This window comes from Apium graveolens, chromosome 10 (assembly GCF_009905375.1).
Source record: "Apium graveolens cultivar Ventura chromosome 10, ASM990537v1, whole genome shotgun sequence".
Lineage (NCBI taxonomy): Eukaryota > Viridiplantae > Streptophyta > Magnoliopsida > Apiales > Apiaceae > Apium > Apium graveolens.
Genome location: NC_133656.1, coordinates 234,193,650 through 234,265,738, shown reverse-complemented (window position 1 = coordinate 234,265,738; position 72,089 = coordinate 234,193,650). Strand labels below are relative to the sequence as shown.

The following is a 72,089-nucleotide window of genomic DNA, read 5'->3' as shown; positions in this document are numbered from 1 at the left end:
CAGTTAATTTCTTTAAGGATTTAGTCCAACAAATAAGGCCTAGTTTAATATTTTTGTCTGAAGTTTTAGGAAATAAAAAGAAGGTGGAAAAGATATGTAGAAGTATTCAGTTTGCAGGTTGTTTTGTAGTCGAGTCGCAAGGGCAAGGAGGTGGTTTAGCTTTGTTATGGAGAAACACGGGCTCAGTGGAAATAAAAGGAAGTTGTAATCACTATATAGACTTTGAAGTGCAATGTGAACAGGTGGGAAGATGGCGATATACAGGATTCTATGGCTGTCCTGAGAGACATAGACGGCAGGAATCATGGGATTTACTAAGGGGATTAGCTGTTGATTCTGAGTTACCATGGTGCGTTTTAGGTGATTTTAATGATTTGATGTTTGCTCATGAGAAGAAAGGAGGTAGACCTCACCCTCGAAGATTACTGGATGGTTTTGTGGATACGGTAAATGATTGTGGTTTAATAGATATGGAATTTTCTGGAAATGAATTTACATGGGAAAGAGCTCGGGGGCAAATTAATTGGATTCAGGAACGTCTTGATAGAGGGCTTGCAAATCAGCAATGGCAAAATATGTTTCCAGATGCGAAAATAAAAGTTTGGGATGTGTCTTCTTCTGATCATCTTCCATTGATTTTAGAATTAAACAGGCAGGTGTATATTCAAAAAAGCCGTCGGTTTAAGTTTGAAAATATATGGATAAGGGAGGCTGAATGCTACAATTTAATAAATCAGAGCTGGCATGTTCAAGAGGGGATGGGAATAATGGATAAGATTCAGTATTGCACAATGAAATTACAGGAGTGGGGTGGAGGACAGCTGAAAGAAATGGGGTTACAAATTAAAAGGAGTAAGGAAATGCTGCGTCGCCTGAGATCGAGAAGGGATTTATCTGGGGTTCAGCAGTATAACGGGGAGAGAGATAAATATCTTCGGTTGTTGGAGAAACGTGAAATATATTGGAGCCAAAGAGCGAAGCAGTTCTGGCTTAAACATGGGGACCAAAACTCTAGGTTCTTTCATAGTTTCGCAAATGGTCGGAGACAGCAGAACAAAATTAAGGGTTTGAGGAACAAAAATGGAGAATGGACAGAGGATGATAAAGAAATGCAGAGTATTGTGGTTGATTACTTTGAAGGACTGTTTAAAGCTACGACGGATGTAGAGAAGTTAACGGAGAGAGAGACTGTTATGCAGGTTACTGAGGATCAGAACAAGGAGTTGATACAGCCAATCCTGAAAGAAGAGGTAAAAGAAGCTATTTTCTCAATGCATCCGGAAAAATCGCCGGGAGAGGATGGTCTAAACCCTGCGTTTTATCAAACGTATTGGAGTATAGTTGGGGAGGATGTTTACAAGTTCTGTGCAAATTTTTTCGAAACTGGGGAAATGCAGGAATGAGCTAATCGAACTGTGGTATGTCTTATTCCAAAGTTAAAAAAATCCTCAAAGCATGATGGACTTACGTCCGATTTCCTTGTGTAATGTGTTATTTAGAATTCTGTCGAAAGTTCTGGCAAATCGACTCAAAAGTTGTCTGCCTACATTGATTTCAATAAATCAAAGTGCGTTTGTTCAAGGAAGATTATTGTCTGATAATGCATTGATTGCTTATAAAATTAATCATTACATTCGACGTAAAACGCAAGGGAAATATGGATATGCGGGGTTAAAAATTGATATTTCAAAAGCATATGACCGTCTTGAGTGGAAGTTTATTGAGGATATGCTTTGTAAATATGGGTTTCATCAGAGATGGATATCTCGTGTGATGACATGTATTCGAACTGTTTCTTACAGTTTCTTACAGAAGGGAGAGGTGTTTGGGCAGGTTATTCCAGAACGCGGGATAAGGCAAGGGGATCCTATATCCCCTTATTTGTATATTTTGTGTGCTGAAGGGATGAGTTCGATGATCAGAAGAAATGAGGAGGTGGGTTTAATACATGGATGCAAAATTGCCAATGGAGCTCCAAGGGTTTCTCATCTTCTTTTTGCAGATGATTGCTACTTGTTCTTTAAGGCAACAGTAACGGAGGCTGTCACAATAAAAAATGTTTTGAAACGGTATGAGAAAGTGTCGGGCCAAGCGATTAATTTTAACAAATCTAGTGTCACCTTTAGCCCAAACACAGCAGAGGAGGAAAGAACGGGGATTTGTGAAGCATTGGAAGTAGAGGAGGTGGATAATCCAGGGCGGTATCTGGGCATTCCAATGGTGGTTGGGAGGAATAAGAAGGATGTCTTTGGTTTTCTTACTGATAGAGTAAAACAGAAGCTGCATAACTGGAAGAGTAAGAAAATTTCGAAAGCAGGGAAGCATACTTTATTGCAATCAGCGTGTCAAGTGATTCCAACTTTTTGGATGAATTTAATGACTATACCAGCTGAGGTATGTCAGACTATTCAGAGGCAAATGAATCAATTTTGGTGGGGTAATGGAGGACAGCATAAAGGTGTGAAGTGGATGGCTTGGGAAAGGATGTGTGAAGCTAAAGAAAGTGGTGGCCTGGGGTACAAAAATTTACAGCAATTTAATTTGGCAATGCTTGCAAAACAGGGATGGCGATTGATAAATGGGGAAAATACATTTGTTACAAGTATAATGAAGGCGAGATATTTCCCAAAGACAGACTTCTTCAATGCGAATTTAGGAGCCAATCCAAGTTATATGTGGCGGAGTATCTTATCAGCTCAAGACATGTTGAAACAAGGGTGCAGAAGAAAGATAGGTAATGGTGAAGAAACGTTTGTTTGGAAGACCCCCTGGCTCCCAGTGGTGGAAAATGGGATGCTCACAACTGATATGCCACAACAGTTAGCAGATATAAAAGTGGCAAGCTTGATGAAGATTGGGGAGAGGCAGTGGGATGAGGAGCTTTTAAGTGATATATGCAATGAAAGAGATAGATTATTGATAATGAAAATTGCATTACCTAGGAGTGATAAGGAGGATTCGTGGTATTGGGCTTTTGATGAGAAGGGAGAGTTTACTGTTAAGAGTTGCTATAATCGTATCAGGGGAGAGAGGAGGATGGTGAATGTATGCTTTTGGAGGAAACTTTGGTCGCTGAAATTACCAGGTAAAATCCTCCATTTTATATGGCGTGTGTGTAGGTCGTGTTTACCTACTGCTGTTGATTTGAGAAATAAGCGTGTCAATGTGGTAACTAGATGCTCGTGGTGTCATAATCATGAAGAAGATAGCATTCATGTGCTGTTTGATTGTGTATTTGCAAGAGCAGTGTGGGAGGCTGTTGGGTTGTCAGAAATTATCCATTTCGAACCACATGAAAATGTGTTTGATGTTTTTTTAAGGTTTTTTACCCAGTGTACAAGGAGTCAAGCAGCAGCATTGTCATTATTTTGCTGGCACATCTGGAATCGTCGAAATAAGTGGCTATGGGAGCGTATTAACATATCAGTATATGGCACTAAGGCGATAGCGACAAAGATGCTGGAGGACTGGAAGAATGCTCAACAGGAGGAGAGTATGAGAAGGAGAGGGCAGAGTGTGGGAAGTAAGGTGTGGCAAAAACCAAGCATGGGATGGGTTAAGATAAATACGGATGCAGCAATTATTCCTGGTACGCATCAGATTGGGACTGGTGCAGTGATAAGGGATGAGGATGGACGGTTTCTGCATGCGAGATGTATGGACATTGCAGGCGAGTGGAATGTGAAAGAGGCTGAAGCTCGAAGTCTGTGTGATGCTGTTGGTTGGACAGTGGCTATGGGATTCAAGAAGTGTATTTTCGAGTTAGATTCGAAGATAGTTGTGGATGCTTGTAATGGTGGGTCTGGTAGATCAAATTTTCATTCCATTATAGCGGAGTGTGTTGAAGATTTTAAGCACCTCGATGAGGTTAAGGTGCAATTTACGTATAAATCTGCGAATGTAGTGGCTCATACATTAGCTAGGGCTTCTATTTCTATGTCAGGTTTTCATGAATGGCAGGGGAATGCTCCTGAATTCATCAGTGATGTTTTGAGGTTTGATTTAATTTAAGTAATGCAAGTGCTTTTATTCAAAAAAAAAATCATTAAAAATGAATGAAGAAACTCGTATAAAATCAACTTCGAAATTATCGACAAAACTACGTCGAATACATATTATAATATTTCGAGTATCATAAATATTTTTGATGGAAATTTTGAAAAATAAGAGTTACGTATGCAGCTTTATCCATGATCTCGTTTGTTTCGTAAATTATGTGGTTATATAGAAATTTTAACTTTCCCGTAACTAAGTTACAATTACAAATTTCCAGGTAATCAATAAATCTGTGTTTGGTTTACTACTATACAACTATAAGTTACGTACTTAAATTTGGTAAGTAATTAATGTTTTTATATTGGATATCTATGTAACTTGTGGTGATTATGGTGAACCGTGTTAACTAAGAGCAAGTCCAAGAGTGCCCTAAAAACTTGTCCTAAGTTAAAATTTGAGGCATTTTGGATAAAAAAAGTGCTCCAACAATGTCCTAGTGGTGCCTTAGAGCAAGTCCAACAACTCTCTTATATGAGCTCTTAAATTCAATTACAAGAATTTTGACAAAAAAAGGCACTCCAATAGTGTCTTAGTACTTTCTTATATCACTAAGACATGAGTTTCATTTTTTATCTTTAAGGAAATTCTAGTGCTCCCTTATAACATTTTTAGCAATAATAAATTCATTTTTCTCTCTTCTTTTTACATTTCTCTCTCTCTTTGTTCCACTTTTTTCCATATTTTTTCAAATTTATTTAATATAGTAATGATAAGGAAGGAAGATAATGATCATTGTTGGAGTTGAAATTCAAAATTATGTGTTAAATCACTAAGAGTTAATATTTTATAATATTTATAAGGAACCCACTAGAACACTGTTTTTGTTACCTCTTTTGTATGGAATCACATACTTTCAAAATTAATTTTGATAATTAAAATTATAATATAACAAAATAACTAATAAATCAAGAAAGTTTTAAAAAATAATATTTTAAAAAACAATACCAAGTCATCCACGTATACCACTCTTATTCAAGACTCCCACTTTTCTATATCCTCTGCATCCACGTTGCGAAGCGTCTTATAGACTGTAGACAGAGGACATTTTACGATTTTAATTATCTAAATTTTGAATCCTTCAATAAAATGATATATACAAAATAATACTTAAATATTTTAGCTTCATTAATCTCAATAATATATAAGTATTGTTTTTCATAATTTATTCATATAAAATAATAAATAATAAAATTATAAATGTTATAATCAGTCCGTGCATCACACAGTTATAGGCTAGTAAAAATATGGGCCTCTTTGGGGTTTCTTAAAAAATGTAACTTATGACTTAAAGTTGAAAAGTGTCATGTAAGTGATATGAAAATCGTAAGTTATAAGTCACTTAGGTGTTTGGATAATTTTACATATAAGTTACTTTTTTTTTGAAAGGAAAATATATTAAAGGGCCAAGCCCAATCTAACTTACATAAACTAGCCCAATTGGAAAAAAGGGCCAACAAATAAACCAAACCAACTTCAAACTACTAAACCACCACAAACTTAATTACTAATTTTTGAGACCACTAAAACATCATAATTAATCTTAATAAAACATAATAATAATAATTAATAACAACTGATGGGCTACCCCATCAGCTTTCTTCTTCCCAGACTTCTGCTGTAGAAACCATGCTACTCAACATCTTCTGATTTAAAACTCCATTTCTTAGGCAACTCCCTGGACATCACCAATGACTCCCATCGCTCCAGCCGCCGGCAAGCCCACCACGACCTCCAACTCAGCCAAATCTGCCACACCAGCATTGTCCACTGCATCAACTTCTTCATCATACAAACCCAAACCCATACCCTGAACCTGACCTTCATTAACCTCCGCATCATGAGGCAACTCAACTTCCCAAGGATCAAACTGTTAGGGATTCAAGCAATAAAACGCAACGGAAAACAAAAATTTTTGAATCCCTACTACAGGATCTATGTATAATGACCGGATAATTATGGAGAATATGATCATGTACCTTAAATAAGGCTTTCCTTCTGATTGTAATGGAAATTCTGATCTAGATGAACAACAACAACCCTCCTTGCGAAGATCTGCTCTCCAAGATATCCACACGGACGTCCGATCGTCCAACGATTACCGGAGCCGGTACTAGCCAATTGGTTGCCTCTTCCTCTCTCTCTCTCTCTCTCTTTCTCTAGCCTCTCTAAGTTGTAGAGCTGCTAGGGTTTTTCTCAAAAACGTAATGTAACTTCTGACCCTAAAATATACATCTTAATGTATATATAGGGGAGAGAGGATTAAGGCCTAAACCTAAACCTAACGGGCTTCTAAAAATGACCCATTCTGATTTCGGGTTTATATTACTATTAAATTCGAATTCTAGTATTTATACAATTAATAAAGTCTCACTTAATTAATTTAATAATTAAATTTAAATTAATAATAATAAAATACTTAAATTCATAATTTAAATAACACTTTGTTTTAAACGTTCTTTCTGTGTGACCTTTTAGGTTATTATTACGTTGACAATAATTTTATTTCCTAATAATAAAATTATAAACAATGAGTGGCATCTAGTAATACATCATTGCTCCCCAAGTAATAATAATAATTGGTGATTCAATTAAACCTTTCGTGAATAATGTACAATGTAATATAATCCCTTTAGCCTTATATTATAGATCAAACTCGAGGCATTCAATGTGTCATCCTCTGTTAACGTTTAATCCTATAATGTTCTTTAATGGTTACTTGAGCATGGTGCATAGTTATGGCCTTAAGACCTTAGTTGTAATGGTTTATTCTTTTGGTTTGTAATAAATACGACTAGCATGTCGTTTTCTATTTGTAGTTGTTTTATCTCGAATGTAACTCGAGTTCTTTTGTAAGTTCATTAGTATAATTCTTAATGTAACATCCAAGAAGGACAAGGGAACAAGGAGGCATCCTATGGAGGCCAAGGAGACAATGGAAGCAATAGAGAAGACATATGTAATAGTTATTTTTACACCATAGATTGACCTTGATCTTTTCATTAGCCTGGAAAGATCACATAGGATTGGGCCATAACTATTGCACGTTTACTTTACGCACTTTTCATATGATGTATAAATAGTATGTGTAGAGTAGAAAATGCATGTTTTAATTAGATTAATGATGCATGTATGTATTAGATACATCACCCATGCCATGCCTTTAAACAAGATAAAATCTGTAACGACTCAAGATTTAAAATCAACAAACGATCATGAAATTCTCGTGTTTATGAAACACGGAATGAAATACAAATTTTCTTTATTTCTGACATGGGGCGATTTTGTTAACAACGGGTTCATAGAACTTGTAAGGCTGTGGGTTTTAAGCGAAACAGATGTGACTCCTCCACTACCTGGAAATCAAACCATTGACGAGTATTGATTTGAAGTATTTTATTCAAGGAAAAATTGGGAATCTCTTTATGATGGGATCATGATCGTTCTAAATTAAAAATACCTAAGTAAAAATATTAAATTTTAATCAGATGCTTTCCAATGAATGAACACTCATTGAATCCTAGATCGATAAGGGGAAGGACTGTCAATGGAAGGGGATTCCTATCTATCATGGTGAAATACGACGAATATAAACGGTTATATTTGGAAGTTGTATCATTGGGTCTAACTTAACTGAGTCATCATAATAAGGTGAATATAAACAGTTATATTCAACTATTATGAACTTAGAAGCATAGAGTTTGGTTAAAAATCTATTAGATAGATAAGATCAATTGTTGTTCACCAAATTATCCAAGAATTATATATGATATAATTGACAACTGTTGTCTACCTAAATAATCATGTTTTAAGGATACCAGTGGTTGACTTAGGACATGACGAAATATGGATCTTGGCTCATTAGAAAGATTTATGGGATATACTTTCCGAATTAATAGTTAGGGCTATTAATTTGATAAAAAAATAGTGGGAGATATATTATGAATATATCATAATCATATGAACATAAAATTTTAACTCAGACAATCTAATGTTTATTTTGCGCTTTTATTATTGTAGATACTGAGTAATGGCAAACAACACAAACACGCTATCCGTATGTTCAGTCCTTGAGAAGGACAAGCTGACAGGAGGAAACAACTTCCTAGACTGGCAGAGGAATTTGAGGATTGTCCTCAGGCAGGAGCGCAAGCTTCATGTCATTGATATTCCTCCTCCAGGCCCCCTTCTTGAGGGTGCTACTGCTGATGAACGAGCAGCACACACAAGGGATGAGAATGATGCAAATGATGTTGCATGTCTTATGTTGGCAACTATGGGTGTTGAGTTTCAAAGACAGCATGTGCATATGGATGCATATACTATCAATGAGCACTTGCAAAACATGTTTGCAAGCCAAAATCGTCAAGAAAGGTTCAACACGAGTAAGTCACTTTTTAATTGCAAACAAGGGGCAAGTGAACCAGTTGGCCCACATGTTCTGAAGATGATTGGTTATATTGAGTACCTTGAAACTTTGGGTTTCCCGATTGGTCCGGAAACTGGTATTGACCTAATCATGAATTTTTTGAACAACAAATTCACTCAGTTTGTTGTGAACTACAATATGAATGAATTTGACAAAACACCTACTGAATTGTTGCATATGTTGAGAACATATGAGACCAACATGAAGACAGCTGAACCTGCTCCCATACTGATGGTGGGAAATAAAGGTAAGGCCAAAGGGAAGGGCAAGTGGAAGGGTAAGAAGAAGATTGGATCTGATTCTACATCCAAGCCAAAATCAGGTCCCAAACAGGCTTTAAAGCCTAAAGGTGGTGTGGCCAAGGGTGAATGTCACTACTACAAGAAAGCTGGTCACTGGAAGAGAAACTATCCAATTTATTTGGAGGATCTGAAGAAAATGAAAGCAGTTCAGATTTCTGGATCAGGTATTTATGTTATAGAAGTCAATTTATCTATTGGGTATTTGATACTGGATGTGCTTCTCACATTTGTATAAATGTGCAGGGCCTGCAGAGAAGTAGGACTTTGGCTAAGGGAGAAGTGGACCTAAGAGTAGGCAATGGAGCAAAAGTTGCTGCTTTAGCTGTAGGGACTTATTATTTATCTATGCCCTATGGGCTTGTTTTAGAACTAGAAGACTGTTTTTACGTGCCTGCGATTCGCAGAAACATTATTTCTATTTCTTGTTTGGACAAGAAAGGTTTTTCGTTTACAATAAAGAACTACAGTTGCTCTTTTGCTTTGAATGATTTAACCTATGATATTGCGCGTTTATTTAATGGTTTATATGTTCTTGATTTAGATAATCCTGTCTGTAATATAGAAAATAAACGACTTAAAATGAATGACTCAAATCAAACATACCTCTGGCATTGTCGTCTAGGCCACATAAATGAGAAACGCATATCCAAATTACATAAGGATGGATACTTGGATAAGTTTGATTTTGAATCATACCAAGAATGCGAATCTTGTTTGCTTGGTAAGATGACTAAAGCCCTTTCCCTGGTAAGGGTCAAAAGGCCACTAAACGTCTGGAGCTAACACATAGTGATGTATGTGGCCCAATGCGTGTAATGGCTAGAGGAGGCTCCTACTATTTCATAACATTTACTGATGATTTCAGTAGATATGGATATGTATATATTATGAAGAACAAATCCGATTCTTTTGAAAAATTTAAAGAATACAAGGTTGAAGTAGAGAAGCAAATTGGCGGAGATGCAAGTATTAAGATCTTACGATCCGTTTGTGGGGGTGAATACTTAAGCACCGAATTTAGAGAGTATTTGAAAGAGTGTGGTATTGTATCACAACTCACTCCGCCAGGAACACCTCAATGGAATGGAGTTTCAGAGAGGAGAAATCGCACCTTGTTGGACATGGTGCGATCGATGATGAGTCATGCAGATCTTCCAATAAGTTTCTGGGGTTACGCTCTAGAAACAACAGCTTTCACACTTAACCGTGTTCCTACTAAGAAGGTTCAAAAGACTCCATATGAGATATGGAAGGAGAAACGGTCAGGCATGAACTTTATGAAAGTTTGGGGATGTAAGGCGTTTGTGAAACGTCAAGAATCTGACAAGCTTGGACCTAAATCCGAAGAGTGCATTTTTTTAGGATACCCTAATAAAACAAAGGCGTATTATTATTATAGTCCTTCTGAGCAGAAAGTGTTTATTGCTCGAGATGCTGTCTTCATGGAAAAAGATTTTGTTTCCAAAAGAAACAGTGGGAGAACTATAGATCTTGATGAAGATTGAGAACCTCAAAATAACATTGAACCTAAAGTGGAACAAGAGCAGAATAATGATAATGCTCAACAAACACAGGTTGTTCATAGATCTGGTAGATTTCGCCATGAGCCAGAGAGATATGGATTTCTCATGACTCAGTGTGGTGATTTGATGCTCATAGATGAAGATGAGCCTCTCACATACCAAGATGCTACGAACAGTCCAGACTCTAAGAGATGGCTTGAAGCCATGAAATCCGAGATAGATTCCATGTACGAAAACCAAGTATGTACTTTGGTTGATCCGCCTGAAGGGGTAAAACCAATAGGGTGCAAATGGGTTTTTAAGAAGAAAAAGGGCATAGATGGAAATGTTCAGACCTATAAAGCTAGGCTGGTTGCAAAAGGTTTCAAACAAATTCATGGTATTGACTATGATGAAACTTTCTCACAAGTGGCTATGGTCAAGTCTATAAGGATTTTACTTGCCATTGCATCATTCCATGATTATGAAATCTGGCAAATGGATGTCAAAATAACCTTCCTTAATGGAAGCCTTGAAGAGGATGTGTACATGACACAACCTGAGGGTTTTGTCGATCCAAGGAATGCTGGCAAGGTATGTAAATTGCGTCGATCCATTTATAAATTGAAGCAATCCTCTAGGAGATGGAATATCCGTTTTGATGAAATAGTCACAGAGTATGGCTTTGTTCAAAACGAAGATGAACCGTGTGTTTACAAGAAGGTTAGTGGGAGCTATGTGACATTCATAGTACTATATGTTGATGATATACTACTAATGGGGAATGACATACCTTCTCTAAAGGCTGTTAAGACTTGGTTATGGAGCAATTTCTCCATGAAAGACTTAGGAGAGGCATCCTACATTCTAGGAATGAGGATCTATAGAGAAAGATCTAGAAGGATGATCGGTCTAAGTCAGAGCACATACATTGATAAGGTTTTGCATCGTTTTGGAATGCAAAATGCAAAAAGGGGATATGTCCCCGTGTTTCAAGGGATAACGATCTCTAAGGACTAGTGTCCGAAATCATTGGATGAGAAGGACCACATGAATAAAGTTCCATATGCTTCAGTAATTAGATCTATCATGTATGCAATGGTATGTACTCGCCCAGATGTCTCGTATGCTTTGAGCATGACGAGCAGATACCAGTCTAATCCGGGTGAAGGTCACTGGACGACAGTCAAGAATATTCTTAAGTACCTGAAAAGAACTAAAGATTCATTCTTGGTGTATGGAGGAGAAGAGAAACTCGTTGTAAAAGGTTACACCGATGCAAGTTTTCAAACAGACAGAGATGATACTGTATCACAGTCTGGTTTTGTGTTTTGTCTAAATGGAGGTGCTGTAAGCTGGAAGAGTTCAAAGCAAGAAACAGTAGCTGATTCTACAATGGAGGCTGAGTACATTGCAGCTTGTGAAGCAGCCAAGGAGGCCGTTTGGATTCGAAAGTTCATTTCTGATTTGGGAGTGGTTCCATCGATCGCAGATCCCATTGATCTATACTGCGATAATAATGGAGCCATTGCACAGGCTAAAGAACCTAGATCACACTCCCCGGCTAAACATATACTCAGGAGATTTCACCTTATTCGAGAGATTAATGAAATGGGTGATATACACATATGTAAAGTGCACAAAAATGATAACATTGCAGACCCACTGACCAAAGGCTTGTCGCAGCAGAAGCACGATGGTCACAATAGTTTCATGGGTATTAGATATATGGGTGATTGGCTCTAGTGCAAGTGGGAGATTGTTAGTGTAGGTGCCCTAGAGGCAATACATTATTCTTTTAAATCTTTATGTCAGTTGATCATTCAATAAATATATTTATTATGACCTTAATTACTGCGATATTTTGTTAGCATAATAAATGTCCTTAGAATCATGATACACGTTGTATAGTTTAAGTACATGACTTGAACTTGAGATTATATAATATATCATATTCTTAAAGGTCCCTAGTCGAGTATTATTATATAGGACAATAATAATACATAGATAGACTAGTATGTTGTTTGACAAGATAACCACATCTCATTGGTTATAAGTATGGTGATACTAAAGTCAATACATAGGTACATGTGAGAGTACATGGTACTGGACAGACCCACAGTGAGATTCTTCATGTTTAATAAAGTTATAAGAAAGACTCACAATGATAATGGTGTAACGATCCTCTGACTTAAAATCATTATATTTCTATACGAGGATTAATATACTTTGACTACATTAAAAATTACTTTTGATCGGGTGATGATAAAAGTGGACATCGGGTATATAATGAGTCGTATGAGAAATATGAATGATAGATAAAGGATTTAACCCTTCTATAATTAGGAGAGATATTATTGGCCTCTTGATTGAGTGAGATTATAAAAGCATGGCCATGCTCAAATAATGATTTGCCTTGATAATCTACTCATGGATCAAGTAAACCCGAATTAAATATTGAAGAGGATGACTAAATACATGCCTCGAGTTTAATCTATAATATGTATGGTTAAAGGGATTATATTACACGAAAAAATTAATCACGAAAGGTTTTATCTAATCACGATTTAATTATTGTTTAATTGGGTAACAATGATGTATTACTAGATACGCTCATTGTTTATAATTTTATTAGAGAATAAAATTATTGCCAATTAAATAATAGCCTATAGGGTCGCACAAATAGAGCACTTAATGGAATAGTTAATTTAAATTATGGATTTAAATTATTTGATGATTATTCGAATTTTATTATAATTAAGTAAGACTTAATTGAGATAATATAAATTCGAATTAAAAGGAATGTTTTTGCCCATAATAATTAAGTGTGACTTAGGTATTAATTAAATAATAGAAATTCGTTTTTATTATTTAATCCAATACCTACTAGGGTTGGGCTTTGCTGTTATTGGCCTTTTAATCAACCATTATAAATACATAATGATAGGTTAAAGAGGCTTGTACGTTTTTTTGAGAAAACCCTAGCAGAAAAGAGAGGCAGAGGCAATTCGGATCGTCAAGAAGGAGGCTGGTACATCCATTCCGTAGTCAAGTTCGTGAGACGTTCTTGAAGGTGCTCGTGTGGATACCATAGAGGTGTTTCTCCGAGAGGTAGACACGAAGCGTGATAGCTAGGATCTCCGTTGAGTTCGTGAAAGTTAAGCTCTTGAAAGGTATGATTCGTTATCTCCATAATCTGCCCATAATTATACATGGATCCTGTTTTTGGGTTTCGAAATTTTTGTTTTATTTACGTTTATCCGCTACGTTTTATGCCTTCGGAACCCAACACAAGAACCATCACTCTTCAATTCTTCCAAAATCCTCTTCCACAATAACCATTCTTTTCCAATGATTAGCACCATATTCAGCAATATACGCAACTAACTCATTAGCCTCTCTATCAACCAACCTCATCTCACATTTGTAATTTTTATCAGCCTTACGCTGATTAAGCTGCCATATGACATGCTCATACCGAGGCCTCCCTCCCACCACTGTAGAATTGTACAACTCCCAATAGGCATATACATGATCAGACTCAAGAATGAGCTTCTTATATCCTTTGTAATAGGCCTCCTTAAGACCCTTCATTAATGCATGAAACTCGTTTTCCCTCTGGTCTTCAAACCCCAGAGAACCACCAGTCATATGCAAAATAACCCCCACATAATCCCTAAAAACAACCCCTATACCCGAGTGTTTCCCATTTGGCAAAGCTTCTTGGGAAAAGAAGCTATGCACATTACATTTCACCACTCCATTACTTGACATCAGCCACCTCGCATTAACATTCACATTTTCTTCTTCCATTGAAACTACTCTGTTGAAGAACAACTGAAACCCTAGAATTGACTGTCTCTCAAAAAGAAAAACTGTGAACTGAACTGAAACGATTACTATGTAATGGTTGCATGCAGGAACCCCCTTTATACACTACCACCAGATGACCCCCTAAAGATTGTCATAAAAATTCTACAGCCTCCAAAACTACTCCCCCAAGAAAATGTTTAAACTTCCAAGAGGGAATCTTAAGCTTTTTCAGTTTCCCCAAGCTATCATTAAGATTCTATGCACAAGTAATTATGCCTATGATATCTACTGACTTGAGATATTCCACCAAAAATCTAAAAATAAAAATTTGTACAACCTCTACAAAGATTAAAAATTCCCTATTTAATAACCCATCTAATTTATTTAAAAAAGCACATCTTTTTTCATGCCTATCTGCTACTCCATTCCAACTTCTACTAATATGCCTTAACTGAACATCTAACTGTTTTTCACTCCAAAGTTTCGCCTGAAGAGCATCCATATGAAACTGTTGTACCAACTTCATATTATCCGAAAACACTAGAATATGACTATGCTTCCAAATGCTATCTTTCAGCAACATGAAAAAACTTCTAAAGCATAGCATTCTACTTCAAAAATACTAGAAACTGTTGTAGGACCAGCAAACTGCAATAAAACTTTCCCTGAGGCAGATTGTATCACACCTCCAATGCGTGCCAGCATCTTACCCTTAACATCTTTTTTCATGCTACCATCTATAAATGCCACAATATGAAAGTTATTCTTATTAATCAACTCCCACCATAAATCCTTTTCACTTGCTGTCACCACACCAATTGGATTATGAGACCAGCAAGTAATTCTTTTTCTACTGATGATGCTATTAGCTAGACACCACTTCAATGCCCTCCTTTGAATCAGATGAATACTTGCTTGTAATATGGAGTTTTATCCTAAAATATACAAAGATTTCTATGTAACCAGATGGTCCATAAAGTAGATACTAAGATACTAGACCAAATTGCTTTAATATCTTCATGTTGAAAGATAAGCATGGACCTCCACATAGGTTCCAAGTCTTCAATGTACACTCTGGATTCTATCCCCCACCAACCTAGTATAAGAATCCAAAGCTTCTTAGAAAAAATGCATTTCCAAAACAAATGATCCTGATTTTCCTGTTCCAGACCACACAATATACATATCTTACATTAACTGAAATTCTGAATTCTATTAGCTAACCACATCTTAGTTGGCATAATTCTTGTCTGAACTTTCTAAAGAAATAATTTGACTATCTCAGGCACCTTGCATTTCCATAAAGACTCCCAATGATCAAGAACTAACTTCTTCTTCACTTAATAAATCATATGCCACTCTAGTGTTAAAAGTTTCCATAATTGGGGCCCAAACTAACTTATCATGTCCATCAACCATCTGCACTGAATCCACTATCAAACTCAATTCTTCTAATTCCCAACTTCTGAACTTTCTAATCCAAAAGACTTCTCCACTCCTATCATAACAATCCCATAATGTTTTGAAAATGCTTAATTCCTTGTGCTTTATTTTGGAGATACTATACAATCTGATGAACCTATCCATAATAGGGTTATCTTGAAACCAAAGATCTTCTCAAAATAAAGCTGAATCTCTATCATCAACTATCCACCTTAAACTACTTGAACTCAAATAACCTGACTCAGCCAACTTAGAAACTACCCTCAGAATATCTTGTACCAAAACTGAACTAGCTTTGTGATTATCCAGACATTCGAACCCTTCCCCCTTACAACAACCATATTTATCTCTAACCCACACATTCCAACCCACCTTTCTATCTACTTGCCATTTAAACCACTATTTACACAAAAGCACCAAATTTCTATGTTGTAAAGTACTTAACCCCAAACCACCTTTCTTCTTGGATTTGCATATAGAATTCCACGCTTTGAGATGAATCTTCCTATAAGTTCATTTCCCCCACCCCAGACTGATCTCCCAGAAGAAATCTCTTCTAATTTTCTCGATTACACACCCCCACAGGGACTTTATGTAAAGCAAACCAATAAACTGGAAACTTATAAGTTATAATTTTTTATAATTTTTTTTAAAACAAAATTAAAATGTAAATTATAAATTACATGAATGAATAATAATTTTAATACATGAATATAAAATTAAAAATACAATATTTAATAACCTTGGGATAAAACTATATAATACTCCCTCCGTCCCTTTTTAGTTGTCACATTTGCAAAAAAAACACATATATTAAGAAAAAATAAATTAGATAGATTGTTTTTATGTATACCACATGTTATTATATTAAACATTTAGTTATATGTGTGTATTAATAATAAAGTCAAAGATTGGAAATAGGAATAGAGGGGTAGCTATGGAAAAATTTGATAAAGAGTGCATTAAATAGGAACATGACAACTATGCAAGGACAATTTTTTTCCAAATGTGAATATTAAGAAGGGACGAAGGAGTATATACTATTCATTTCGACCAAAAAAATACGGTATTGATTGAGCTAAAAATTCAAAACTAAATATAATTAGATTGGTTTTGTTTGGTCGGTATAATGGTATCAAGTTAAAACAAAACTATATGATTAAAATGGCCTAAAATAAAACTAAAATCAAAAGATAACTAATCATCATTTAAAAATTTAAATAAACAAATTTTATATTTTAAATTTTTTGTCTTAAATTTGAAAAATCATCTAATATTATAAATAATTTGTATATCACACGAGTTTTAAATTAATATAAATTAAACAAAAAAAATAAAAAAGGCAAGTTGTAAAGAAAATGGAGAATGAGAATGTTAAAATTTAGTAACATTCTCATTTAGGCTCTAAAATGGTCACATGTAATCTATAAATGTAATCTATAAATGAAATTGCCAAATAGGTATATCAAAAATTATAAGGGCTTAATATAAAAATGGGTTCAAGAATGAGTGTCCTAAACATATAAGAGTAGTGATAGGTAACCTAAAAATTGTATTAAAATAGTTACAGAATGATGTTGAAATACATCTGTTAAAATTTAATTTAATTTTTGAATGTAAATGAATCCTATACTATTGTGAAAAAAATTATCATTTATAAAATTTTTGAATTTTATTTTTAAAATTATTTTTATTTATAAAATATTTGAAAAAAAAATATTGTAACAAGATCAGAGCTTCTAGTATTTTCCAATATGTAAACCGAAATACGAGACATCTTTACACAAACGTGCACTAAACCGACCATACCTAGATATGGTGCACAGTCTAACACCGCGTGGCATCTAAAATGCTTACATGGAAATATAGCATCCTCTTAATCCCAAAATTTATTCAAAAATATCTCAGCCTCATGTTTCAAGCATACCGATACAACTACAGATAATACTAAAACTCAACATTTAACATGTACAAACTGCATCAACTGAAACTAGGAATAATCAAGAACTACTAAAACTTTTGTACTTGTGATCAAACATGTCCTTTGCTTCATCACAGCAAAGCTTTCTCATCAACTCTCTTTCATCAGCTCATTACCCTTTAGCTAAAACCTCATTAGTTAGTTTTAATAAACCCATCATTATCTCTTGTAAACACAAACCACATGACTCTAATACGTCCCCCAGGTACATGTAGTTAGATAATATATCATGTGCATGCATGTGTTCGTTCAAATACAAACTAATTTTGTATTACAACGCGATAAGTATACTTATCGCGTTGTAGAGTCTGTAGGCTAAAATGGTTTGATGATAAACCTTTTTAAGTTGGGTATAATTTTTTTGTTTGTTTAAGGTCTTGTACTAAAATTGTTTGATTTTTATTTGTAAATTTGGTTGATGGGGTATTTTTGGCAGGAAAATTTATGAGGAGAAGTTGCGAAAATTGGCAATGGTGACATTGGCAGCTGGGATATTGACACTGGGTTCATTTGATCCAGCATTAGCTGCCAAGTCTGGTGGTCGAGTTGGTGGTCAGGCGTTTCGCTCATCTCGCCCTTCAGCTCCTCCTCGTTCATCATCACCGAGAACTAATAATTCGAGGTATATTTAATATTTTGTTTAATTTGTTATCTGAACTTCGATTCAAGGCGTATTTAAAAATTTGGTTCAATTTGTTGTGTGAACTTCAGTTAGCTAGTTTGGTTGCGCTGTCATTAAATTGAGGATTGATGTTCTAAATTGGGATTATTATACATGATGAGAAGGACTATAGAGATAGGTATAGATTTATTACTCACTTACTCTGATAATTATAAAAGGGGAATTATAATACCTACACAAATTTAAGTAGGCTTTCAGAGAATGTGGAAGTAGAAGATTTGGGGATAACAGTGGTGGCAGGCAGTCTACCCTGTTTCCCACGACAAGGTCATGACTTCGAATCCTCATAGGGGGTACATAAAACTTTAGCAGAATTGCTTGCCCTTCCAGAAAGAGAAACATAGAGAATATGCGTGCAAGTGAGTTGAGGAGACTTATATGGTAGCCTCGATGGTGCATTGGTGCTGAGTTTGGTTTGCTGAACTATTTCATATCTTTAGGGGGGGGGGGAGTTAGTCCTGATTTCATAAGGCATCATTTGCAATTTTGCATTGCTGTAGTTTAAATAGCACAGAAAGATTATTACCCAATTCCTTCCTTCTTTGGCATTCCTAGGTTCATTTTATGCCTAAAATGGGTCAAACATCGGGGGCTGTGGATATTGGTTTCTGCTTATAGCTTAACCAATACCACTCTCCTTTGAAGAGGTTGAAGGTTCAACTGTAAGTGTACGGGTGTACGAGTACTTCAGGTTTTCCAACTGACCTTTCTCCAAATACGAGTTATACTTATGTTAATGCTGTATAATTATCAGGATCACTTTTTAAGTTGGGTATAATAGTGAAGATATATTGTTGTAACTATGTACTTGTAAGTCATGTTGTCTTGCACATGAGTAGCTAAGATATCAGTAATTTAGAGAAATATAGGAAATGGTTTTGAATGAAAACTACGAGGAAGTACAATGTTGTTAATGAAGTGAGACAGTTCACAAGGACCCCTTTCTTTTCATCTTTCCAAATGATTTTGTTGTTGAGTTGTATTGGCAATTTTCTACAAGGTTAAATTACCTTTTAAACATTGACATTTAATATATTTATGTTTTTTGTCTTCTGTAGAAAGTAATGGCAGGACAGTTTATAATTTCTTGAGTCCCAGATTTAACGTCCTAGCTTGTATCCTTCATATTTGTCGAAATTTATATCTTATTTGAGGTGATGTGCTCTTATACATCATCCATTCTTACTTTTACATCCAGTCTTCCTTATTTGGTACTAATCTTTGAATATCTTCATCTAGTCTTTACGTATACTTCTAATGATGGTAAAGAATGCGCTGAACTTTTATATTTCCAGTTGATTTTGTTAGCTTTGAGCTTTGAATTGAACATATTACTTTTTCAAGTAAATCATCAGCTTTAATTAGAATGTGTTACGTTTTTAGCAGTCAGACGCTCAGATTGTTCTGTAAACCTAGAACATCAAATTAAGAACTTGATAAATGTGGGTCCTGAGTTGGACTAGTTGGTAACTATTGCCAAGAACTCTTAGGCGTAGGTTAATGCAGTGCTGTACTTCATTCCCAAAAAAGAAGATATTCACACAAATTTCCTTTCAAGTAACTAGAAAACCGATAGTTTTCTTGGGGTTATTATGCCTAATATGTTATAGCGTTTACATTAGTAGACTCAGCGCCACAACAGCTTCAAAAGGAAGTATTATTAAGGATGTGAATAAATATATGTTATGAGTCTTATGACCGTTAAATCATTTCTTCGAACATGATTTAGGAGAAAGAATTCAGTATACTGATGATTAGTTGAAATGTCTATCAGACTCATTTGGAGCAGAGTTGGCAAAGTAGATGCTGGCTGTTTACTTGGGTAAACAGGGCAACAGACATTCATTTTGTGAACATTTCAAAATCATTCCAGTTTATTCTGCATCTTTAGGCGATATTCATGATGTCAGTGCTTGGCCAACTGTGATGTATAATAATAAGTTCTTATCTCATAAATTAGGACTTAACAGAACTGGAAGAAATATCCACCTCATGACATAATAAATGTCACAGGTCTAGTAGCTAATTATAAGAGCAAAATTACATGAAGGGGTTCTAATATCATAAATCAAGTTTGAAGCTTTTTACCCCCCCCCCCCCCCTTGTACTCTTCTGAATTCAAATTGTATCCCATAAGCAGTTTCCCGCTGACATAAAATGCAGAACACATGTTACTATATATATATTTAAACAGCTACGTTTTAGAGGGTCATAAAAATCATGAGCAGAGATTGGTAAGCCAATTTATTGAGTTCTCCATTGACAGCTATTACTAGTTCTTTAGTATTATCTTTTTTTATAAAAAATTGGAAGGTATATCTTCATGATATAGTAGCCATTGCACTCTTCAAAATAATAGTTATTGATAAAGGTAAGGTTTAATGCATTATCTCATTTCGATCTGTCTATCTATCAGGACCAATATTTACATCAACCCCCCTGTGGCTCCCCCACTAGGTGGGTATGGGTACGGCTATGGTTACGGTGGATATGGCTGGTCACCCTTTTCGTTCTTTGCACCAGGTCCCGGTGTTGCTGTTGGCATTGGAGGGGGGTTTGATACTTTCGCTTTCTTTCTGTTTCTTGGTGCCGCAGCTGCTGTTGTAAGAAGATTCTTTAGATCAAGAGAAGATGATGATTACTAGCAATGCATACAACTACTAGAGACTCAATGCCATAGTACGTAATTCAGCACACTATTTAGCGTATGTACCTATGTAATGTAATCCCTGTAAAACAAGGTTTCTATGTAACAGTTGTCTTATATATAAAAGTGTTACTAATATGAGATACTTAAGTGAGCAATGTGTATTTTTAGAAAAATAATTTTCACACAGAATATGGTCATTTTGTTCAAGTAATTTTAGAATTTTTAGATGTATAAAAAGAGCAAAATGCATGAATTAGTGAAAAACTGAATTACTAGAAAATGTAATAATTTTGATTTGCATCACAAAAATCAAGCTTAACTTTTTTTTTTTTGTTTTTTTTCATATACATGACTAAACATGCATGGATTATGTCGAAAAGATAAAATTAACATGAATAAATTTTGAAGTTGGCCTTCTGTCACAAGATCACTTGAGCCCCTGCAATGCAGCAGCAGAACAGGACACAGATTTGTCAAAGGAACAACTTAATTTGAGGTGAAAACTAACTACAACATATATTTGGATGTCTTGTTACTTTACATAAACTGATAGCCTTTGTTGTTCAGAAGATGGAATCACTGGATTTAGAAGATGGATATCATTCTCAGTCGGGCATGGCTGCCGATACTTTAATGAATTAACAAGCACTACCCTCAGCCCAAGATACTGAATACAATGGTCGGGTATGACAGTTGCATGCTGCAGATTCTTATAATACTGCATGCATTAGAAATTGGATATAAATTTTTATGTTATTTTTACATTTACCGCCATTGGATTAATGTTCAGAGTAACACTAGCCAGTTACATGTTTGTTGATTTCTCATAGGTGCATAATGCTGTTAGATACTTTTGTATCTTTTCCATTGCTGTCGGAATGTTGGTTGAGTTTGTTGTCCTGTACTTAATTCACCACAGGGAGTTTAGAGATGTAATCGACAATTTCTTGTAACTACTGATCAGAGGTATACCTATTTCTATGCCCCATGTTCTGTCAAGTACAATGAATATTTGGATCACGTATGCTTTCAAGACAAGGAGTCATTCTCAAGAGAATGAGTGCTATAGAGAAGATGGCCGTATGGATGTCCTTTGTTCTGATAAGACAGGGACACTGACCCTCAACAAATTGACTGTTGATCAGGACTCGATTGAGGTGTTTGCAAAGGACTTCACTAAGGAACATATGTTGCTTTTTGCTGCACGGGCTTCGAGGACTGAAAATCAAGATGCTATTGATGTTGATGTCATGATTTGTTAATCAATGGCTTGCTCATATGTTTGGTATTGTTTGAATCCATGGCTATAGAATTCTATACACCTATCGTGAACTTTCAAATTTGATATATACTCCTCGGTAGATTACAGTATAAGTTTTTTTTAGATAAATATTTTTTTATTATAAGGTCATAATAAATGAAAGCAATACCAATAAGGTAATATCCTAGAGAAATGAAAGCTCTTCCCTTCTAGTTCCATTACACAACCTACAATAGTTGCCGATCCATCTAACCGCCACTACACACTAACTTTACATTGCTTTTCAGGTGCTTCTTTTATTGATCTCACACAAACAATACACGATTTCTTGACTCACAATGGTTTCAACAAATTCGAATAGCAAATTGGCTTTCTGATCAAGATAAATATGCACAACCTGACGAAAAATGCAAGTTATTCATCTAATTTAATACTTTGATTATCAGAAATCTCTATCAATGAAGTCATTGTCACCGGGTCTATTTTTCACGGGCATTTCTTCATGTTCAAATGACCTCTAACACTCCTTGAATCGAACATAAATGCTCAATGTTAAGTATTCAACTCTTCCAAAAATTTAAGGTATTAGGAAAAAATGTTTTAGAATCATATATATACACTAGATTTTAACTTGAAACCGTTCTCTAAGCTCTGATATCAAGTAGTTAAACAACTCTTTCAAATGTTAAGGTATTAGAAATAGTGATTAATGATTATATAAATACTATATTTTAAAACTCCATTGAATCATTCCAACTTTGTTCCCTTGGAATTCTAAATTGAATTATACCTCAAATGTTGAATATACTAATCTCTACTCCAACCGAGAGTTGGTGTGCTTTTTGCAAATTGCAATATAACTATACGTAGTTTTGAAAAATTAAGTGGTTTCCATAAATGAGCATAAAGTTTCGGGTCATGCAAAATGATCAGGGTAAGATATTTTTGGTGATTTAATGCTAGTTTTAAGATGAGCATCCTAAACAATAATCCATGATTCCTAATCTTCAAAAGTGGAATCAAATCGAGGATGCCCTCTACAAAGGTAAAAAAATATTTAAATAATTAAAATAGAAGTAGTTGCTCTAGATTTAGATTGATAGTACTTGTTCATCTTTATTACATAGCCACCAATATAAAAATTAACATTGTAACTGTGTAGATAAAGACTATTGACACATTTAGTAAATTAAGATCTCGAATCGCAACTCACAAAACTAAGAATTGAGTTAATATAGAAAACTCTTCATGTTGCAAAAGATTTGTCTGGTGAAGAAGCATACTCAACCAAAGATTGCATTAGACATATATTGAGCTATATGACACTGTCCAGAACTTCAAAATTGTACCTAATGCCGATAAAAGTTAAGGAAATCTAAGAGCATCTCCAATGAACAATGCCAAAAGTGATGTCAACGCAATATGGCAAGACGTGACTTTGCATCCTTGTTAGCTCTGTAATCATTACTAGAAAAGGGCATTAGACATCGGTTTTGGACTGATGTCTATTTCATCAGAAACCAATGTTTTCGTGGGTGTAAAGAAATGTTTTTTTTCACATCGGTTCACAACCGTTGTGAAATGTGACCATAGACATCGGTTTCTTTGTTTTTTACATCAGTCCAGAATCGTTGCAAAACATCTTCACAATCTAGTATATATATAAAAAAATAGTGTTTGATGCTTTTTTATATAAGAATAATAAGAGGTTTTAAGCAGGTTTAACATGTCATACACAAGGGTTAAATTTACATTTACATCAGTAAATTAGAAAAAACGATGTATATTAGGCCTATTAACATCAGTTTTACAATGGAAACGATGTATAAGTTTGACCTAGACATCAGTTCTTAAAGCAAAACTGTTGTTATTACTGGTATACACATCAGTTTCTACCTGATGTAAAACACTCAATAAGACATTAGTACAAAACGATGTTATTGATTGTAATTGACATCGGTTAATTTGGTGCAAATGATGTCTGTAGTACATGTCAAATTAATATTTACATCGGTTTTTAACATCCAACTGATGTCAATATATCTACTAAACTAAACCAGAACACTGCATATATATAAAAACCAAAATCATACAAAACTTAAAATAACATCAACATCAACAAAATAACCAAGTCAAATTGTTATTTCTCCATTTCAAATAACTAGTCCATTACTAATCAACATCCACATGTTCGATAACCGACAAAATAAACCCCCACAAATGCATTCACAAAATATACCCCTTATATCATCCTAGTCCGACCAACTCCGATCAACACCAAACCAACAAAATATTCACAAGCATTTTCAATCAAAGGCAAACTCCCATAGACATGTATTCCTTATATCATCCACATCCCAAAATACCAACATTAATACAAACCAAAATATTTATCAAATAAAAAGTGCAGGTTCAAACTGGTCAAGTCAAAAGGCTAGTACTCGTAAGTCACTACACAAATTCCTGGACATGTTAAAGGGTCTCGAAACGAACTTCATCCAGTTCCTCCGCTGTGTACGTCTTCCGATTCTTGGTGGCCCACTGAACAGTACACAAAGCAGAAAGCACAAAATAAGTCAACTATGGTGGCTGAGTTTTGGAGTGCAGATTGTAACCAAATTACAGGTGCAAAAATATTACAACTTACCATAGTTATGAATTTCATGTCCTTGTCTTGAAAGATATCCTTCATATAGCGCATGACTACATAACCACATTCATGACCACCGGGTTGCTTAGATGATCCCTATATCCAAATAAAAAATTACTACGAGTGTAAATAATATCTAACTACATTTCTATATATAAAACTGAAAAGACCCTACTAAAGTGCGTAATTCTTACTATAAGATTTTTTATTTTGCCATTTTTGCAGACACGTCATGTCTGAGCATTATACAACCTTACTGCTCTGTTAAACAAAGTTAATAGCTAGTAGTGTCAACGGATGAAATATTGCTACTCAATAAAAACTCATAGATATGTATTTGCATAGAGAAAACTAAATACCGTATCAATGCATCTTCAAGTTCTGGGAAGCTTCTCGGATGAGACAATGGATTAAGAATGAATATTTCACTTTCCCAAATGATGATCAAAATCCAGTGATAACTGTTTTTATAATAAGAAAATCCAAGTTAAAAATTATAAAATATAAGAAAAATTAAAAAATAGGTATAGGCGTATATCTATTATTTATGCTTGACTTACTTCTCATTATGAGGCATGAAAAATAGGCGAGAAGGCCCTTCTTTCAACCTTCTAACGATATAAGCTTCAAAATCATCGTTTAATTTGTATGTGGCTCATGGATCGATAAAAGCATACAAATCCATTTAATTCGCCTTAAGAATCTCCGCATGCAAAACCCTACAAAAATATATAAATATTTTGTAATTACACACATACGAAAACTTCTTAACTTGTAATTCACAAAAAAGGAACTACAAACTTATGCCATATATGCTGAAATTACAGCCTGGCCAACCATGTTAAACTCTAACAACGCCATGTATGCTCTTCACTAAGTGACTGCATAAAAATATTAAAATAAAATACTAGTCACTTGTTGACTCATGGGCGGCTAAGTGAATTAAAATATATTAATTAAAATATATAATAAATTAATAAATAAAACGCATACCGCCCAATCAGAGGAGGTCCTCATTGCGACGAATCGCTTCCAAACATCTTTACCAACAAATGCATACTTCTTGGGGGGGTTTAGCAAGCTTCTTTTTCTGTCCAGCAAATCGCTTCACATAATCAGATGTTAAATTTGACTTGAACTGTCTCCACTTGGCCGCTGCCGACTTCAAAATTAACCCCTCACTTTCTGGCGCCACTTTAAAAGTTTCCTAAATGACAAACACAATTTATAGTTACAATTATTTATGAGAAGTGTCCATTTACTATGAAACAGGACAAAAATAATATTTATTTATACCTGGATATCACTCCATATCTTGTCTTTTAAATCGTCATCCACTTTCGGCCAACACGGAATATCAATAGGCACCATTGTCCTAGCACACATGCCTATATAGGACTGCAAGTTGTGTCTAGTATCTCCAACTGGAACTCCCAATCTATTGTACCTGATTTTTATTTTCTTTCCTTGAGCTTTCTTCATCAGCACCTTGTGCATAGCACAAACACCTCGCGCTGCACCCGGAACTCTTTTTTTGGATTCTGTACTAGTAGTTGGCTGTGGAACTTCAGACTCTGCCGGTGGGGGATCTGTACCTTGTGGAACTTCTTCCAATTGCTCCTGGGGCTTCTTATTCTCACTGTTGTTATTACCTTCATTGACTGGAGATTTTGGCTTCTTATGTTTATTCTTCTTGCTACCTTGTTTAACCGAGGAGATTTGCCCCTTTCCTGCTTCTTTGCCATCCTTTTATTTCACTAAAATTCCTGCAAATACATGTCAATACAATATATAACATTAGCTCTTCAAATCAATGAGTAAACAAGTGAACAATTAAGTAAAAAATCAATTAATGCATGACATGTAAGCATAATTTGAGTAAACAATGATGCAGTGCACAACATTGGTATGAGTAAACAATTAAGAATGTGATTATTATTAAATGTTCTAAAAATGGTAAACTAAAACTACAAGTTAAAACCAACTAGTAGAATTTCACATTAAAAATTTATTAATTAAGATACATTATATCATCTTTTAAGCCAAATCCCCTCAACACCCTCTCTCTAATTTCCAATACTAGGCTCATCCTCATCGATAGAAACATCAACTTCAGGGATTTCAGTACAGAATGGGGGATTTTCCAAATCGTGTCTCCTAGGTCATCGTCATTATACACCTCGTGATAGTCTGGAGTCATAGAGGTCAACACAACTCACCAGCTAGCATCTACCGGATCTTCGATATAAAAAACTTGATTCACTTGGTCAACCGACACGTATTTATCATTTTTGTGACCTTGACGACTTAGATCAACAAGTGTGAAACCAAGATCATCCACCTTGACGCCTCTATCGCTATCTGCCCATTTACACAAGAATAACGGGGCTTTAAAGGCATGGTAATCTAACTCCCATATTTCTTCAATAATTCCATAAAATGCCATATCATTCTCCACGAGATTCGGATCCTTGGCACTGGATACTTGGACAGTCTTAGCAACTACAAAAACACCACTATTTTGGACATGCATATATACACCTATATAGAATGCATTCACTAGGGCATGCATGTATTTTAATGTACTCGAGACCTAAATCAGAGAAGATTTTCTTGGCCATGTATGTGTTAGTTGGAAGTACATGATCACTAGGAAGTAAAGAGCCGACATAGGAGAGTAAATCAGAGCTGACATAGGAGAGTAAATCAGAGAAGGCGTTGTCGCTAATACCAAATCGTGCTTTCCAGTTATTTAATTTCAAGATTGAATCCAAATTAGTGCAATCACTACCCTCATACAATGGTTGTTCAGCATCTGCCAAAAACCTCTTGAATTCATACGACTCTTTATCGCAATCATCACCCAAATCATTAAATCCCGCTTCACAAACATTAGCTGCTTCTGATGCAGCTACATGCTCTTCCGATGAGAAAGAAGAAGACGGAATTGTGCTACCTATAGATGACCTAGTAGTAGCCTTAGCCCCGTGCCAAATCCAATCGACGTATCCCAAACTAAACCCTTTTCATAGAGATGACCTCTTATTACCTTGACACTGAATTTTCTGAAATTAGCGCAACGACAACATGGACAAGGTATTTTCTTAGGATCTTGACAATTTTCTTCGGCATATACCAGAAACTGTTCAACCCCAATTTCATACTCTGGTGAATCCCTATTTGCTTTTATCCACGACCTATCCATGTATCGTAAACAGGTACAACCTACGATTATCATTTTCATGATTAAAATAACATACATTATGTATATAAATTTACAATGCTACATAATCATAAATATACTTACAGTTATAATAATAAACATTATCTCGCATGTTATTCCATTTTCATAATCGTTAAGTTAAACAGTACTTGATGTTATACTAGCATATTACTATTATCTAATATTACTATAATTATACAATCCTAGTAACAACTAATATTACTATCATATTAGTACTTAGTATTACTAGTATTACTAATCATAACCGTCTACTCAAACCGCCTAATAACAGGGTTTAACAAAACTCAGAGCATAACAGGGGAATGCAGCAAAAATCAGGGCAAAAATCATAAGCGTCTACTCAACATAAAAACATAACATAAAAACAACAGAGAAAGAGATGAGTAAATTGTAAAAACATAACAGAGAAGCATACAAACACATAAAAACATACAAACATCAAACATACACATAAAAGTATATAGAAATGAGTAAAATATAAACATAAAAACATACAAATCTGAGAATCAAACACATAAATCAAAATATTACAGAGATATTTTAAATCAAAACACATAAATGAAAATATTACAGACCTATTAAACACATAAAAACATACAAAATATGAGCATAAATTAAACACATAAAAATATACAAAATATGCATAAATTAAACACATAAAACATTCAAAAAATGAGCATAAATTAAACACATAAAAATATACAAAATATGAGCGTAAAATAAACACATAAAAACATACCAAATATCATCATAAATCTGAAAAAAATACAAAATATGAAAGAAGACTTACAAATTAGGGCTCGATTCGTGTTACGGAGACTTGATTAGGGCTTGATTCGTGTTGTAGAGCTTGATTTAGGGTTGCATGTAGACCTATAGAACTTGATTCTGTGTTGTAGAGCTTGATTTAAGATTTAGGGTATGAAAGAGATGAGTGATGGGGGAGATGACTGTGAGTGAGAGAGACGAGAGAGATAAGCGGGAGAGAGAGGTGAGTGAGTGAGAGAGATGAGAGAGATGTCGGGGTGTGGGGTGAGAGGAGAGAAAAAAGAGAGGGAAACAAAAGAAAAAGAAAGGGGGGAAATATTTGGAAAAGGGGGGAATTATTTGGTTAAGTACAAATATTTCCCAGCCTTGTATTTTTTTAATTTTTTTAAATTGTTTCATAGACAATGGTTACTAAACGACCCAACGGTTACTAAACGACCGATGTTAATAAAAGACTTTCACAACGGTCGTTAAAAGACTGATGTGAAAGTTAGTTTTTAACATCAGTTAAAACACGACCGATGCGAAACATAAGTTTATATTTTCTGAAAAAATACTCTTAAGACAACGATTTTTTAAAACTCTGATGTAAAACCATGTCTTTAACATCAGTTTGAAAATAACCGATGTAAAACTTGTTTTTTACATCGGTTATTTTTTCGACTGATGTTAAAAGGGTGATGTCTATGGACCCTTTTTTAGTAGTGAATTGAAGTTGTAGGATGTTATTGGGGTTAAGAGATAGCTCTGTAATTGAAGTTGTAGGATGTTATTGGGGTGAAGAGAGTTGGCATGGGGGTGCCAAATTGGGGTGATAAAGTTGACATCCCAAAAAGTAGGATGTCAACTTTATTTGTGATCCAAATGTTGCATAAAATATTATATCTCTATTATGCTTATATTTTTTAATCCTTCTTTTAAATTATTGAAATTGACATTTTGAGGTGCCTACTATTGTAGTGTTTTATGAAAGAAGAGGGTAAAAATAATGTGGAATGAAGTAAAGATAAAATATAATATTTTTTATTATTTGGTAAATTTGGTACCACTTAAAAGACAAAAGTAGTTGGGTGCCTCAACTTTGAAATGAATTAGTTGGCACCATGCATGACTTGTTTTTCTACTTTGTCTTTATTATAGATTTGTAGACGGTGGTTGGTGGTAATTGGTTATAATAATTTTAAAATGATGAAATTATTATGATATTTAATTTGTTTTTGTAAGTAAGCACTCCATATGTTTTTTAAACTTTAAATTTTTTATTTAAAATTAAAAAAAAAATCATACAAAAGACATTAATTGTTTTTAACATTTTCAGTATAATAATTTAAGTTAAAATTTTTACAAATAAGAATACGCAAGGTACCACATCTTTTTATTTAATGAGAACAAATTCAGTATTTAATGAGAACTTGTTTTGAACCACGTTTCAAAACCATGTACTATTTCATATTTTAAATATTTAATTTTTTCACAAAAGACAAAAAATCTTAGATTTGTTTTCATGCGTTACAAAAATTAACTTAAAATTAAAGATAAGTATGTTGACATTTTGAAACTTAGAAATATCCGCCTATGGTGTATATATATCCACCCAATCCCACAATCACTTTTCACCGATCATATCATTGTGAGTATACATAACTGTTCTTCTGTGAACTTGATATTACTATTTTTAAGGTATATAGGAATAAACAGAATGTTGATGAAATTTAGTGATATTCTCAATTTAATCAAATGATTTTTTTGGTTCAAATGTATAATCTCTTATTCATTTGCTGCATTAGTTTATTAAAATAATTATCTTATAAAACTTTTGTGATTATGATACATATTGAAATCTTGAGATCTTTTCTTTCAAGGAATTCATATATATATATGGGAGAGGAATTTTTAACCGATCATGATAAACAAATTGTAATATAATTAGTTTTGAATTTTCATTATCAATCTTTTTTGTTTGTTACATGATTGGTAGAATTAGCGATGATTTGAAACAAACCATCCATAGTGACAGTTTTAGATAAAAGCAAGTTAATTTAGAGGAAATTTTTTAACTTTTACTTTATAAAATATAACAGCAGTGTTTGGCCATAAAATTGTAATTAGTTGTATTTTTGCACAATCTTACTTTTGCAAATTACTTTCTTATAGCATCTTTTTCTAAAAAGTCAATGAAAAATAATTTTACAAAAATCATTTTTAAGAAAGGGCCCATTTTTTGGCTGTATTTAGAGGTCATAAGCATTTGCTTGTAATTATTATATATGTTTTTACCACTTTTAAATTGGCAAAAATAATTTTGAATTCTTTTGTTATGACCATTATTGGTCATTGCTTTGTAGTAGTAGAAGAACATGGATCCTTCGGCTGCTATCAACTCCTCAGCAAGCAACCCAGCTTTTCATCAGACAGATCTTTCAGGTATAATTTTATTAACATTCTCCGGATATGTGGTAGATAATTACATAAATTCAATTTAATTAATTTTGCTTTGTAAAAATAATAAAATTATATATTTTTTTATTTAAAAATTTATTTATATTAACATTTTATTTTTCAGGGCTACCTAGGTCAGGTGCAAGCCAACAAGCATTTCCTAGAGTTTTATATAAAGCTCTACCTTTGATACCCCTTTCAATCCTGCTGCAAGTACTTCGTCCCCTTTTTGCACCTTTAAGTATCAATCTGGACAGGCTATTATTGTTGGAGGTGTGAATCTTACCTTTTTGTCTTTCCTCTCATATTTTATTTAGTGATTGATATGTAACTTTGTGTTTTATAATTGGTTGAATAGTACGTACACATAAACTAATAATATAAATAGACAATTATTATTTCTTTTCTCATTAATTATAAACGCATATCAATCAAACTTTTGACCTGCATATCTCAACCAACCACTGCACCAACTATTTATATATTCTGTACAATCATTTATTTATTTAGGAGTATGGTGGTTAGACAGTAATATTACTCAAAATTTATATACTAGTTGTTGATCTTATCATTTATTTTCATTTCTAAAGTATAAATGAATTTATTATTCTTTAAATGTAATTGACTTTTGCAATAAATGCAAGAATGCCAAATTTTGTCATTTGCTAGTTATCTCTAATTTTATTTTTTAAACCAACATTAGCCTATATTAAGAAATATTAAACTCATCCAAGTTTTAAACTAGAGTATCTAATATATTGTGGTGAATTAAATCTGCAGACACTAGCCATGTAATCTTGATGTATCAACTATACATGTTGGTTTGGTTTGGTTCGTTTAAATAAGCTTACTAATAATTTATCTGTAAAACTATATTTGAAAATAGGAGTTTGATACTACTTATAATAATTTATAGAACCTCACTATATCAGTTATTATTGTGAAGTCCTAATAATCAATTGTGAAGTATGAAGATCGGTATATATCTAAAAATGAGCTAATTGATTTTATTTTTATGGCTAATTCATTTAAGTATACTAATAATAGAAGTACTATTTCAGCAAAAAATGGATGGTCAAGAGGTTGAAGCTGCAGTTGAAGCTGAAGTTGCTGATGAGCCTGCAATTAAGTGTCCGATCTGCCTGGGCGCTTATGTTCGGCCCACAGCTATCAAGGTGTGCGGCCATGTTTTCTGTGGCGCCTGCTTAGCCGAATCAATGGAAAATTTTAAGAAATGCCCGACCTGCAACACCAAGGCTACGAAGAAGCAACTGCTCAAGATCTATCTTTAATATAATGTTTTATTCTGATTTGTTTGAATCTATCGGTATTTTGGTTTTGCTTCTTGGAACTATTATTAAATAATTGGTATTTAAGTCGTTATTATTTGAACATGTGGGTTTTCTGATGATTTTTATTAATAGTAATTTGTGTTTGTGTTTGTCATAATTTCTGTTATTCAATGGCTTGCTCATATGTGTTTGGTATTGTTTGAATCCATAGCTATAGAACCTGAACTTTCAAATTTGATCTATACTCTTCCCTGGATTTTAGTGTAACTTTTTTTTGCTAAATATTTGTAAGTATAAGTTCATAATAAACAATAAACAGTTTCTTGATTCACGATGGTTTCAACAAATTCAAATATCAAATTGGCTTTCTGATCAAGATAAATATGCACAACATGACGAAAAATGAAAGTTATTCACCTAATTTAATATTTTGATTATTAATACTTTCTATGTTCATTTTATTTCACCTAGTTACACTACTAGAAATACTACATACAATCCCATCAATTTCTCAAGAAATCTCTATCAATGAAGTCATTGTCATGGGGTCTATTTTTTCACGGACATCTCTTCATGTCCAAATGACCTCTAACACTCCTTAAGTCGAACATAATTGCTCAATGTTAGGTATTTAACTATTCCAAAAGTTTAAGGTATTAGGAAACAAAATTAGAATCATATATATACACTAGATTTTAACTCGAGACCGTTCTCTAAACTCTTATGTCAAGTAGTTAAACAACTCTTCCAAATGTTAAGGTGTTAGGAATAGTGCTTATCGATTATATAAATACTATATTTTAACACTCCATTGGATCATTTCAACTTTGTTCCCTTTAAATTTTAAGTGAATTATACCTCATATGTAGACTATACTAATCTATACTCCAACAGAGAGTTGATGTGCCTCTTACAATACACCTATATGTAATTTTGAATAATTAAATGGTTTCTATATATTAGCATAAAGTTTCTGGTTATTTCATCTTTCATTTAAATTTCATTTAAATTATTGAAATTGATATTTTGGGATACCAACTATTGAAATGTTGTATGAAAGAAGAAAGTAAAAATGATGTGAAATGAAGAAAAGATAAACTATAATATTTTTGATTAGTTGGAAAATTTGGTAACACCTAAAAGACAAAAGTAGTTGGGTGCCTTGAATTAGTTGGCACCATGGCTTGTTTTTCTACTTTGTCTTTATTAGAGCATTCTCATCCCACTCCCCGTACATCCCTTATCCCCATATTTTAAGGAAATCTTGAAATTTAGTACAAAGATAAGCTTACATCCGGTTTCTATTTCAAAATAAATTTTAGGGACAACTAATTGAGTCCCCAAATATAGGGACTTACTTTTGATTCCCCGTCCTATATTTTAAACACTTTTATTATGTAAGGAAGGAGTGAGATATATTAAAATATTAGTTAGTGGTTGAAGTTGTGAAAAAAGGTTAGAGAAAGAGTTAATAAAATAAGTATAGAGATAGAGATGAGGATTGGGATGTAAGAAATTTTTGAAAAGTAAATAAAATTTGAATTTTTTTTAGGGAATTACTATTTATAGTAAATTTTTGAGGATGGGTATGGAGATTCCATTGTGAATGCTCTTATCGATTTGTAGACGGTGGTTGGTGGTAATTAGTTATAATAAATTTTAGATATTTGTAGGCGGTGGTTAGTGGTAATAGATTTGTATGTAATGCCAATAAAAGCTAAAGCAATCTAAGAGTATCTCCAAATAGACAAGAGTGGTGTAAGGCATGACATGACTTGACTAGGGGATGGCAATTTGTACCGAACCGATGAATACCCGATCCATACCGATCCGGTCGGGTTTTACCGAACCCGAATATTTCGAGTTTGGATTCGGGTTCGGATTCGGGTTCGGGTTTGATTTCTAAACCCGAATCATTTCCGGGTCGGGTTTGGGTTTAAGGCATACCGTTCCGAACCCGAAAACCCAAAACCCATTCCGTTCTGACCCGAACCCGATCTGAAACCCGTGTTAATATGTAAATAATATTTTAAATTTTATAACTAATAATATAATATATAATATAATATATTACTAATATTAGTACTAAAAAATTATACTTTTTACAAACTATTGCATTAAAGTCGTTGAAATATATTTTTAGCAAGCATGTTTAATACAAGTATACTAAAGGTCAAGATTGTTGCATTATTTTACTAACAATTTTATTCACAGAGGTATAATCCATTTTCTTCTCTGAACCCTCCAATTCAACCCCAAAAATTTCAATATCGTCATATTTATAAGCACTTTGCTCAAATTAGATCATAATAATTTTTCACCAGAGTTTGTGCAAATTAAAGTGCAATTTGATAGTGATCTACAAATCCGAATCTGAACCGAACCCAAACCGAACCCGATGGGTTCGGGTTCGGGTTTAGTGGTTTGATTTTTCTGGGTTCGGGTTTGGCAAAAATAATCGTGTTCGGGTTTGGTTTTTGCTAAACCCGTTTCGACCGACCCGATTGCCATCCCTAGACTTGACATCTTTGATTGCACTCTCATTCATTGAAGTTGTAGGATGTTATTGGGGTGAAATTAGTTGGCATGAGGTGCTAACTTGGGATGATACAAGTTGGCATTCCGTGTCAACTTCACTTGTAATCCAAATGTTGCATAAAATATTATATTTCAATTATACTTATTATACTTATATATTTCATCTTTTTTTTTTAAATTATTGAAATTGACATTTTGGGGTGCCAACTATTAAAGTGTTTTAAGAAATAAGAGCGTAAAAATGATGTGAAATGAAGAAAAGATAAAATATAGTATTTTTTATTAGTTGACAAATTTGTTCCCTTGGAATTCTAAATTGAATTATACCTCAAATGTTGAATATACTAATCTCTACTCCCACCAAGAGTTGGTGTGCTTTTTGCAAATTTCAATATAATTATACGTAGTTTTGAAAAATTAAGTGGTTTCCATAAATGAGCATAAAGTTTCGGGTCATGCAAAATGATCAGGGTAAGATATTTTTGGTGATTTAATGCTAGTTTTAAGATGAGCATCCTAAACAATAATCCATGATTCCTAATCTGCAAAGTGGAATCAAATGGAGGATGCCCTCTATAAAAGTAAAAAAATATTTAAAGAATTAAAATAGAAGTAGTTGCTCTAGATTTAGATTGATAGTACTTGTTCATCTTTATTACATAGCCACCAATATAAAAATTAACATTGTAACTGTGTAGATAAAGACTATCGACACATTTAGTAAATTAAGATCTCGAACCTCAACTCACAAAACTAAGAATTGAGTTAATATAGAAAACTCTTCATGTTGCAAAAGATTTGTCTGGTGAAGAAGCATACTCAACCAAAGATTGCATTAGACATATATTGAGCTATATGACACTGTCCAGAACTTCAAAATTGTACCTAATGCCAATAGAAGTTAAGGAAATCTAAGAGCATCTCCAATCGACAGTGCCAAAACTGATGTCAACGCAATATGGCAAGACGTGACTTTGCATCCTTGTTAGCTCTGTAATCACTACTAGAAAAAGGGCATTAGACATGGGTTCTGGACTGATGTCTATTTCATCAGAAACCGATGTCTTCGTGGGTGTAAAGAAATATTTTTTTTTTCACATCGGTTCACAACCGTTGTGAAATGTGACCATAGACATCGGTTTCTTTGTTTTTTACATCAGTCCAGAATCGTTGCAAAACATCTTCATAATCTAGTATATATAAAAAATAGTGTTTGATGCTTTTTTATATAAGAATAATAAGAGGTTTTAAGCAGGTTTAACATGTCATACACAAGGGTTAAATTTACATTTACATCAGTAAATTAGAAAAAAACGATGTATATTAGGTCTATTAACATCAGTTTTACAATGGAAACGATGTATAAGTTTGACCTAGACATCAGTTCTTAAAGCAAAACTGTTGTTATTACTGGTATACACATCCGTTTCTACCTGATGTAAAACAGTCAATAAGACATTAGTACAAAATGATGTTATTGATTGTAATTGACATCGGTTAATTTGGTGCAAATGATGTCTGTAGTACATGTCAAATTAATATTTATATCGGTTTTTAACATCCAACTGATGTCAATATATCTACTAAACTAAACCAGAACACTACATATATATAAAAACCAAAATCATACAAAACTTAAAATAACATCAACAAAATAACCAAGTCAAAATGTTATTTCTCCATTTCCAATAACTAGTCCATTACCAATCAACATCCACATGTTCGATAACCGACAAAATAAACCCCCATAAATGCATTCACAAAATATACCCCTTATATCATCCTAGTCCGACCAACTCCGATCAACACCAAACCAACAAAATATTCACAAGCATTTTCAATCAAAGGCAAACTCCCATAGACATGTATCCCTTATATCATCCACATCCCAAAATACCAACATTAATACAAACCAAAATATTTACCAAATAAAAAGTGCAGGTTCAAACTGGTCAAGTCAAAAGGCTAGTACTCGTAAGTCACTACACAAATTCCCGGACATGTTAAAGGGTCTCAAAACGAACTTCATCCAGTTCCTCCGCTGTGTACGTCTTCCGATTCTTGGTGGCCCACTGAACAATAAACAAAGCAGAAAGCACAAAATAAATTAACTATGGTGGCTGAGTCTTGGAGTGCAGATTGTAACCAAATTACAGGCGCAAAAATATTACAACTTACCCTAGTTATGAATTTCATGTCCTTGTCTTGAAAGATATCCTTCATGTAGTGCATGACTACATAACCACATTCATGACCACCGGGTTGCTTAGGTGATCCCTATATCCAAATAAAAAATTACTACGAGTGCAAATAATATCTGACTACATTTCTATATATAAAATTGAAAAGACCCTACTAAAGTGCGTAATTCTTACTATAAGATTTTTTATTTTGCCATTTTTGCACACACGTCATGTCTGAGCATTGTACAACCTTACTGCTCTGTTAAACAAAGTTAATAGCTAGTAGTGTCAACGGATGAAATATTGCTACTCAATAAAAACTCATAGATATGTATTTGTATAGGGAAAATTAAATACCGTATCAATGCATCTTCAAGTTCTGGGAAGCTTCTCGGATGAGACAATGGATTAAGAATGAATATTTCACTTTCCCAAATGATGATCAAAATCCAGTGATAACTGTTTTTATAATAAGAAAATCCAAGTTAAAAATTATAAAAATACAAGAAAAATTAAAAAACAGGTATAGGCATATATCTATTATTTATGCTTGACTTACTTCTCATTATGGGGCATGAAAAATAAGCGAGAAGACCCTTCTTTCAACCTTCTAACGATATAAGCTTCAAAATCATCGTTTAATTTGCATGTGGCTCATGAATCGATAAAAGCATACAAATCCATTTGATTCGCCTTAAGAATCTCCGCATGCAAAACCCTACAAAATATATAAATATTTTGTAATTACACACATACGAAAACTTCTTAACTTGTAATTCACAAAAAAGGGACTACAAACTTACGCCATGTATGCTGAAATTACAGCCTGACCAACTATGCCAAACTCTAACAACGCTATGTATGTTCTTCACTAAGTGACTGCATAAAAATATTAAAATAAAATACTAGTCATTTGTTGACTCATGGGCGGCTAAGTTATTAAAATATATTAATTAAAATATATAGTAAATTAATAAATAAAACACATACCGCCCAATCAGAGGAGGTCCTCATTGCGACGAATCGCTTCCAAGCATCTTTACCAACAAATTTCTTGGGGGGTTTAGCAAGCTTCTTTTTCTGTCCAGCAAATGGCTTCACATAATCAGATGTTAAATTTGACTTGAACTGTCTCCACTTGGCCGCTGCCGACTTCAAAATTAACCCCTCACTTTCCGGCGCCACTTTAAAAGTTTCCTAAATGACAAACACAATTTATAGTTACAATTATTTATGAGAAGTGTCCATTTACTATGAAACTGGACAAAAACAATATTTATTTAAACCTGAATATCACTCCATATCTTGGCTTTTAAATCGACGTCCACTTTCGGCCAAGACGGAATATCAATAGGCACCATTGTCCTAGCACACATGCCTATATAGGACTGCAAGTTGTCTCTAGTATCTCCAACTGGAACTCCCAATCTATTGTACCTGATTTTTATTTTCTTTCCTTGAGCTTTCATCATCAGCACCTTATGCATAGCACAAACAACTCGCGCTGCACCCGAAACTCTTTTTTTGGGTTCTGTACAAGTAGTTGGCTGTGGAACTTCAGACTCTGCCAGTGGGGGGTCTGTACCTTGTGGAACTTCTTCCAATTGCTCCTGGGGCTTCTTATTCTCACTGTTGTTATTACCTTCATTGACTGGAGATTTTGGCTTCTTATGTTTATTCTTCTTCCTACCTTGTTTAACCGGAGATTTGCCTTTTTCCTGCTTCTTTGTCATCCTTTTATTTCACTAAAATTCCTGCAAATACATGTCAATACAATATATAACATTAGCTCTTCAAATCAATGAGTAAACAAGTGAACAATTAAGTAAAAAATTAACTAATGCATGACATGTAAGCATAATTTGAGTAAACAATGATGCAGTGCACAACATTGGTATGAGTAAACAATTAAGCATGTGATTATTATTAAGGGGTTGTTTGGTTCGTTTGGTGGTATCAGGTTTAAAATCAGGAATCGGGTTAAACGGGTACGGGTTTGGAACTTGATACTTGATATTACCTGTTTGGTTCAAAATAGGATGAGAATATATCTAGTTGAAAAACTAATTGGAATCAAGAATCAAAAGACATTTAATTATTATTTTTTACTAATTAATTATTTTAATATTAAAATCTAAAATTATACACGATCACTTGACTTAATCATAATTAGTAAGGCTAACAATATATTTTTTTTGAAAAATACCTAAGGCTAAAGATATTTTTACAAATATACTATAATTTTTAATTTTTTTTTGCAAATATACTTTTTTATATTAAAAATGCTATTTTCCAATTTTTTTACGAGAATACTGTTTAATGCAACTTGATTCAATTAGATGCAACTTTCGACGAATTTATGCCACTCCATGTAACCTCAAATGCAAAAATAAAATAAAATTTGATTCAACTAATTGTATGTCTGCTTGATTTTGGTTGTATCTATATTTTTGCAAAAAAAAATTAGAAGATAGTAAAATAGCAAAAAGAAATAAATAAAAAAAAGCTAGTATTTTTTATAATTTTTCTTATTAAAATATGAGTTTATAAATATTTTTACGTAGTATTTAAGAAAATAAAATATACATTCACATTTTTTATTCATCAATATTAAAACTAGAGCTAAAAAAAGAATTATACTTTAGTTAAAAAGAAAGACTAGAGAAAATAATGAAAATGATACCCCAAGAGTTTGATTTAGCTCATATCCACCTCTTCACATGGGTTTCTAAACCCCATACCTCATGGGTTTCAGGAATGGGTTTTAAAACAATTTTTTTTTTAACCAAACATGGTATGGGTTTTATCAATTCCAACCACATACCTCATACCCAGATTTGTTGAACCAAACACCCTGTAAATGTTATAAAATGGTAAACTAAAACTGCAAGTTAAAACCAACTAGTAGAATTTCACATTAAATATTTATAAATTAAGACACATTATATCATCTTTTAAGTCAAATCCCCTCAACACCCTCTCTCTAATTTCCAATACTAGGCTCATCCTCATCGATAGAAACATCGACTTCAGGGATTTCAGTACAGAATGGGGGATTTTCCAAATCGTGTCTCCTAGGTCATCGTCATTATACACCTCGTGATAGTCTCGAGTCATGGAGGTCAACACAACTCACCAGCTAGCATCTACCGGATCTTCGATATAGAAAACTTGATTCACTTGGTCAACCGACACGTATTTATCATTTTTGTGACCTTGACGACTTAGATCAACAAGTGTGAAACCAAGATCATCCACCTTGACGCCTCTATCGCTATCTTTCCATTGACACAAAAATAACGGGGCTTTAAAGGTATGGTAATCTAACTCCTATATTTCTTCAATAATTCCATAAAATGCCATATCATTCTCCACGAGATTCGGATCCTTGGCACTGGATACTTGGACAGTCTTAGCAACTACAAAAACACCACTATTTTGGACATGCATATATACACATATATAGAATGCATTCACTAGGGCATGCATGTATTTTAATGTACTCGAGACCTAAATCAGAGAGGATTTTCTTGGCCATGTATGTGTTAGTTGGAAGTACATGATCACTAGAAAGTAAAGAGCCGACATAGGAGAGTAAATCAGAGCTGACATAGGAGAGTAAATCAGAGAAGGCGTTGTCGCTAATACCAAATCGTGCTTTCCAGTTATTTAATTTCAAGATTGAATCCAAATTAGTACAATCACTACCCTCATACAATGGTTGTTCAGCATCTGCCAAAAACCTCTTGAATTCATACGACTCTTTATCGCAATCATCACCCAAATCATTAAATCCCGCTTCACAAACATTAGCTGCTTCTGATGCAGCTACATGCTCTTCCGATGAGAAAGAAGAAGACGGAATTGTGCTACCTATAGATGACCTAGTAGTAGCCTTAGCCCCGTGCCAAATCCAATCGACGTATCCCAAACTAAACCCTTTTCATAGAGATGACCTCTTATTACCTTGACACTGAATTTTCTGAAATTAGCGCAACGACAACATGGACAAGGTATTTTCTTAGGATCTTGACAATTTTCTTCGGCATATACCAGAAACTGTTCAACCCCAATTTCATACTCTGGTGAATCCCTATTTGCTTTTATCCACGACCTATCCATGTATCGTAAACAGGTACAACCTACGATTATCATTTTCATGATTAAAATAACATACATTATGTATATAAATTTACAATGCTACATAATCATAAATATACTTACAGTTATAATAATAAACATTATCTCGCATGTTATTCCATTTTCATAATCGTTAAGTTAAACAGTACTTGATGTTATACTAGCATATTACTATTATCTAATATTACTATAATTATACAATCCTAGTAACAACTAATATTACTATCATATTAGTACTTAGTATTACTAGTATTACTAATCATAACCGTCTACTCAAACCGCCTAATGACAGGGTATAACAAAACTCAGAGCATAACAGGGGAATGCAGCAAAAATCAGGGCAAAAATCATAAGCGTCTACTCAACATAAAAACATAACATAAAAATAACAGAGAAACAGAGATGAGTAAATTGTAAAAACATAACAGAGAAGCATACAAACACATAAAAACATACAAACATCAAACATACACATAAAAGTATATAGAAATGAGTAAAATATAAACATAAAAACATACAAATCTGAGAATCAAACACATAAATCAAAATATTACAGAGATATTTTAAATCAAAACACATAAATGAAAATATTACAGACCTATTAAACACATAAAAACATACAAAATATGAGCATAAATTAAACACATAAAAATATACAAAATATGCATAAATTAAACACATAAAACATTCAAAAAATGAGCATAAATTAAACACATAAAAATATACAAAATATGAGCGTAAAGTAAACACATAAAAACATACCAAATATCAGCATAAATCTGAAAAAAAATACAAAATATGAAAGAAGACTTACAAATTAGGGCTCGATTCGTGTTACGGAGACTTGATTAGGGCTTGATTCGTGTTGTAGAGCTTGATTTAGGGTTGCATGTAGACCTATAGAACTTGATTCTGTGTTGTAGAGCTTGATTTAAGATTTAGGGTATGAAAGAGATGAGTGATGGGAGAGATGACTGTGAGTGAGAGAGACGAGAGAGATAAGCGGGAGAGAGAGGTGAGTGAGTGAGAGAGATGAGAGAGATGTCGGGGTGTGGGGTGAGAGGAGAGAAAAAAGAGAGGGAAACAAAAGAAAAAGAAAGGGGGGAAATATTTGGAAAAGGGGGGAATTATTTGGTTAAGTACAAATATTTCCCAGCCTTGTATTTTTTTAATTTTTTTAAATTGTTTCATAGACAATGGTTACTAAACGACCCAACGGTTACTAAACGACCGATGTTAATAAAAGACTTTCACAACGGTCGTTAAAAGACTGATGTGAAAGTTAGTTTTTAATATCAGTTAAAACACGACCGATGCGAAACATAAGTTTATATTTTCTGAAAAAATACTCTTAAGACAACGATTTTTTAAAACTCTGATGTAAAACCATGTCTTTAACATCAGTTTGAAAATAACCGATGTAAAACTTGTTTTTTACATCGGTTATTTTTCCGACTGATGTTAAAAGGGTGATGTCTATTGACCCTTTTTTAGTAGTGAATTGAAGTTGTAGGATGTTATTGGGGTTAAGAGATAGCTCTGTAATTGAAGTTGGCATGGGGGTGCCAAATTGGGGTGATAAAGTTGACATCCCAAAAAGTAGGATGTCAACTTTATTTGTGATCCAAATGTTGCATAAAATATTATATCTCTATTATGCTTATATTTTTTAATCTTTCTTTTAAATTATTGAAATTGACATTTTGAGGTGCCTACTATTGTAGTGTTTTATGAAAGAAGAGGGTAAAAATAATGTGGAATGAAGTAAAGATAAAATATAATATTTTTTATTATTTGGTAAATTTGGTACCACTTAAAAGACAAAAGTAGTTGGGTGCCTCAACTTTGAAATGAATTAGTTGGCACCATGCATGGCTTGTTTTTCTACTTTGTCTTTATTATAGATTTGTAGACGGTGGTTGGTGGTAATTGGTTATAATAATTTTAAAATGATGAAATTATTATGATATTTAATTTGTTTTTGTAAGTAAGCACTCCATATGTTTTTTAAACTTTAAATTTTTTATTTAAAATTAAAAAAAAAATCATACAAAAGACATTAATTGTTTTTAACATTTTCAGTATAATATTTTAAGTTAAAATTTTAACAAATAAGAATACGCAAGGTACCACATCTTTTTATTTAATGAGAACAAATTCAGTATTTAATGAGAACTTGTTTTGAACCACGTTTCAAAACCATGTACTATTTCATATTTTAAATATTTAATTTTTTCACAAAAGACAAAAAATCTTAGATTTGTTTTCATGCGTTACAAAAATTAACTTAAAATTAAAGATAAGTATGTTGACATTTTGAAACTTAGAAATATCCGCCTATGGTGTATATATATCCACCCAATCCCACAATCACTTTTCACCGATCATATCATTGTGAGTATACATAACTGTTCTTCTGTGAACTTGATATTACTATTTTTAAGGTATATAGGAATAAACAGAATGTTGATGAAATTTAGTGATATTCTCAATTTAATCAAATGATTTTTTTGGTTCAAATGTATAATCTCTTATTCATTTGCTGCATTAGTTTATTAAAATAATTATCTTATAAAACTTTTGTGATCATGATACATATTGAAATCTTGAGATCTTTTCTTTCAAGGAATTCATATATATTGTTATGGTGGCACCTACGGCTGCTCCAATAGCCTAGAAATAAGAAGGAAAATAGAAGAAAGCAGAAAAGAGAGTTTTGGGGCAATTTTCTCATATATCATTCTCAAAGCAAAATACACAATATATAGAAGAACTTCTACTGATCCTAAGTACTAGGAAACTAGTGGAAACGTGGGTATGCCCATAATTTCCTTTATTTTAGCAACAACCAAGACTACTTCAACCTAAGACTACTTCAACCTATTCAGACCACAACTAATAAATAAAATTCAAACTTCTTATTTGTAGCATGAACTCAAACTTTGCCACCCACGAAACCATAAATTAGGACACCTAACAATCCACCCCACTGGAAGACACCTTGTCCGCAAGGTGAAACTGTGGAAAAGTGCGAGTAAATCGCCATTTGTTTTCCCAGGTAGCGTCCTCAGGAGTCTGTCCCTCCCATTGCACTAGGATCTCCGTCTTAGGTCGATACTTCCCCTTTTGCACAACCCTTTCCTCCAATATATGTGCTGGCTGAAGTCCTAGCCCTGTCCGAATAGGCTCGCTAATAGGCAACGGAAACGGTGCTGGTTCAGGACCTTCATGCTTCCGTAAAAGACTCACGTGAAAAACGTCATGAACTAAAGAACCATGAGGTAACTCCAGCCGGTACGCCACAGAACCCAACTTAGCCAGGATTTTGTAGGGACCAAAAAACCTGGGGCTTAACTTGGCCGAAGAACGTGTAACCACACTTGTCTGTTTGTACGGCTGCAACTTAACATAAACATAGTCTCCTATCTCAAATGCTAGCTCCCTTCGGTGATGATCAGCGAACTGTTTCATGCGGTTCTGGGCGTCCAAAAGATTAGTACGGAGAGTCTTCAACAACAATTCCCTGTCGTGGAGATAATCATCAACAGCTTGCACCTGAGTTGTACCCTGAATATACGGCAAAAGCCTGGGAGGTAAACGACCATATACCACCTGAAAAGGAGTGAGCTTAGTGGACGTATGGGTTGAAGTATTATAGCTATATTCATCCCAGGGTAACCAGTCGACCCATTTCTTTGGCCTGTCACACACAAAACAGCGCAAGTATTGTTCTAAAATCCGATTGACAACTTCAGTCTGTCCGTCCGATTGCGGGTGATAGCTCGAACTCATGCAAAGAACTGTACCCTGCAACTTAAAGAGAGCTTGCCAAAAGGAACTAATAAACACCTTGTCACGATCACTTACAATGGTTAGAGGAATACCATGTAAACGAACAATATTTGAAATAAATTCCCGAGCGACACTGGAGGCTGTAAATGGGTGCCGAAGAGGAACAAAATGTGCATATTTAGAAAGACGGTCAACAACCACCATGATGACGGAATACCCGTTGGAGAGTGGCAAACCTTCCACAAAATCCATGCTAACATCCTCCCAAATCTGTTCCGGAACAGGAAGAGGCTGCAGCAGCCCAGCAGGCCGCATACTATCTGTTTTAGCTCGTTGGCAAGGCTGACATTCGCGAATGTACTGCTTCACATACTCCTTCATGCCCAACCACCAGAAATTTTGTTTCACCTTGGCAAGTGTTTTATGAAACCCAAAATGGCCTCCTTCAGTTGACGCGTGACACAGAGACATCACGATAGATAAAAGAGGGGACTTGGAGCTCAACAAAATAGCACCATCTTTAAACCAAACACCATCACGATTTACCAGGTTCCCTCGTATTGTGCGAGGAATAGTTGTAGACAGGTTGGAATAAAATGGATCAGTACAAACCTCAGTTTGAATGTCTGCCCAGATGGTAGAACAAGGGTGTGAAACTCCGAGGAATTGACACTCAGCCTGTCGCGAGAGTGCATCCGCGACTTGATTGAGACCCCCACTTTTATACTCAATTCGGTAATCAAACCCCAGCAGCTTATGTAACCATCTGGACTGAGCAGGAGTAGTGATTCGTTGTTCCAGCAAGTATTTGAGACTAACATGATCAGTTTTCACCACGAATGGCCGCCCAAGCAAATAGTGACGCCACTTGCGAACTGCCTTGACGATGGCTAACATTTCTTTCTCGTATGTGGACCAAGACAACATGGTTCCTTTTAGAGGGGCACTAAAATAGGCCAGTGGTCGCCCTCGTTGAGTCAGAACGGCCCCAATGCCCACCCCACTTGCATCACACTCTACTGTGAACGGGTGCGTCCAATCAGGTAAAGCTAGTGTCGGGGAAGTTGTCAAGGCCATCTTTAAAGTCTGGAACGCTGTCTCTGCTTGGTCATCCCAATTGAAAGGCCCGTGTCCTACTAATTTGTACAGAGGAGCTGCAATACCTCCGAATCCCCGGATGAATTTCCGGTAATACCCAGCCAGCCCGAGGAACCCTCGAACCCCTTTGGCATTCGTTGGAGTCGGCCAAGAACGGACAGCCTGCACCTTCGTAGTTTCAACAGCTACACCTCCCGAAGAAATAACGTGACCAAGATAGTTAACTTGGGTCACTCCAAAACAACATTTTGAAAGCTTGGCAGAGAGATGATTAGCACATAATAAAATCAGAACCGTACGTAGATGATCAAGGTGCTCTGTCAAAGATTTTGAATAAATAAGAATATCATCAAAGAAGACCAAAATAAACTTACGTAGATGTGGATGGAAGATGTCATTCATCAAACATTGAAAAGTAGCCGGGGCATTAGTTAGGCCGAAAGGCATAACGATGAACTCATAGTGACCATCATGCGTACGGAAGGCCGTCTTGGAAATGTCTGGCTCACTAACCCGAATTTGGTGATAGCCGGAACGGAGGTCGAGCTTGGAGAAAATAGTGGCACCATGTAATTCGTCGAGGAGTTCATCGATCATAGGAATGGGGTATTTATCCTTGACAGTTATATCGTTTAAGGACCTGTAGTCTACACAGAAGCGCCACGTGCCATCAGATTTTTTTACTAACAAGACCGGTGACGAAAATGGACTGTGGCTGGGGCGGATCAATCCCTTCTGTAGCAATTCCGAATTTCAGTCTTTTGTAAGTAAGGTTGTCGGTATGGTCTGGAGCTCACGGGTTTGGACCCAGGCATGAGAGGAATATGGTGATCATGGAAACGCTGAGGAGGCAACCCTTCTGGCTCGCGGAAGACCTGCTCAAATTCGGTTAATACATGCTGGACCTCTGGACAAGGGATAGAGTCATGAGGAGTTTCTGCTGCCATTGGAGAAATCTGAAGAAGTAAGGCAAACCCTTGCATTCCCATCAATTCGCTGGGTTTGAAGGCAGTCAGCTCCGTACCTTGCAACCCTTGCAACTTGTGTGTTGTACCACCTTGACGGAACCCCATTGTAAAATTCTGGAAATCGATCTCGACAGGGCCCAACGTCTTCAACCACTGAACTCCCAAGACAAGGGGACAAGCTGCAATAGGTAGAACAAAGAAATCTGTGGTGATCTTGTAACCCTGAATGAGAATTGTAAGACCCGTAACTCGTCCCACGCAAGACAACTTTTCTCGGTTAGCAACAACCACCTCTAACTTGGCCGTCGTGTCCACCAGTAGCCCTAAACGCTCCACCACTGACTGCTCGATAAAATTGTGGGTACTCCCCCCATCGATTAAAAGCACCACATTTTTGTTATTAAGCTTGCCAGGCAATCGTAAAGTTTGAGGCAGAAAAGAACCTGAAATGGCATGAAAAGATATCTCAGCATGGTCCTGGTCAGAAGGAACGTCCGTAACAGCTTCTCCTTGGTTGGTACTGTCTTCCACAGCCTCCACGTCGCTGATCATGAAGAACTGGGGTTTGCTGCATTTATGACCTGGCATATATCGTTCATCGCAATAATAACACAACCCCTTTTCCCGACGCTCTTTGGCCTCAGCTCCTGATAAACGGCGGACTGGGTTAGGAGCCGGTAAAGCCAAACGTTGAGATGGCGCTGGGCCTAAAAGTCCCGCGGTAGTCGGTGTTGAAGATGGAGGTGTTGAAGATGGAGGTTGGAAACTAGGGACTCGAGTGAAAGGAGGAACCCGACGGTGCAACCCCATCTTCTCCTCAACCAGCCGAGCCAATCCCATTGCATCCACAATAGTACGTGGTTTCTTGAGCTTTACTTCCAAACGAATTTCTTCTTTCAGGCCCCCCACAAAACAACCCAGTAAGAACGACTCTGGTAGGTTCTCAATGCGATGCGACAGCCGTTCGAAAAACTCAATATAAGTCGCAACTGTAGTACTTTGTTTGAGCCTGTGTAAGGACTCCGAAGGGTCATCATACTCAGTTGGCCCAAATCGAAGCAACAATGCTTTGGTAAACTCTGCCCATGACATCGGTCCGCGTGTCTTCGCAAACCATTGGTGCCACTGTAAGGCTATACCGTCAAGATGGAACGAAGCCAAGCTGACGCGGTCACCCTCTGCTACATTCTGGAACGCGAAATACTGTTCAGCCTGGTAAATCCACCCCGTAGGATCATCACCACTAAATCTGGGAAAATAGAGTTTCAGGTACGGCTTAGTTTCCCTCCCAATAATGGTACCTTGGCCGGATCCCGAGGGTGAAGCGACATTCTTCTCCTTAATAGCCTGGACGTCAGTCACCAATTGTTGGAACATAGTAGTCAATTTTTCAAGCGTTTCATTAGTATTTTGCTGGAAAGTTTCGAAAGTTTGTTTGCGTGTCTCCATTGGATCAGGCCTGGCTCTGATACCACTGTTATGGTGGCACCTACGGCTGCTCCAATAGCCTAGAAATAAGAAGGAAAATAGAAGACAGCAGAAAAGAGAGTTTTGGGGCAATTTTCTCATATATCATTCTCAAAGCAAAATACACAATATATAGAAGAACTTCTACTGATCCTAAGTACTAGGAAACTAGTGGAAACGTGGGTATGCCCATGATTTCCTTTATTTTAGCAACAACCAAGACTACTTCAACATAAGACTACTTCAACCTATTCAGACCACAACTAATAAATAAAATTCAAACTTCTTATTTGTAGCATGAACTCAAACTCTGCCACCCACGAAACCATAAATTAGGACACCTAACATATATATGGGAGAGGAATTTTTAACCGATCATGATAAACAAATTGTAATATAATTAGTTTTGAATTTTCATTATCAATCTTTTTTGTTTGTTACATGATTGGTAGAATTAGCGATGATTTGAAACAAACCATCCATAGTGACAGTTTTAGATAAAAGCAAGTTAATTTAGAGGAAATTTTTTAACTTTTACTTTATAAAATATAACAGCAGTGTTTGGCCATAAAATTGTAATTAGTTGTATTTTTGCACAATCTTACTTTTGCAAATTACTTTCTTATAGCATCTTTTTCTAAAAAGTCAATGAAAAATAATTTTACAAAAATCATTTTTAAGAAAGGGCCCATTTTTTGGCTGTATTTAGAGGTCATAAGCATTTGCTTGTAATTATTATATATGTTTTTACCACTTTTAAATTGGCAAAAATAATTTTGAATTCTTTTGTTATGACCATTATTGGTCATTGCTTTGTAGTAGTAGAAGAACATGGATCCTTCGGCTGCTATCAACTCCTCAGCAAGCAACCCAGCTTTTCATCAGACAGATCTTTCAGGTATAATTTTATTAACATTCTCCGGATATGTGGTAGATAATTACATAAATTCAATTTAATTAATTTTGCTTTGTAAAAATAATAAAATTATATATTTTTTTATTTAAAAATTTATTTATATTAACATTTTATTTTTCAGGGCTACCTAGGTCAGGTGCAAGCCAACAAGCATTTCCTAGAGTTTTATATAAAGCTCTACCTTTGATACCCCTTTCAATCCTGCTGCAAGTACTTCGTCCCCTTTTTGCACCTTTAAGTATCAATCTGGACAGGCTATTATTGTTGGAGGTGTGAATCTTACCTTTTTGTCTTTCCTCTCATATTTTATTTAGTGATTGATATGTAACTTTGTGTTTTATAATTGGTTGAATAGTACGTACACATAAACTAATAATATAAATAGACAATTATTATTTCTTTTCTCATTAATTATAAACGCATATCAATCAAACTTTTGACCTGCATATCTCAACCAACCACTGCACCAACTATTTATATATTCTGTACAATCATTTATTTATTTAGGAGTATGGTGGTTAGACAGTAATATTACTCAAAATTTATATACTAGTTGTTGATCTTATCATTTATTTTCATTTCTAAAGTATAAATGAATTTATTATTCTTTAAATGTAATTGACTTTTGCAATAAATGCAAGAATGCCAAATTTTGTCATTTGCTAGTTATCTCTAATTTTATTTTTTAAACCAACATTAGCCTATATTAAGAAATATTAAACTCATCCAAGTTTTAAACTAGAGTATCTAATATATTGTGGTGAATTAAATCTGCAGACACTAGCCATGTAATCTTGATGTATCAACTATACATGTTGGTTTGGTTTGGTTCGTTTAAATAAGCTTACTAATAATTTATCTGTAAAACTATATTTGAAAATAGGAGTTTGATACTACTTATAATAATTTATAGAACCTCACTATATCAGTTATTATTGTGAAGTCCTAATAATCAATTGTGAAGTATGAAGATCGGTATATATCTAAAAATGAGCTAATTGATTTTATTTTTATGGCTAATTCATTTAAGTATACTAATAATAGAAGTACTATTTCAGCAAAAAATGGATGGTCAAGAGGTTGAAGCTGCAGTTGAAGCTGAAGTTGCTGATGAGCCTGCAATTAAGTGTCCGATCTGCCTGGGCGCTTATGTTCGGCCCACAGCTATCAAGGTGTGCGGCCATGTTTTCTGTGACGCCTGCTTAGCCGAATCAATGGAAAATTTTAAGAAATGCCCGACCTGCAACACCAAGGCTACGAAGAAGCAACTGCTCAAGATCTATCTTTAATATAATGTTTTATTCTGATTTGTTTGAATCTATCGGTATTTTGGTTTTGCTTCTTGGAACTATTATTAAATAATTGGTATTTAAGTCGTTATTATTTGAACATGTGGGTTTTCTGATGATTTTTATTAATAGTAATTTGTGTTTGTGTTTGTCATAATTTCTGTTATTCAATGGCTTGCTCATATGTGTTTGGTATTGTTTGAATCCATAGCTATAGAACCTGAACTTTCAAATTTGATCTATACTCTTCCCTGGATTTTAGTGTAACTTTTTTTTGCTAAATATTTGTAAGTATAAGTTCATAATAAACAATACACAGTTTCTTGATTCACGATGGTTTCAACAAATTCAAATATCAAATTGGCTTTCTGATCAAGATAAATATGCACAACATGACGAAAAATGAAAGTTATTCACCTAATTTAATATTTTGATTATTAATACTTTCTATGTTCATTTTATTTCACCTAGTTACACTACTAGAAATACTACATACAATCCCATCAATTTCTCAAGAAATCTCTATCAATGAAGTCATTGTCATGGGGTCTATTTTTTCACGGACATCTCTTCATGTCCAAATGACCTCTAACACTCCTTAAGTCGAACATAATTGCTCAATGTTAAGTATTTAACTATTCCAAAAGTTTAAGGTATTAGGAAACAAAATTAGAATCATATATATACACTAGATTTTAACTCGAGACCGTTCTCTAAACTCTTATGTCAAGTAGTTAAACAACTCTTCCAAATGTTAAGGTGTTAGGAATAGTGCTTATCGATTATATAAATACTATATTTTAACACTCCATTGGATCATTTCAACTTTGTTCCCTTTAAATTTTAAGTGAATTATACCTCATATGTAGACTATACTAATCTATACTCCAACAGAGAGTTGATGTGCCTCTTACAATACACCTATATGTAATTTTGAATAATTAAATGGTTTCTATATATTAGCATAAAGTTTTTGGTTATTTCATCTTTCATTTAAATTTCATTTAAATTATTGAAATTGATATTTTGGGATACCAACTATTGAAATGTTGTATGAAAGAAGAAAGTAAAAATGATGTGAAATGAAGAAAAGATAAACTATAATATTTTTGATTAGTTGGAAAATTTGGTAACACCTAAAAGACAAAAGTAGTTGGGTGCCTTGAATTAGTTGGCACCATGGCTTGTTTTTCTACTTTGTCTTTATTAGAGCATTCTCATCCCACTCCCCGTACATCCCTTATCCCCATATTTTAAGAAAATCTTGAAATTTAGTACAAAGATAAGCTTACATCCGGTTTCTATTTCAAAATAAATTTTAGGGACAACTAATTGAGTCCCCAAATATAGGGACTTACTTTTGATTCCCCGTCCTATATTTTAAACACTTTTATTATGTAAGGAAGGAGTGAGATATATTAAAATATTAGTTAGTGGTTGAAGTTGTGAAAAAAGGTTAGAGAAAGAGTTAATAAAATAAGTATAGAGATAGAGATGAGGATTGGGATGTAAGAAATTTTTGAAAAGTAAATAAAATTTGAATTTTTTTTAGGGAATTACTATTTATAGTAAATTTTTGAGGATGGGTATGGAGATTCCATTGTGAATGCTCTTATCGATTTGTAGACGGTGGTTGGTGGTAATTAGTTATAATAAATTTTAGATATTTGTAGGCGGTGGTTAGTGGTAATAGATTTGTATGTAATGCCAATAAAAGCTAAAGCAATCTAAGAGTATCTCCAAATAGACAAGAGTGGTGTAAGGCATGACATGACTTGACTAGGGGATGGCAATTTGTACCGAACCGATGAATACCCGATCCATACCGATCCGATCGGGTTTTACCGAACCCGAATATTTCGAGTTTGGATTCGGGTTCGGATTGGGGTTCGGGTTTGATTTCTAAACCTGAATCATTTCCGGGTCGGGTTTGGGTTTAAGGCATACCGTTCCGAACCCGAAAACCCGAAACTCATTCCGTTCCGACCCGAACCCGATCTGAAACCCGTGTTAATATGTAAATAATATTTTAAATTTTATAACTAATAATATAATATATAATATAATATATTACTAATATTAGTACTAAAAAATTATACTTTTTACAAACTATTGCATTAAAGTCGTTGAAATATATTTTTAGCAAGCATGTTTAATACAAGTATACTAAAGGTCAAGATTGTTACATTATTTTACTAACAATTTTATTCACAGAGGTATAATCCATTTTCTTCTCTGAACCCTCCAATTCAACCCCAAAAATTTCAATATCGTCATATTTATAAGCACTTTGCTCAAATTAGATCATAATAATTTTTCACCAGAGTTTGTGCAAATTAAAGTGCAATTTGATAGTGATCTACAAATCCGAATCTGAACCGAACCCAAACCGAACCCGATGGGTTCGGGTTCGGGTTTAGTGGTTTGATTTTTCTGGGTTCGGGTTTGGCAAAAATAATCGTGTTCGGGTTTGGTTTTTGCTAAACCCGTTTCGACCGACCCGATTGCCATCCCTAGACTTGACATCTTTGATTGCACTCTCATTCATTGAAGTTGTAGGATGTTATTGGGGTGAAATTAGTTGGCATGAGGTGCTAACTTGGGATGATACAAGTTGGCATTCCGTGTCAACTTCACTTGTAATCCAAATGTTGCATAAAATATTATATTTCAATTATACTTATTATACTTATATATTTCATCTTTTTTTTTTAAATTATTGAAATTGACATTTTGGGGTGCCAACTATTAAAGTGTTTTATGAAATAAGAGCGTAAAAATGATGTGAAATGAAGAAAAGATAAAATATAGTATTTTTTATTAGTTGACAAATTTGTTCCCTTGGAATTCTAAATTGAATTATACCTCAAATGTTGAATATACTAATCTCTACTTCCACCAAGAGTTGGTGTGCTTTTTGCAAATTTCAATATAATTATACGTAGTTTTGAAAAATTAAGTGGTTTCCATAAATGAGCATAAAGTTTCGGGTCATGCAAAATGATCAGGGTAAGATATTTTTGGTGATTTAATGCTAGTTTTAAGATGAGCATCCTAAATAATAATCCATGATTCCTAATCTGCAAAGTGGAATCAAATGGAGGATGCCCTCTATAAAAGTAAAAAAATATTTAAAGAATTAAAATAGAAGTAGTTGCTCTAGATTTAGATTGATAGTACTTGTTCATCTTTATTACATAGCCACCAATATAAAAATTAACATTGTAACTGTGTAGATAAAGACTATTGACACATTTAGTAAATTAAGATCTCGAACCTCAACTCACAAAACTAAGAATTGAGTTAATATAGAAAACTCTTCATGTTGCAAAAGATTTGTCTGGTGAAGAAGCATACTCAACCAAAGATTGCATTAGACATATATTGAGCTATATGACACTGTCCAGAACTTCAAAATTGTACCTAATGCCAATAGAAGTTAAGGAAATCTAAGAGCATCTCCAATCGACAGTGCCAAAACTGATGTCAACGTAATATGGCAAGACGTGACTTTGCATCCTTGTTAGCTCTGTAATCACTACTAGAAAAAGGGCATTAGACATGGGTTCTGGACTGATGTCTATTTCATCAGAAACCGATGTCTTCGTGGGTGTAAAGAAATGTTTTTTTTTTCACATCGGTTCACAACCGTTGTGAAATGTGACCATAGACATCGGTTTCTTTGTTTTTTACATCAGTCCAGAATCGTTGCAAAACATCTTCACAATCTAGTATATATAAAAAATAGTGTTTGATGCTTTTTTATATAAGAATAATAAGAGGTTTTAAGCAGGTTTAACATGTCATACACAAGGGTTAAATTTACATTTACATCAGTAAATTAGAAAAAAAACGATGTATATTAGGTCTATTAACATCAGTTTTACAATGGAAACGATGTATAAGTTTGACCTAGACATCAGTTCTTAAAGCAAAACTGTTGTTATTACTGGTATACACATCCGTTTCTACCTGATGTAAAACAGTCAATAAGACATTAGTACAAAATGATGTTATTGATTGTAATTGACATCGGTTAATTTGGTGCAAATGATGTCTGTAGTACATGTCAAATTAATATTTATATCGGTTTTTAACATCCAACTGATGTCAATATATCTACTAAACTAAACCAGAACACTACATATATATAAAAACCAAAATCATACAAAACTTAAAATAACATCAACAAAATAACCAAGTCAAATTGTTATTTCTCCATTTCCAATAACTAGTCCATTACCAATCAACATCCACATGTTCGATAACCGACAAAATAAACCCCCATAAATGCATTCACAAAATATACCCCTTATATCATCCTAGTCCGACCAACTCCGATCAACACCAAACCAACAAAATATTCACAAGCATTTTCAATCAAAGGCAAACTCCCATAGACATGTATCCCTTATATCATCCACATCCCAAAATACCAACATTAATACAAACCAAAATATTTACCAAATAAAAAGTGCAGGTTCAAACTGGTCAAGTCAAAAGGCTAGTACTCGTAAGTCACTACACAAATTCCCGGACATGTTAAAGGGTCTCAAAACGAACTTCATCCAGTTCCTCCGCTGTGTACGTCTTCCGATTCTTGGTGGCCCACTGAACAATACACAAAGCAGAAAGCACAAAATAAATCAACTATGGTGGCTGAGTCTTGGAGTGCAGATTGTAACCAAATTACAGGCGCAAAAATATTACAACTTACCCTAGTTATGAATTTCATGTCCTTGTCTTGAAAGATATCCTTCATGTAGTGCATGACTACATAACCACATTCATGACCACCGGGTTGCTTAGGTGATCCCTATATCCAAATAAAAAATTACTACGAGTGCAAATAATATCTGACTACATTTCTATATATAAAACTGAAAAGACCCTACTAAAGTGCGTAATTCTTACTATAAGATTTTTTATTTTGCCATTTTTGCACACACGTCATGTCTGAGCATTGTACAACCTTACTGCTCTGTTAAACAAAGTTAATAGCTAGTAGTGTCAACGGATGAAATATTGCTACTCAATAAAAACTCATAGATATGTATTTGTATAGGGAAAATTAAATACCGTATCAATGCATCTTCAAGTTCTGGGAAGCTTCTCGGATGAGACAATGGATTAAGAATGAATATTTCACTTTCCCAAATGATGATCAAAATCCAGTGATAACTGTTTTTATAATAAGAAAATCCAAGTTAAAAATTATAAAAATACAAGAAAAATTAAAAAACAGGTATAGGCATATATCTATTATTTATGCTTGACTTACTTCTCATTATGGGGCATGAAAAATAAGCGAGAAGACCCTTCTTTCAACCTTCTAACGATATAAGCTTCAAAATCATCGTTTAATTTGCATGTGGCTCATGAATCGATAAAAGCATACAAATCCATTTGATTCGCCTTAAGAATCTCCGCATGCAAAACCCTACAAAATATATAAATATTTTGTAATTACACACATACGAAAACTTCTTAACTTGTAATTCACAAAAAAGGAACTACAAACTTACGCCATGTATGCTGAAATTACAGCCTGACCAACTATGCCAAACTCTAACAACGCTATGTATGTTCTTCACTAAGTGACTGCATAAAAATATTAAAATAAAATACTAGTCATTTGTTGACTCATGGGCGGCTAAGTTATTAAAATATATTAATTAAAATATATAGTAAATTAATAAATAAAACACATACCGCCCAATCAGAGGAGGTCCTCATTGCGACGAATCGCTTCCAAGCATCTTTACCAACAAATTTCTTGGGGGGTTTAGCAAGCTTCTTTTTCTGTCCAGCAAATGGCTTCACATAATCAGATGTTAAATTTGACTTGAACTGTCTCCACTTGGCCGCTGCCGACTTCAAAATTAACCCCTCACTTTCCGGCGCCACTTTAAAAGTTTCCTAAATGACAAACACAATTTATAGTTACAATTATTTATGAGAAGTGTCCATTTACTATGAAACTGGACAAAAACAATATTTATTTAAACCTGAATATCACTCCATATCTTGGCTTTTAAATCGACGTCCACTTTCGGCCAAGACGGAATATCAATAGGCACCATTGTCCTAGCACACATGCCTATATAGGACTGCAAGTTATCTCTAGTATCTCCAACTGGAACTCCCAATCTATTGTACCTGATTTTTATTTTCTTTCCTTGAGCTTTCATCATCAGCACCTTATGCATAGCACAAACAACTCGCGCTGCACCCGAAACTCTTTTTTTGGGTTCTGTACAAGTAGTTGGCTGTGGAACTTCAGACTCTGCCAGTGGGGGGTCTGTACCTTGTGGAACTTCTTCCAATTGCTCCTGGGGCTTCTTATTCTCACTGTTGTTATTACCTTCATTGACTGGAGATTTTGGCTTCTTATGTTTATTCTTCTTCCTACCTTGTTTAACCGGAGATTTGCCTTTTTCCTGCTTCTTTGTCATCCTTTTATTTCACTAAAATTCCTGCAAATACATGTCAATACAATATATAACATTAGCTCTTCAAATTAATGAGTAAACAAGTGAACAATTAAGTAAAAAATTAACTAATGCATGACATGTAAGCATAATTTGAGTAAACAATGATGCAGTGCACAACATTGGTATGAGTAAACAATTAAGCATGTGATTATTATTAAGGGGTTGTTTGGTTCGTTTGGTGGTATCGGGTTTGAAATCAGGAATCGGGTTAAACGGGTACGTGTTTGGAACTTGATACTTGATATTACCTGTTTGGTTCAAAATAGGATGAGAATATATCTAGTTGAAAAACTAATTGGAATCAAGAATCAAAAGACATTTAATTATTATTTTTTACTAATTAATTATTTTAATATTAAAATCTAAAATTATACACGATCACTTGACTTAATCATAATTAGTAAGGCTAACAATATATTTTTTTTGAAAAATACCTAAGGCTAAAGATATTTTTACAAATATACTATAATTTTTTAATTTTTTTTTGCAAATATACTTTTTTATATTAAAAATGCTATTTTCTAATTTTTTTACGAGAATACTGTTTAATGCAACTTGATTCAATTAGATGCAACTTTCGACGAATTTATGCCACTCCATGTAACCTCAAATGCAAAAATAAAATAAAATTTGATTCAACTAATTGTATGTCTGCTTGATTTTGGTTGTATCTATATTTTTGCAAAAAAAATTAGAAGATAGTAAAATAGCAAAAAGAAATAAATAAAAAAAAGCTAGTATTTTTTATAATTTTTCTTATTAAAATATGAGTTTATAAATATTTTTACGTAGTATTTAAGAAAATAAAATATACATTCATATTTTTTATTCATCAATATTAAAACTAGAGCTAAAAAAAGAATTATACTTTAGTTAAAAAGAAAGACTAGAGAAAATAATGAAAATGATACCCCAAGAGTTTGATTTAGCTCATACCCACCTCTTCACATGGGTTTCTAAACCCCATACCTCATGGGTTTCAGGAATGGGTTTTAAAACAATTTTTTTTTTAACCAAACATGGTATGGGTTTTATCAATTCCAACCACATACCTCATACCCAGATTTGTTGAACCAAACACCCTGTAAATGTTATAAAATGGTAAACTAAAACTGCAAGTTAAAACCAACTAGTAGAATTTCACATTAAATATTTATAAATTAAGACACATTATATCATCTTTTAAGTCAAATCCCCTCAACACCCTCTCTCTAATTTCCAATACTAGGCTCATCCTCATCGATAGAAACATCGACTTCAGGGATTTCAGTACAGAATGGGGGATTTTCCAAATCGTGTCTCCTAGGTCATCGTCATTATACACCTCGTGATAGTCTCGAGTCATGGAGGTCAACACAACTCACCAGCTAGCATCTACCGGATCTTCGATATAGAAAACTTGATTCACTTGGTCAACCGACACGTATTTATCATTTTTGTGACCTTGATGACTTAGATCAACAAGTGTGAAACCAAGATCATCCACCTTGACGCCTCTATCGCTATCTTTCCATTGACACAAAAATAATGGGGCTTTAAAGGTATGGTAATCTAACTCCCATATTTCTTCAATAATTCCATAAAATGCCATATCATTCTCCACGAGATTCGGATCCTTGGCACTGGATACTTGGACAGTCTTAGCAACTACAAAAACACCACTATTTTGGACATGCATATATACACCTATATAGAATGCATTCACTAGGGCATGCATGTATTTTAATGTACTCGAGACCTAAATCATAGAGGATTTTCTTGGCCATGTATGTGTTAGTTGGAAGTACATGATCACTAGGAAGTAAAGAGCCGACATAGGAGAGTAAATCAGAGCTGACATAGGAGAGTAAATCAGAGAAGGCGTTGTCGCTAATACCAAATCGTGCTTTCCAGTTATTTAATTTCAAGATTGAATCCAAATTAGTGCAATCACTACCCTCATACAATGGTTGTTCAGCATCTGCCAAAAACCTCTTGAATTCATACGACTCTTTATCGCAATCATCACCCAAATCATTAAATCCCGCTTCACAAACATTAGCTGCTTCTGATGCAGCTACATGCTCTTCCGATGAGAAAGAAGAAGACGGAATTGTGCTACCTATAGATGACCTAGTAGTAGCCTTAGCCCCGTGCCAAATCCAATCGACGTATCCCAAACTAAACCCTTTTCATAGAGATGACCTCTTATTACCTTGACACTGAATTTTCTGAAATTAGCGCAACGACAACATGGACAAGGTATTTTCTTAGGATCTTGACAATTTTCTTCGGCATATACCAGAAACTGTTCAACCCCAATTTCATACTCTGGTGAATCCCTATTTGCTTTTATCCACGACCTATCCATGTATCGTAAACAGGTACAACCTACGATTATCATTTTCATGATTAAAATAACATACATTATGTATATAAATTTACAATGCTACATAATCATAAATATACTTACAGTTATAATAATAAACATTATCTCGCATGTTATTCCATTTTCATAATCGTTAAGTTAAACAGTACTTGATGTTATACTAGCATATTACTATTATCTAATATTACTATAATTATACAATCCTAGTAACAACTAATATTACTATCATATTAGTACTTAGTATTACTAGTATTACTAATCATAACCGTCTACTCAAACCGCCTAATAACAGGGTATAACAAAACTCAGAGCATAACAGGGGAATGCAGCAAAAATCAGGGCAAAAATCATAAGCGTCTACTCAACATAAAAACATAACATAAAAACAACAGAGAAACAGAGATGAGTAAATTGTAAAAACATAACAGAGAAGCATACAAACACATAAAAACATACAAACATCAAACATACACATAAAAGTATATAGAAATGAGTAAAATATAAACATAAAAACATACAAATCTGAGAATCAAACACATAAATCAAAATATTACAGAGATATTTTAAATCAAAACACATAAATGAAAATATTACAGACCTATTAAACACATAAAAACATACAAAATATGAGCATAAATTAAACACATAAAAATATACAAAATATGCATAAATTAAACACATAAAACATTCAAAAAATGAGCATAAATTAAACACATAAAAATATACAAAATATGAGCATAAAGTAAACACATAAAAACATACCAAATATCAGCATAAATCTGAAAAAAAATACAAAATATGAAAGAAGACTTACAAATTAGGGCTCGATTCGTGTTACGGAGACTTGATTAGGGCTTGATTCGTGTTGTAGAGCTTGATTTAGGGTTGCATGTAGACCTATAGAACTTGATTCTGTGTTGTAGAGCTTGATTTAAGATTTAGGGTATGAAAGAGATGAGTGATGGGAGAGATGACTGTGAGTGAGAGAGACGAGAGAGATAAGCGGGAGAGAGGTGAGTGGGTGAGAGAGATGAGAGAGATGTCGGGGTGTGGGGTGAGAGGAGAGAAAAAAGAGAGGGAAACAAAAGAAAAAGAAAGGGGGGAAATATTTGGAAAAGGGGGGAATTATTTGGTTAAGTACAAATATTTCCCAGCCTTGTGTTTTTTTAATTTTTTTAAATTGTTTCATAGACAATGGTTACTAAACGACCCAACGGTTACTAAACGACCGATGTTAATAAAAGACTTTCACAACGGTCGTTAAAAGACTGATGTGAAAGTTAGTTTTTAACATCAGTTAAAACACGACCGATGCGAAACATAAGTTTATATTTTCTGAAAAAATACTCTTAAGACAACGATTTTTTAAAACTCTGATGTAAAACCATGTCTTTAACATCAGTTTGAAAATAACCGATGTAAAACTTGTTTTTTACATCGGTTATTTTTCCGACTGATGTTAAAAGGGTGATGTCTATTGACCCTTTTTTAGTAGTGAATTGAAGTTGTAGGATGTTATTGGGGTTAAGAGATATCTCTGTAATTGAAGTTGGCATGGGGGTGCCAAATTGGGGTGATAAAGTTGACATCCCAAAAAGTAGGATGTCAACTTTATTTGTGATCCAAATGTTGCATAAAATATTATATCTCTATTATGCTTATATTTTTTAATCTTTCTTTTAAATTATTGAAATTGACATTTTGAGGTGCCTACTATTGTAGTGTTTTATGAAAGAAGAGGGTAAAAATAATGTGGAATGAAGTAAAGATAAAATATAATATTTTTTATTATTTGGTAAATTTGGTACCACTTAAAAGACAAAAGTAGTTGGGTGCCTCAACTTTGAAATGAATTAGTTGGCACCATGCATGGCTTGTTTTTCTACTTTGTCTTTATTATAGATTTGTAGACCGTGGTTGGTGGTAATTGGTTATAATAATTTTAAAATGATGAAATTATTATGATATTTAATTTGTTTTTGTAAGTAAGCACTCCATATGTTTTTTAAACTTTAAATTTTTTATTTAAAATTAAAAAAAAAAATCATACAAAAGACATTAATTGTTTTTAACATTTTCAGTATAATATTTTAAGTTAAAATTTTAACAAATAAGAATACGCAAGGTACCACATCTTTTTATTTAATGAGAACAAATTCAGTATTTAATGAGAACTTGTTTTGAACCACGTTTCAAAACCATGTACTATTTCGTATTTTAAATATTTAATTTTTTCACAAAAGACAAAAAATCTTAGATTTGTTTTCATGCGTTACAAAAATTAACTTAAAATTAAAGATAAGTATGTTGACATTTTGAAACTTAGAAATATCCGCCTATGGTGTATATATATCCACCCAATCCCACAATCACTTTTCACCGATCATATCATTGTGAGTATACATAACTGTTCTTCTGTGAACTTGATATTACTATTTTTAAGGTATATAGGAATAAACAGAATGTTGATAAAATTTAGTGATATTCTCAATTTAATCAAATGATTTTTTTGGTTCAAATGTATAATCTCTTATTCATTTGCTGCATTAGTTTATTAAAATAATTATCTTATAAAACTTTTGTGATCATGATACATATTGAAATCTTGAGATCTTTTCTTTCAAGGAATTCATATATATATGGGAGAGGAATTTTTAACCGATCATGATAAACAAATTGTAATATAATTAGTTTTGAATTTTCATTATCAATCTTTTTTGTTTGTTACATGATTGGTAGAATTAGCGATGATTTGAAACAAACCATCCATAGTGACAGTTTTAGATAAAAGCAAGTTAATTTAGAGGAAATTTTTTAACTTTTACTTTATAAAATATAACAGCAGTGTTTGGCCATAAAATTGTAATTAGTTGTATTTTTGCACAATCTTACTTTTGCAAATTACTTTCTTATAGCATCTTTTTCTAAAAAGTCAATGAAAAATAATTTTACAAAAATCATTTTTAAGAAAGGGCCCATTTTTTGGCTGTATTTAGAGGTCATAAGCATTTGCTTGTAATTATTATATATGTTTTTACCACTTTTAAATTGGCAAAAATAATTTTGAATTCTTTTGTTATGACCATTATTGGTCATTGCTTTGTAGTAGTAGAAGAACATGGATCCTTCGGCTGCTATCAACTCCTCAGCAAGCAACCCAGCTTTTCATCAGACAGATCTTTCAGGTATAATTTTATTAACATTCTCCGGATATGTGGTAGATAATTACATAAATTCAATTTAATTAATTTTGCTTTGTAAAAATAATAAAATTATATATTTTTTTATTTAAAAATTTATTTATATTAACATTTTATTTTTCAGGGCTACCTAGGTCAGGTGCAAGCCAACAAGCATTTCCTAGAGTTTTATATAAAGCTCTACCTTTGATACCCCTTTCAATCCTGCTGCAAGTACTTCGTCCCCTTTTTGCACCTTTAAGTATCAATCTGGACAGGCTATTATTGTTGGAGGTGTGAATCTTACCTTTTTGTCTTTCCTCTCATATTTTATTTAGTGATTGATATGTAACTTTGTGTTTTATAATTGGTTGAATAGTACGTACACATAAACTAATAATATAAATAGACAATTATTATTTCTTTTCTCATTAATTATAAACGCATATCAATCAAACTTTTGACCTGCATATCTCAACCAACCACTGCACCAACTATTTATATATTCTGTACAATCATTTATTTATTTAGGAGTATGGTGGTTAGACAGTAATATTACTCAAAATTTATATACTAGTTGTTGATCTTATCATTTATTTTCATTTCTAAAGTATAAATGAATTTATTATTCTTTAAATGTAATTGACTTTTGCAATAAATGCAAGAATGCCAAATTTTGTCATTTGCTAGTTATCTCTAATTTTATTTTTTAAACCAACATTAGCCTATATTAAGAAATATTAAACTCATCCAAGTTTTAAACTAGAGTATCTAATATATTGTGGTGAATTAAATCTGCAGACACTAGCCATGTAATCTTGATGTATCAACTATACATGTTGGTTTGGTTTGGTTCGTTTAAATAAGCTTACTAATAATTTATCTGTAAAACTATATTTGAAAATAGGAGTTTGATACTACTTATAATAATTTATAGAACCTCACTATATCAGTTATTATTGTGAAGTCCTAATAATCAATTGTGAAGTATGAAGATCGGTATATATCTAAAAATGAGCTAATTGATTTTATTTTTATGGCTAATTCATTTAAGTATACTAATAATAGAAGTACTATTTCAGCAAAAAATGGATGGTCAAGAGGTTGAAGCTGCAGTTGAAGCTGAAGTTGCTGATGAGCCTGCAATTAAGTGTCCGATCTGCCTGGGCGCTTATGTTCGGCCCACAGCTATCAAGGTGTGCGGCCATGTTTTCTGTGACGCCTGCTTAGCCGAATCAATGGAAAATTTTAAGAAATGCCCGACCTGCAACACCAAGGCTACGAAGAAGCAACTGCTCAAGATCTATCTTTAATATAATGTTTTATTCTGATTTGTTTGAATCTATCGGTATTTTGGTTTTGCTTCTTGGAACTATTATTAAATAATTGGTATTTAAGTCGTTATTATTTGAACATGTGGGTTTTCTGATGATTTTTATTAATAGTAATTTGTGTTTGTGTTTGTCATAATTTCTGTTATTCAATGGCTTGCTCATATGTGTTTGGTATTGTTTGAATCCATAGCTATAGAACCTGAACTTTCAAATTTGATCTATACTCTTCCCTGGATTTTAGTGTAACTTTTTTTTGCTAAATATTTGTAAGTATAAGTTCATAATAAACAATACACAGTTTCTTGATTCACGATGGTTTCAACAAATTCAAATATCAAATTGGCTTTCTGATCAAGATAAATATGCACAACATGACGAAAAATGAAAGTTATTCACCTAATTTAATATTTTGATTATTAATACTTTCTATGTTCATTTTATTTCACCTAGTTACACTACTAGAAATACTACATACAATCCCATCAATTTCTCAAGAAATCTCTATCAATGAAGTCATTGTCATGGGGTCTATTTTTTCACGGACATCTCTTCATGTCCAAATGACCTCTAACACTCCTTAAGTCGAACATAATTGCTCAATGTTAAGTATTTAACTATTCCAAAAGTTTAAGGTATTAGGAAACAAAATTAGAATCATATATATACACTAGATTTTAACTCGAGACCGTTCTCTAAACTCTTATGTCAAGTAGTTAAACAACTCTTCCAAATGTTAAGGTGTTAGGAATAGTGCTTATCGATTATATAAATACTATATTTTAACACTCCATTGGATCATTTCAACTTTGTTCCCTTTAAATTTTAAGTGAATTATACCTCATATGTAGACTATACTAATCTATACTCCAACAGAGAGTTGATGTGCCTCTTACAATACACCTATATGTAATTTTGAATAATTAAATGGTTTCTATATATTAGCATAAAGTTTCTGGTTATTTCATCTTTCATTTAAATTTCATTTAAATTATTGAAATTGATATTTTGGGATACCAACTATTGAAATGTTGTATGAAAGAAGAAAGTAAAAATGATGTGAAATGAAGAAAAGATAAACTATAATATTTTTGATTAGTTGGAAAATTTGGTAACACCTAAAAGACAAAAGTAGTTGGGTGCCTTGAATTAGTTGGCACCATGGCTTGTTTTTCTACTTTGTCTTTATTAGAGCATTCTCATCCCACTCCCCGTACATCCCTTATCCCCATATTTTAAGGAAATCTTGAAATTTAGTACAAAGATAAGCTTACATCCGGTTTCTATTTCAAAATAAATTTTAGGGACAACTAATTGAGTCCCCAAATATAGGGACTTACTTTTGATTCCCCGTCCTATATTTTAAACACTTTTATTATGTAAGGAAGGAGTGAGATATATTAAAATATTAGTTAGTGGTTGAAGTTGTGAAAAAAGGTTAGAGAAAGAGTTAATAAAATAAGTATAGAGATAGAGATGAGGATTGGGATGTAAGAAATTTTTGAAAAGTAAATAAAATTTGATTTTTTTTAGGGAATTACTATTTATAGTAAATTTTTGAGGATGGGTATGGAGATTCCATTGTGAATGCTCTTATCGATTTGTAGACGGTGGTTGGTGGTAATTAGTTATAATAAATTTTAGATATTTGTAGGCGGTGGTTAGTGGTAATAGATTTGTATGTAATGCCAATAAAAGCTAAAGCAATCTAAGAGTATCTCCAAATAGACAAGAGTGGTGTAAGACATGACATAACTTGACTAGGGGATGGCAATTTGTACCGAACCGATGAATACCCGATCCATACCGATCCGATCGGGTTTTACCGAACCCGAATATTTCGAGTTTGGATTCGGGTTCGGATTCGGGTTCGGGTTTGATTTCTAAACCCGAATCATTTCCGGGTCGGGTTTGTGTTTAAGACATACCGTTCCGAACCCGAAAACCCGAAACCCATTCCGTTCTGACCCGAACCCGATCTGAAACCCGTGTTAATATGTAAATAATATTTTAAATTTTATAACTAATAATATAATATATAATATAATATATTACTAATATTAGTACTAAAAAATTATACTTTTTACAAACTATTGCATTAAAGTCGTTGAAATATATTTTTAGCAAGCATGTTCAATACAAGTATACTAAAGGTCAAGATTGTTGCATTATTTTACTAACAATTTTATTCACAGAGGTATAATCCATTGTCTTCTCTGAACCCTCCAATTCAACCCCAAAAATTTCAATATCGTCATATTTATAAGCACTTTGCTCAAATTAGATCATAATAATTTTTCACCAGAGTTTGTGCAAATTAAGGTGCAATTTGATAGTGATCTACAAATCTGAATCTGAACCGAACCCAAACCGAACCCGATGGGTTCGGGTTCGGGTTTGGCAAAAATAATCGTGTTCGGGTTTGGTTTTTGCTAAATCCGTTTCGACCGACCCGATTGCCATCCCTAGACTTGACATCTTTGATTGCACTCTCATTCATTGAAGTTGTAGGATGTTATTGGGGTGAAATTAGTTGGCATGAGGTGCTAACTTGGGGTGATACAAGTTGGCATTCCGTGTCAACTTCATTTGTAATCCAAATGTTGCATAAAATATTATATTTCTATTATACTTATTATACTTATATATTTCATCTTTTTTTTTAAATTATTGAAATTGACATTTTGGGGTGCCAATTATTAAAGTGTTCTATGAAATAAGAGCGTAAAAATGATGTGAAATGAAGAAAAGATAAAATATAGTATTTTTTATTAGTTGACAAATTTGGTACCACCCAAAAGTCAAATTTGGTACCACCTAAATATAAAAGTTATCTTTATCTTGAAAAACAACTTTAAAAGAATCCAAATCTAGCATTATGATGGACTATGCATCGTAACTATCAAAATTTTAAAAAGAGAAAATAAAAGCACAATTTCAATTTTCTGGAAATGAACTTTTTTTTTTGGAAAGCAATATTTAGTAACATTAACTTTTTTTAAAATAAATTATGAAAATGTCAAACTAGGTATATTGGTAAAGGGTGTTTATTGGTAATTAGTTATAATAAATTTTAGAGATTGACGATCACAAGTTTCTCTCACATACATTCCTTGAGATTAAAAAAAACTCATATTAATATATTAGGATATTACAAATTATATATATTTATAAAAATACTATTATTATTTTATATGAAAATATACTTGCACCTCACAAAAGTTTCATGATATTTCTCAAAATTTTAATACAGCTATCAACTAATTAACTTTAACTTTTCTCCTTCCCTCCTCTTTTTTCCTGTTCTCCCCAGTAAACGTGAATATCATATATCCTTTCCTTTCTCAACCAACACTATCAATTTCACAAGATTTATTCCCGACAACATGTCTCCAAAGCCCAAAAATCTAAGCTCACACTTGAAATCTCCTTATGATCTATCTCAACCCAAGAACATACTCCAAATCCTTTATCCACTAGATTGAGTGTTGTTGAAAAAGCTAGGCCAGGGGTGAGGATTTAGAATAAACTACTCCAAAAACCACTAAGAACCATGATCCAGAATTTGAAAATGAACAGGAAACTAAAATAATATATACCTGTTGTTTTTCCACTACCAGCACCGTCAATGGCTAAATTCTATGAAGCCGGGGCTGAAATGAGGAATAGTAAGAATTGCAGCGAGGAAGGAGGGTTTGCAGAAGAACAAGAAGGCAAAAAAGACTATTCTCTCTGTCCCGTTCGATTCTATAAGTTTACTATTTGCACGTATTTAGAGGGTATAGTTTGATAATGTTTTTTTCAAAAAAAAAATTTTGAATACAATTTTAAACATGAAACTTTTATTCAGAAAAAAAAATTAAAAAAAAATATTGTGGAGTTATGTTTTAAATGAGTATTGAAAAGTGTGGCGAAAAATAACGTATAAAATTCAATGGCACAGAAGGAGTAGTAATTAAACTTTAAGCTTAATTGACACCTTTTCTTATTAGAAACTTTCAATTTAGCTAGGGATTCTGTTTATGCTAATTTACATTGGTTTATATTTTGCTACTTGGAGCATGAATTTTGACATGATTGCTTTATGGATTATTGAATTTTATAAAAAAAAACGTTATTATTTGTTTATATATAAAATTCCTGACACTTAATCCATCATACTATGTGTACATGGATATATGTTGATAATCTAGCTAAGTGGTGAATTGTTCACTTGCGAGCTTCTATTGGAAACATACAATTAATTTACCTATGCACAGGCTATTCTGCCCTACTTTCATATTTTGGTGAATCTGAGGAAAAGAAGTGATGAAAATTAAATATGTGGGCGTGTTTTTAATTAGGTACTCCCAGCACTGTTTATTGTACTTGCTAGAAATCGTGCTAATATTAGGGCAAAACAAATCAGTAATGGTCCAGCTGGTTTCCATATTGTCCTCCACTGCTCCTGCTAGATGAAGACTCGCCAAGTCAAGTCTTGGTCAACTAAGAGATTAACACTAAAGTTTTAATCTCATTCAAACAATGTTCATAGATGCTTTTATCAACTGAAGAGGAGGCGGCGACTTTCATTTCCATCAGCTCGCGCGGTCAAGATTCGAATTCCGGAAAGATCTAAGGTTGGACGTCGTCAACCTAGGGTTTGTTTGAATATTTTTAGGCTTTCTGGAAAGAGAAATTCAAATTAGGAATTTTGATAAAAAGGGAAGAAGCAGGAAAACATACATATATATAGAATATAACAAACATTTCTCCCACCAAACTCAATGTTGCATACAGTGGCGAATTTACATGGTGGGTTCAGGCGGCTTCTGCACACCCTTGAGTACATAATTTTTTCATATATTTTTTAAAAATTTGGGTATTTTGTACATGAGCTCACCCATCAAAAAATAAGTCCACTTTTTTATATCCTTGAGCCCGACCCATTGACTAAATTATTTTGTGACATTATACACACTAACTTATAGTCATAGAGTTGGCAAAAAAAAACTTATAGTCATAGATATGGGACTTTTATTTAGTCACAGACTGCTGCTCTCGGCTTTTCGGCTACTAACTGCTAGTCTGTGCTCTGCTTCTTCACTCACAAATATAGTTTCTTCCCCACCAAAACTAAATGCTTTTTCCCCACATTCAGGTTTGTTTATATATATTTTTGTATATGTTAAAATTTGGAATTGCTTTTTACTTGTTAAAATTTATGATTGTATTTTGTTTTTTGATGCAGGCTTAAACTACATAATTTTTCTAACTTCTAATTAATTCATCCCGCCAATTTGGAAGTTTCACTTTTACTAATTTTATATTTTTCTCCTACTTATTTTGTAGTGTTAGACTGTTAGTTGTGCTACTAATCTACTATATAATTTTGTAATATGATACTGATATGGAACAAATATAATTATTGGGGTACACAAATGAATTGTCAAATTTGCTACAACAAACAGATCAAAATATTGTACAAGTTTTGCATTTACCGTAAAGGAGCAACTAAGAGACTATCCAGAGAAGATGGGATATCTTTTTAGATGAGGTTAACTCTTTTTGTGTGGTAAATAATATCACCATTGTTAATATGGATGATATCATACAATCTCGTACTCGAATTATACAAGATGAGCAAAGTTTTACCATCTACCATAATTATCGAGTTAAAGTTTTTTGTGAGGTAATTTACCAAGTTAATTTCAATTATATATTTCTTATTGCATTAACTCTTTACAAATATTAATATTTATCATTTATAATGTAGGTTGTTGATTTAATTTCACAAAAGTTGGATAACCGATTTCCAGAAACAAGTACAGTATTGTTTATTTCTGTAGCTTGCCTTGATCCTAAAGATTCATATTTTGCCTTTGATGTTGATAAATTAGTGCATCTTGCTAATCCTGAAAGACTGATTTGCGAAGTCGAATGGGAGATGACTGGATGAATGATAGTTTGGTGGTATATATCGAGGATCTCTTTGTAAAGATTGATCGTGAATTGATTTTGTATTGTTTCAAAAAGATGGCATCTCGAAGAATTCAATTACCTCCTCGCAATAGTGTATAAAATAATTTTAAGGATTATTATGTATTTAATAACTTTTGTAAAAAAAATTATTAATGAAACCCCCTTTTGGTACTGGTTGTATATATGAACAACATTTTCCATATGTACTATAGACTAAGGTAAAACACAAAATGTATTTCTTGATACATACTAACTTGTTTGGTTGAACTGAATGAAATGAAATGAAATGTAATGAAATTGAATAAATGAAATTAATGGAAAATATGAAAGTTAAATGGGAAATTAAGAAAAAAAGAGGTAGAACAAATTTGCTATGATAAGAATTGACAAGAAAATAGATATAGTAAGAAATGAAGCATTTTATCTCAAATTAGGATGTTTAAATTATAATTTAGGTGATTTGAAAATTATTCAAAATAAACGCTTTCAAAAATTAATTACTTTATACTTGACAACTCATTCCATTCCATTACATTAATTTCATCTGAACCAACACTTAAATATTGTCAAAAACTAACCTTCAAAATCTAAAGCACCTTGTTTCTTTTCATACAAGCTTATATCATCGGTAAGTGTTTTTTTTTAATTTTTTAAATTTATCTCTAATAATATCCTTTATTAATTATAAAAAAATAATTATAAAGTTTTAATGATACTTTTCATCTTAATAGATAAATAATACGTAAAAATAATAAATAGTTCATACTATTTATTTGGCGGCTATCTTGAGTTCTAAAAATTAATTTTTAACAATTAAAGCCCACTTAAATCTGACGAAATAATCTGTAGTTCATTCATGATTTAAAATTTATTATGTAAATAAAATTACACACAAATTGAAAAGCAAAAACAGTTACAAATTTTGCAAAAAATATTCAATTCGATTTAGTATACCGATTCATTTTGGTTTAAATCAAGAAAAACGTAAAACATTTTATTTAATGTAAGATACATACTTATATATTGTTGGTTAAATATAAAATATTTTTTATTTTACATCAAACAACTATCATATATCCATGCCAGTGTCAGTGGTGCAATGTTATGGCCACACACTACCTATAATCGGCTAGATGGCCGAGCCACCATCAAACCATGTTTATTTATTTGAATAAGAATTGTGTATGTATATATTCCATTAGAGCTAATGAAAAGTGTTTATTTTTATTAGATTTGTCATTGTTAATTTTCTATTTTTATTGCATTAATTTCAACTGAATCCAACATTATACGTAATTAGTGTTACAAACACTTGTATTCATTTAATTTAAAATGTTACATTCGAAATTAAAAGTGAAAGAGATTGAAGTACAAAACCAATCACATAAGTTTAATGATGCTTAATTAAATATTTGTTAGAAAATTGAAAGTTTTTGGAGGTTTAATATGATAGGTTCCTTACGTAATTATCGGAAATATCAGATCTGAATTTAAGTAATTTAATTTCTTAGTGTAATTCATTGAGAAATAAGTACAAAGATATTTTTTCGTAAGGAGTACATATGTTGTGTATTGTGTAAGTCAGGATCAAGGGCTTGAAATTCTGCCTCAAGGCCATGATACAAACAGAAGCGTTCTAAAGGCCTTGATCGTCAAAATCAAGGCCTTAACAGGTGCATCTAAAGGCTTTGAACGTCTTGAATCAAGGCATTGACCTGAATAGACATATACATATATTTATATTTATATATAAATAAGAGGAGGATTATTATAATGTAAATAATAATAAGTAGGCTCTAAAATATATATTTTATATATGATAATATATATACTCCTTGATAGAGAAAGAAAATGAT

At 33.4% G+C, this 72,089-nt stretch overlaps 5 protein-coding genes across 5 annotated transcripts; 4 read left to right on the top strand and 1 right to left on the bottom strand.

The window, feature by feature from the left end:
* The first annotated feature begins 17,491 nt into the window (after positions 1-17,491).
* On the top strand, positions 17,492-21,006 carry LOC141692499 (uncharacterized). Its single transcript, XM_074497366.1, has 3 exons — positions 17,492-17,728; positions 17,960-18,145; positions 20,622-21,006. Exons 1-3 carry the CDS (start codon positions 17,580-17,582, stop codon positions 20,848-20,850), a joined length of 564 nt encoding a protein of 187 aa, XP_074353467.1. The 5' UTR covers positions 17,492-17,579; the 3' UTR covers positions 20,851-21,006.
* Positions 21,007-31,115: 10,109 nt separating this feature from the next.
* On the top strand, positions 31,116-32,660 carry LOC141689088 (E3 ubiquitin-protein ligase BRE1-like). The gene is made up of 3 exons (XM_074493263.1): positions 31,116-31,202; positions 31,342-31,490; positions 32,279-32,660. The coding sequence occupies exons 1-3, from the start codon at positions 31,136-31,138 to the stop codon at positions 32,507-32,509; spliced, it is 447 nt and encodes a 148-aa protein (XP_074349364.1). The 5' UTR covers positions 31,116-31,135; the 3' UTR covers positions 32,510-32,660.
* A 14,325-nt stretch (positions 32,661-46,985) lies between these two features.
* Positions 46,986-48,677, bottom strand: LOC141692051 (uncharacterized). The gene has a single exon (XM_074496794.1). It carries the CDS (start codon positions 48,675-48,677, stop codon positions 46,986-46,988), a length of 1,692 nt encoding a protein of 563 aa, XP_074352895.1.
* Positions 48,678-49,506: 829 nt separating this feature from the next.
* On the top strand, positions 49,507-51,045 carry LOC141689718 (E3 ubiquitin-protein ligase BRE1-like). Its single transcript, XM_074494076.1, has 3 exons — positions 49,507-49,593; positions 49,733-49,881; positions 50,670-51,045. The coding sequence occupies exons 1-3, from the start codon at positions 49,527-49,529 to the stop codon at positions 50,898-50,900; spliced, it is 447 nt and encodes a 148-aa protein (XP_074350177.1). The 5' UTR covers positions 49,507-49,526; the 3' UTR covers positions 50,901-51,045.
* Positions 51,046-62,860: 11,815 nt separating this feature from the next.
* On the top strand, positions 62,861-64,399 carry LOC141689874 (E3 ubiquitin-protein ligase BRE1-like). The gene is made up of 3 exons (XM_074494379.1): positions 62,861-62,947; positions 63,087-63,235; positions 64,024-64,399. Exons 1-3 carry the CDS (start codon positions 62,881-62,883, stop codon positions 64,252-64,254), a joined length of 447 nt encoding a protein of 148 aa, XP_074350480.1. The 5' UTR covers positions 62,861-62,880; the 3' UTR covers positions 64,255-64,399.
* Positions 64,400-72,089: the final 7,690 nt, after the last annotated feature.

Excerpts from the sequence above, each read along its gene's own strand:
- LOC141692499 (XM_074497366.1), top strand. The coding sequence starts at position 17,580 with ATGTCCTTTGCTTCATCACAGCAAAGCTTTCTCATCAACTCTCTTTCA. Across the intron at positions 17,729-17,959 it reads GACTCTAATACGTCCCCCAG|GAAAATTTATGAGGAGAAGT; the intron begins GTACATGTAGTT and ends TATTTTTGGCAG. Across the intron at positions 18,146-20,621 it reads CCGAGAACTAATAATTCGAG|GACCAATATTTACATCAACC; the intron begins GTATATTTAATA and ends TCTATCTATCAG.
- LOC141689088 (XM_074493263.1), top strand. The coding sequence starts at position 31,136 with ATGGATCCTTCGGCTGCTATCAACTCCTCAGCAAGCAACCCAGCTTTT. Across the intron at positions 31,203-31,341 it reads TCATCAGACAGATCTTTCAG|GGCTACCTAGGTCAGGTGCA; the intron begins GTATAATTTTAT and ends TTTATTTTTCAG. Across the intron at positions 31,491-32,278 it reads ACAGGCTATTATTGTTGGAG|CAAAAAATGGATGGTCAAGA; the intron begins GTGTGAATCTTA and ends GTACTATTTCAG.
- LOC141692051 (XM_074496794.1), bottom strand. The coding sequence starts at position 48,677 with ATGGAGACACGCAAACAAACTTTCGAAACTTTCCAGCAAAATACTAAT.
- LOC141689718 (XM_074494076.1), top strand. The coding sequence starts at position 49,527 with ATGGATCCTTCGGCTGCTATCAACTCCTCAGCAAGCAACCCAGCTTTT. Across the intron at positions 49,594-49,732 it reads TCATCAGACAGATCTTTCAG|GGCTACCTAGGTCAGGTGCA; the intron begins GTATAATTTTAT and ends TTTATTTTTCAG. Across the intron at positions 49,882-50,669 it reads ACAGGCTATTATTGTTGGAG|CAAAAAATGGATGGTCAAGA; the intron begins GTGTGAATCTTA and ends GTACTATTTCAG.
- LOC141689874 (XM_074494379.1), top strand. The coding sequence starts at position 62,881 with ATGGATCCTTCGGCTGCTATCAACTCCTCAGCAAGCAACCCAGCTTTT. Across the intron at positions 62,948-63,086 it reads TCATCAGACAGATCTTTCAG|GGCTACCTAGGTCAGGTGCA; the intron begins GTATAATTTTAT and ends TTTATTTTTCAG. Across the intron at positions 63,236-64,023 it reads ACAGGCTATTATTGTTGGAG|CAAAAAATGGATGGTCAAGA; the intron begins GTGTGAATCTTA and ends GTACTATTTCAG.